The following is a 69,115-nucleotide window of genomic DNA, read 5'->3' as shown; positions in this document are numbered from 1 at the left end:
CACGTGCAGCCCGACGCTCTTACACCCCCTGCTTGTTACGCACACATGGACACACAGCAGTGCACAAACCAATAGCGCGGCCAGTTGGCAGCTATGTGCTAGGTGAGGAGCTCCACCACTTCAGCACGCCTTCCCAGACCACCATTAAAACAGCAATCTGCCAAAGTCAGACCGCACCTGGCTCTTAAAGGGAACGGCGAGTGACGCACTGATTGGTTTATTATTGCGTCACGCCCAAAACACACCCATGATTAATTAAGAGGCTTAGCACATGCCTTTTGTGTGCTTAACACCGACGCCCTAAATCAAGCTGCGTGTTGTGCAGTTCATGGCTCGCCAAATATTGCTAAAATACGGCCTTAATGTTAGATCTGATGTGCAATGATGTTACAGAAGACAGAGATCACCCGTCGTTTATTTCATTTCCAGTCAAACCGGCGATCCAGTAGATGTTCTTCATGTTCTAGTGCCAGAAACCTCAACATCTAAGGCTTTGTTCACATTACAAACCTTATTTGTCTTTTTTTTTTTTTTCTAGTCCAGATCGGATTTGGCTATCATTCACAAATGTGAGTAACCTGTATCGGTCTGTCATGTGAAAGAATCTGTCCCTGAAATGGCAGGTGAAATGTAAACGGGCAAAAAGACATGAAATCCGATCTGATCGTTCATGTTCATGTACGCATCCACGAACTGGATACATGTCCGATCTAGGACCACATAAGTTAGTCTGATTTGAAAAGATCTGGTCTGTGTCGCATTGAGACACAAAATCAGACTTAATACCTGGTGTTAAAAGTATTCAATCTAAATCTAAATACACTATATGGACAAAAGTATTGGGACACCTATGCATTGCTGATACAGGATCTTATTCCTTAGTTCTATTCTAAATCTATAAGCATTAATATGGATTTGGTCCCCCTTTGCAGCTAAGACGTTTACATTTACATTTACATTTATGGCATTTAGCAGACGCTCTTATCCAGAGCGACTTACAAAGTGCTTTGCTATTTACATAAGAAAAGCCTTAGCTAATTAGAATAGACACACATGACCACATCCGCTCTCCTGAGAAAGCTTTCTACAATAGGTTGGAGGGACGTTTTGAGTATTCATCCAGAAGACCATTTGTCAGACACTGATCTCAGACACTGAGGACAGACAATCTCTGGTCTAGTTTATCCCGAAGGTGTTCATGGTGACCCAGTAAAAGTTCTTCCCCAAAAAAAGCCCAACCAAGCCTTTATGGACCTTGCCTTGTGCAATGGGACACAGCCATGCAGGAACAGAAAAGTTGGAAGCATACAGGCGTCCAAAATGTCTTGGTCTGCTAAAGCATTAGGATTTTCCTTTAGTGGTGCTAAGGCCAAGGCCTGAAAAAAACACCCCATAGCATTGTCCCTCCTCCACCTCCTCCAAACGCTACAGTTGGTACAGTGCAGTCAGGCAGGTGACATTCCCCTGGCATTCGCCAAACCCATCCTCGTCCATCAGACTGCAATTCGACACTCCATAGTACACCACTCTATCCAATGCCTGCCATTTTCTCCATGCCGTGAAGCTCCCAGGGCACAGCATTTGTGCTGATGTTAATGCCAGAGCAGGTCTGGAGCTCTGCTGCAGTTATTGAGTCAGTTGGAGGCTTTTCTGCACTCTGCTCTGAGCTCAGCACTCGGCCCTGACCCCGCTCTGTAACTTTACGTGGTCTGACAGACACTCGGTGGACACTGAGCTGCTCTCTGTGAGCTGTTCCTCCTAAACTCTTCCACTGTTCAATAATAACACCACTCACAGCTGATGGAGGAAGATCTAGGAGGGAGGAAATTATAACATTTCACCAGCTGACTTGTTGTTGTTGGTGCAGCGGTGTCTCCTATTACATACAGAACCACACTGGAGTTCAGTGAGCTCTTCAGAACCTCCCGTTCTTTCACTGATGTGTGTAAGAGAGGCAGACTGCAGGACTAGGGGCTTGATTTTACACACCTGTGGTAATGGGACTGGATGAAACCCCTGAATTCAATGATTAAAATATATGTCCCAATACTTTTGTCCATATTGTGTGATATTTGAGTGTTTAGAGCTTCATCCTTTACTTGTATTACAGCTTTCAGTCTTTCCAGGAAACTCACTTGCAGCTGTGGAGTCATGGAAGAACTGTGTTCTCTGGAATGATGGTGGTGCTCCATCCAATACTTTTGGGAGGAGGTGGGTTGTGATCATCATCCAACATCCTGACCTCATTAATTTAGCCCCAACTCCTCACAGCAATGCTCCTTCAAACTCTAGTAGAAAGTCATCCTCCCTGGACAGTAGAAACAGTTACTTCAGCTCTTTTTCCGAAAAAATAACAATGAATGAGCAGGTGTCCCAATACTTATGTCCATACAGTGTCCATACAAGAAATGCTGGACCTCTCTTGCATATTATAAAACATTCATTTGCAGAATTGAAGAATAGAAGTGTTTTTTATGACAATGGTCAGCTAACAGAAGTCCAGCAGAGGGCAGGAATGTCCAGGACTGTTCCCTGTGGTTCACAGCCCACCTCACTGGAGTTTAAATCACGACTGTCACTCCCGTCACTTACAGGTTACTCTTATAAAAACACAAGAAGACAAACTGTTTAATGACTGACCTCCAGCTATGTGCCATTCTAAGGCTTTTTGTTTCTGAGTGTATGAAAGCAGTGCACTGAGTAATGGTGTGTGTACAAGAAAGACGAAGACAGAGAGAGACATGCTGTCTGACCCAGCACAAGCTCTGAATTCCAGCGGTTCCCCTTACCCTTGCATTCCCTTCAGCCGCTACATAAAGCTCCCTGTTATTGTTATTCCAGCTCTCCACCTCCCAGTATTAAAAACCTGTTACCGTTTTCATTTGAAAGCCCATTTCCCCGTAATAACGCTCTGCTGACTTTGGCCAGGCTTCAGTGCCCACCTGCAGAGAGCTGTTAGTCTAACCAGGGCTTTCACAGCCTGACGCTGGGTGGAATGGTCTGGGATAAACAGCAAACTGGGTCAGTTTTCTGATCTGTGTGTTCGGTAGGGTCATCTGATCTGTTTGATAGAGGAGGGTGTTCCACTTTACCGCATGCTGAGTTTAAAATAGGAGATAAAGAAGCGGTCCCTTGTGTTTAGATACTCATCCACACAAGCTCATCCTTCAAACCTCATGTTTCAGCAATAAATGAAGGCTAGAGAACTCCGACCAACATCTGCAACAACACCAGCACCCCAGAACCGACAAGCCAAACGTTCTTGAACGGTATGATTGGGGAGAAGATTTTAGAACTGGGACCCCGTTTACACCTGGTCACTTCATGCGTCTTGAGGATCAGGATGATATCTGGATGAGGCCGATACACATAGAAATACAAGTGTGAACACACTCCAGATGGTCTGAGAAGCATCTAAGCCACATGTGTGGACGGGGATGGACACTCTAGGACAGTATGAATAGGGAGAAGGTTCTGGAACAGTGTGGACAGGGATGGACACTCTAGGACAGTATGAATAGGGAGAAGGTTCTGGAACAGTGTGGACGGGGATGGACACTCTAGGACAGTATGAATAGGGAGAAGGTTCTGGAACAGTGTGGACGGGGATGGACACTCTAGGACAGTATGAATAGGGAGAAGGTTCTGGAACAGTGGGGACGGGGATGGACACTCTAGGACATTATGAATAGGGAGAAGATTCTGACACAGTGTGGACGGGGATGGACACTTTAGGATACTCTGAATAGGGAGAAGGTTCTGGAACAGTGGGGACGGGGATGGACACTCTAGGACAGTATGAATAGAGAGAAGGTTCTCAAACAGTGTGGACGGGGATGGACACTCTAGGACAGTATGAATAGGGAGAAGGTTCTGGAACAGTGTGGTTGGGGATGGACACTCTAGGACAGTATGAATATGGAGAAGGTTCTGACACAGTGTGGACAGGGATGGACACTCTAGGACACTATGAATAAGGAGAAGGTTCTGACAGTGTGGACAGGGATGGACACTCTAGGACAGTATGAATAGGGAGAAGGTTCTGGAACAGTGTGGATGGAGATGGACTCTCTAGGACAGTATGAATAGGGAGAAGGTTCTAAAACAGTGTGGACGGGGATGGACTCTCTAGGACACTGAATAGGGAGAAGATTCTGAAACAGTGTGGACGGGGATGGACACTTTAGGACAGAATGAATAGGGAGAAGGTTCTGACACAGTGTGGATGGGGATGGACACTCTAGGACACTATGAATAAGGAGAAGGTTCTGACAGTGTGGACAGGGATGGACACTCTAGGACAGTATGAATAGGGAGAAGGTTCTGACACAGTGTGGATGGGGATGGACACTCTAGGACAGTATGAATAGGGAGAAGGTTCTGGAACAGTGTGGATGGAGATGGACTCTCTAGGACACTGAATAGGGAGAAGATTCTGAAACAGTGTGGACGGGGATGGACACTCTAGGGCACTATGAATAAGGAGAAGGTTCTGACACAGTGTGGATGGGGATGGACACTCTAGGACAGTATGAATAGGGAGAAGGTTCTCGAACAGTGTGGACGGGGATGGACACTCTAGGACACTGAATAGGGAGAAGGTTCTCGAACAGTGTGGACGGGGATGGACACTCTAGGACACTATGAATAAGGAGAAGGTTCTGACACAGTGTGGATAGGGATGGACACTCTAGGACACTATGAATAAGGAGAAGGTTCTGACACAGTGTGGATGGGGATGGACACTCTAGGGCACTATGAATAAGGAGAAGGTTCTGACACAGTGTGGATGGGGATGGACACTCTAGGACACTATGAATAAGGAGAAGGTTCTGACACAGTGTGGATGGGGATGGACACTCTAGGACACTATGAATAAGGAGAAGGTTCTGACAGTGTGGACAGGGATGGAAACTCTAGGACAGTATGAATAGGGAGAAGGTTCTGGAACAGTGTGGATGGAGATGGACTCTCTAGGACAGTATGAATAGGGAGAAGGTTCTGACACAGTGTGGATGGGGATGGACACTCTAGGACAGTATGAATAGGGAGAAGGTTCTGGAACAGTGTGGATGGAGATGGACTCTCTAGGACACTGAATAGGGAGAAGATTCTGAAACAGTGTGGATGGGGATGGACACTCTAGGACACTATGAATAAGGAGAAGGTTCTGACACAGTGTGGATGGGGATGGACACTCTAGGACAGTATGAATAGGGAGAAGGTTCTCGAACAGTGTGGACGGGGATGGACACTCTAGGACACTGAATAGGGAGAAGGTTCTCGAACAGTGTGGACGGGGATGGACACTCTAGGACACTATGAATAAGGAGAAGGTTCTCACACAGTGTGGATAGGGATGGACACTCTAGGACACTATGAATAAGGAGAAGGTTCTGACACAGTGTGGATGGGGATGGACACTCTAGGACACTATGAATAAGGAGAAGGTTCTGACACAGTGTGGATGGGGATGGACACTCTAGGACAGTATGAATTATGAGTATTATTGATCAGTTTTAACGGAACCTCTGGTTTACAGTTCAGATGAAACTAGAGTTGAGTTTTAAGGCTATAGTGAAGCCATCATTCATCTCAATGAAGGATAATAATAAGTTCTCCTCAGACTTGACTGCCAATGCTGTGTGGTCTGAGGTGTGTCATTCATCCACGAACACTGAAATTAATGCAGTGAGCAAAAACAGACCTGGTGTTCCTCCGCCCTGAGAAATGTGCCAAATGTTTTTGCCTTCAAGGGCGAGACTTTCTGCTGCCTCAGTAAACTCTCAGTGTCCTGCTCAATAACAGAAAGGAAAGCAGCCGTTTAATACCCTGTAATCAAATCTTCATGTAGACCAACACTGAGTTGCACATTTCTTGTTTATTCTGCTCTTGTACAGCTGATTTAATTCATGAATTAAGAAGTACTCTCACACTCACCATACACTTTACTAGTAACACTATACTAACACTGGGTTGGGCCTCATTCTGCTCTCAAAACAGCCTCAGTTCCTCATGGCACGGATTCCACAAGATGTTGAGATTTTGATCCATGTTAACGTGACTGCATCGCACGATTCCTGTAGATTTCTCAGGAGCACCTTCATGCGGTGAATCTCCTGTTCTACCACATCCCAAATGGACGCTGAACTCATTGCCATGTTCACGAAACTGTCGAAGTAGCCGTTAGAAAATGGGTCAATTGTGGTCTTAAAGGGATGCACATGGTCAGCAACAACGTTCAGCTAGTCTGTGAAATTTGAGGGATTTTGAGGGATGACTGATCCCAGAATGTGCCAAAACAACATTCCCCACCCCAATAGACCACCTCCACCAGCCTGGACTGTTGACACAAGGCAGGTCGGGTCCATCAATTCAAGCTGTTGTGACCAAATTCTGACCCTCACATCGGTAGTGAGGTGCCTCAGCAGAAGTTAACATTCGTCAGATCAGATCACTGTGTCCACTGCAGTCTCAGCTTTCTGAACCTGACATGGTCTTCTGATGTGGAGCCCATCCTCCTCAAGGCTGGAAGTGCTGGAGGTGCATCCTGAGATGCTTTTCTGCTCACCACAATTGGACAGAGGGGTGATCTGAGTTAGTGTGGCCTTCCTGTCTGCTCCAACCGGTCTGGACATTCTCTGTTGACCTCTCGGCAGAACTGCTGCTCACTGAATGTGTTTATTGTATTCTACTAGTCTGAGCAACTCTAGAGACTGCAGTGCTAAAAATCCCAGGAGATCAGCAGCTGTAGATCTTTTTGAACACCAACGATTCTGCCATGTTTAAAATCATCACAACAAAGATCACATTTTTCCCCATCTGATGTTTGCTTGTTTTAATAAAACATTTAATTAATTAGATCGAATTAATTAATAACATCGAATCAGTGCATATAAATATTTTTATTTGAAATGAGCCCTCTGCTCTCTGAGTGCTGTGGGCTAGTAAAGCTGCTTCCCGTCAGTGTGGCCCCAGGGCAGCGGTGCTGTTTGAAGCGCTCGAAGGCGGGGCAGAAACGTTTGGGTGGAGCCCAGGGTCTGGTTCGGGGGAGCGCAGGGGCTATCCTGTCACCCTCAACACTGTCATCTCAGTTACTTCCTCCACTTCCTGTTTGGCACATTTCTAGTTTAAACACGGCCTTCCTGCCCATGTCCGGCCCACGCAGGGACCCGGTTACACGCAAAACACACTCTTCTGCCCACCAGCTCAGATTAATGAGGGGGTTTAACCACAGTATCACTTAAATGGGGTCAGGGGTGCACTCTGTAAGGCCACTGAATCCGAACCCATTTGATAAAACACTTTTTGTTTTTTTTAAAGCACAGACAACGGCAGGCAAGCGACTCCCAAATAAAACTCCGACTGCAGTACACACTGTCCTCTCTGGTGGAAATCATGAGCCTCTGTTGTGTGTTTTTATGGTTTTCTCTGTTGTCCTGCTGTTTCGGCGCTGTGAGAACTGTACTGAGTGAGTCATCGCCTCTTCCTCTCCGGCCGATCCCTTTGCCAGCTCTCTGAGAGGTCACGGCCCACACGGGCCAGTGCAGGCCCCAGGGGGGGGGCTCGTGGGGCAGGTGGGGACGGCCTCACATGAGAAAGTGGAGCGTGGCCCACTTCCCGCCGGCATTTGCTCAAATCAGGAGCGCTCTGTTCGTGGAGTTTGTTTTATCCCTCCCTCGGTTCCTGTTCTCTTAGCTTTTTAGCTTCACACAAAATTCCCCCTTCATCCCAAACATCCGCAGTGCTGATGGGCTGCACATGCTTCATGCTTGATGCTTAAAGAGACGACGTGGGCTGAAATGCAGTTTCTCCTGAATGGATGAAGATCTGAAGATGTTTCCTATGATTGATAAGAATTTAAATGGGCTGCGTCCCAATTGCATATGAACACTAACACTGTAAGGTATAGACTATATAATAATCTTAATAGTGTGGGTTTGGCAGGTTGGTATGCTAAAAATATGAAAGACGTGAATACATTCTCCCAGTCCAGTTTGCATTGCATTGTGGGATAGCAGTATACATTGTTACCACCCTCAAAAATCATCCGATTCTAAGTATGCATGGGGGGGGGGGGTTCCGAGAGTCGCCGGTTGAATCTCGGGTTGCGCTGCTTGCCGCAGCACTGGTAGCTTTGACTGATGGGGTTCTAGAGTTCTAGATAGTGGTGGGAAATTTTAAATAGGGGCGAAAAATAGCCACAGAAAAGGCATGTATTCTAGACAAAACAAAGAGAACTTCTGCAAGAACCACATGGCTGACTCTTTCATGTAGAACCTGTTTTGTTCACCTTTACTGTCAGTGGCAAGTCGCATACGCTCCAGTCTGTCCTCCCAAACCATCTAGTGAACCTTTAATATGGTTTAAGCAACGTATCTTCATTTCTGCTCTAGATTCTTTACAGTAAGCTGATTTTGAGCATCTGCAGTGCTTTCCAGGTCCTGCTCAGCGTGGAGCTTCTCCTCAGAACCAGCTGCAGGACTCATCCTGTCTGTGTGTGCACTCAGCAGCTTTCTTGGGAAGTGCTTGAAGTGCTCCATGCCTGGGCCAGAGTCAACAGCAGGGTTTTTACCTCCACTGCTTTTCCTCTATGTCCATCAGCCTCTCTCTCTGCTGCCCAAACACACCGAGCCCGCCTCAGGGCGTAGTTGGCTGGAGCAAGGCTGTGAAATTCTACATGCCCTGAGGAATATGCAGCCACTTGACACAGTCACCCAGGCCAGTTATTTTTGCATCGGTTTCAAGGCTGGACTCATCAGGCTTCCTGCGATAGTAGCTTCAGATAAGCGTGCAGTGCACACAAAGGGAGAGCTACAGAGAGTTCAACTGCGCCCGCAGAGCCGAGATAGTCTGTCTGCATATAGACGTTGGTTCATTGTAGACTGCAGCCATTAGACTCTTCAACTCCAATGTAAAGTTTTATGCTATAATACACACATATATGTCCAAATGTTTGTGGACATCCCTTCTAATGAATGCATTCAGCTACTTTGAGCTGCACCAGTTGCTGACACAGATGTGCAAACACACACACACCGTGCCTAATCCTTGTAGAGAAGTAGAATAGGACTCTCTGGAGCAGATAAACATGAACCTATTGGCTCCATGCTGCCTAATGCCAGGCGTGGGCTAGACGGGTATAAAGCCCCCCAGCATTGAGCTGTGGAGCAGCGGAAGAACTGTGTTCTCTGGAATGATGATGGTGGTGCTCCGTCCAGTATTTCTGGGATGAGTTGGGGGGCTGGGAATGATGAGGTGGGGGTGGTGATCATCCAGCATCCGCACAGACAATGCATTCAATTCCTTGCAGCAACGCGCCTCCAAAATTTAGTAGAAAGCCTTTCTCATTGGAAAGTAGAGACAGTTACTCCAACAAAAACAGAAACAATGACTGTCCCAATACTTTTGTCAAATGATGCAGTGTTCCTATATTTGTCATTCTTACAGTTTCGCAATATAGTAAAGTATAAACCTTGTATTGTGATACATCTCACCAAGTTCTGTCCAATACACAGCCCTAGTGACAATCACTATTACCGAACTTTCAGCTTACAGAGTAAGGCAGAGGCGTGTGTACGAAAACAGAAGCGTCTTTACTTCTTTTTACGCACAATAAAAATACAGTTCACAGTCAATCATAAGTTAAACGGAAGCTAATGCAGTCCTCTGACAGATCACGTCTAGTGTGCAGATACCCTTTAGTAGTAAGCAGTTCATATGCATGTCAGTTATCCCACATGACACAAACAGTAAGTCCAGCGATGGCATCTGTGTTCTAGATAGTTTCCCAGAACTTATTTTGGAGCTTGGCCAATTCTTAAGCCTACAAGAAAAAAGTGATGCCCTGACTCTACTTATCACCTATTTCAACCAATCAGCCATAACATTAAAACCTGCCTAATATTGTGTACAACCAAAAGACCTCTGACCCATTGAAGCGCAGACTCCACAAGACTCTCTCTGAAGGTGTCCTGCTGTGGTCTCTGGCACCAAGACAAGAAGTCCTGTAAGTCCTGTATGCTGTGAGGTGGGGCCTCCATTAGCATCACTGAGCCTTGAGTGCCCCAACCCTGTCGTCCTTCCTCGGATCACTTTTGGTAAGTCAGTACCCAGAAGAACTGCCTGGCGTTCTGGAGCTGTTCTGAGCCAGTTGTCTAGAACATCAGTTTGCCTCTTATATCTGCTCATTTTTTCTGCTTCAACACATCCAGACTTCCAGAACTGACTGTTCACTTGCAGCCTAAAATATAATGTAGATCCCAGCCCTCAAAAGGTGCCACTGGAACCAGATAATCAGTGTTATTCACTTGACGGTTTTAATGTTATGACTGATCTGTGTTTGCATACAGTTTGCATATGAAATATAATAAATATTGTCATCCAGTTTTGTTGTTCACGCTGGCTAGCTATTTTTGGCAATAACTGTTTGGATGCACTATGTTTTATTTAGGGGGGGATGATGGACACAGTTTCTATCTAATGCATCACTTTTTTCTAAATATACAGAAAAGGTTTTTCTTGGGTTTCTTATCCATCTGTGTAGGTAAAAGTAACCCCAAAACAAATATCAGGGAATCTGGAAAAGCAAAAGATGCAAATACATGAAATCATGACTGTATTCCTCTGAACTAGCTTCACTGGTCATCGAGGAGGATGCATTGTGCCCTGGACAAGTGCAAGTGTGCTCAACTCTCAAACAAAAAGCTGAATCCAGTAACGCTGGGAACAAAAAAGCCAAGGTATTTTAAGCTGGAAATGGAAAAATACAGCCGATAGCTACCTAATACTTACCATTCACTGAACATCTGAACATCAGCTTCCTAAATACAGTATGCCTTAAGCTTCCCCTCCTGCTTCATACGACGGAATACCTCTCCTGCTCACTAAATGACGACATCAATGTCGCGTCTTTGTGCCATTTCACTGCAGTGACTCATTTCACACACAGCAGACACACCTTGATCTCTGTCCCTAAGCTCTCGGCAGTCTACAGAATAGAATACAGCAACGGCGATGACGGCGCTGGCAGCAACAACCATGCACAACACCGTGATGTTGTGGTCCAGCCTGAAGCCTCCTTGCAAGAGTTCTGAAAGTCCTTCCTTCACTCGCTGTTTCACTTTCACGGTAATCGGCTTTCTAAGCGGGGAAGCAGATAGAGCAGCACTCCAGGCAGATCTCCAGGCAGTCAGAGGATTGGCAGCAGTCCTCCAGGATGGCGCAGTCCAGCAGGGCTGAGCAGGGGTCTTCTGAACAGCAGGCCAGGCCACTGCACGCCTCACCACAGCAACAAGCAGCGTCGCACTCCATCCCACAGGCCAAACACTGCGCCAGCGCCGAGCACAGGGATAACACCTCGCAGAACAGACATGCCAGGATACAGTGAACGCAGCAGTCTACAAAGAAACACACACATACACATATGTATATATATATATATACACTATATACAACACTGTTATAGGAAACAGAAATGGTCACTATTATAGGGAATGCAATTCCCCCATGATCCCTATTCCCTTAGAAAATCATGAAAAAATCAGGAGCACTATCCAGAACATTATGATGTAAATAGAAATTATCTCTAATCACTATTCCCTGCATTAGAAAATCATGAGCACTATCTAGAACACTATTATAGGTGAGGAAATCCCCCATGATCACTATTCCCTGCATTAGAAAATCATGAGCACTATCTAGTACACTGTTATAAGGAATGCAATTCCCCCATGATCCCTATTCCCTTAGAAAATCATTAAAAAATCAGGAGCACTATCCAGAACACTGCTATAGGAAATGAAATCCCCCTGATCACTATTCCCTGCATTACAAAAGCAGGAGCACTATCTAGAACACTATTATAGGGAATAAAATACCCCATGATCAATATTTTCTGCATTACAAAATCAGAAGTACTATCTAGAACACTATTATAGTGAATTTAATTCCCCCCTGATCACTATTCCCTGCATTACAAAAGCAGGAGCACTATCTAGAACACTATAATAGGGAATGAAATTCCCCCATGATCACTATTCCCTATATTACACAATCAGGAGCACTATCTAGAACACTATTATAGAGAATAATATTCCCCCATGATCACTATTCCCTATATTACACAATCAGGAGCACTATCTAGAACACTATTAGAGGGAATGAAATCTATCTATATGACATATTGTTTGTGTACTTCATATTACAGTGCATTGTGGGATTTTAAAAGTAAACTGGATAACCACCACCACAATAGCAGGGTCCCGAAAACATCGTATGTGATCTTTGCTCTAGGTTATATTTTGAGAAACGCAATAATTGCATTAACAGACCCAGACACTTCAGATCAGCAGATTAACACACACACACACACACACAAATGATTACTTTGGCACACAGCGGGTTCTTCTGAAGTACACAAGGGCGCAAATACTCTCTAATGGAAACGGCTCCCAGACACTAACTGGCAGGCTGCATGTGGTGCACTGATAAAGCCCCAGGCATAGCCCAGTGTCACTGAGCGATAAGAACAGAGCTTATTTACTGCTAGCTCTACGGGTGGGGGCCGCTTTCTTCATGTGCTGCAATGACCAGACTCTGGTCATTGTAAAAGCTGAGAGTCAACCACAGCTATCTGTTTCCCTCTAATCCCTTTGTGTAAAGCCTCTGAACCAGGGTTGTCCTGCTCCAGTTCTGGAGAGCCGCTGATCAAACACATCTGATCTAATGAAAGGTTTGATAATCACCGGATGATCTGAATAAGGTGTGCTGCTTTTGGTAGTGGGGAAAATCCCACACTCAGTCTTGGGGAATCTATGCACTGCTCTTTTCGTGTTTCCCGTGTTCTTACAAGCCTGGTTCAACTCATCAGGTAATTTTCAAGCCTTTCATTAGCTGAGTCGGGTATTTTGCAGCAGGCAAAACACTACAATAGAGCAGGCTGGGGCTGACAATCACTGTTTTAAACTAAAGTATGTAGCCCAGGGCTGCTTTTGGAATATGCTGCCCCATACTGTTGTAGACATGTGTATTTCTGTGCCAATGGGACTGAATAGCCTGAATGAAACCTGAATTCAATGATTAAGAGGTGTGTCCCAATACTTTCGTCCATGCAGTGTAAGGCTGCAACCGAGTAGTGTTACTGTAACGCTGTTCTTCTCACCGTCGCCAGCGACTTGCTGTATTTGAGTGGCACTGGCTTTCAAACTCTGCTGGCTTTTGGAGGTGGAGGGCAGGCGCTTTTTGTGGGGCTGGCTGTGGCCGTGGCACTTGGGTACCTGTGCTGGATCGGGTGCCCTTAGACCTCTGGAGGCAGTGGGAGGTGTGCAAATGGGCGGCGAGACATTGGTGACAGTGTCTAGAGGAGTGGGGGCGTTGAGAGGACTGGGAGACTCTGAAACAGAGACAGAAAGACATGCTTCTTCCATAAACCTTCTGCAGGACATCCCAAAAGATCTTCACAGTCAATGTTATGGCTGCTTTTACTAGCAGGTCTACGTCACGTTTTGTCATTTTCTAGCCTTTACAGCCTCACCTCAATATTTTTTAACCTCCCAAATAATCTGTTTAACCTTAAAAGGCTTTCGCTAGTGGGCTCGGTGTACATCAGTTTTGGAGGCTGTCTCGGTTCACAGTTTCCTATGCCAAGGAACATCCAGTTTTCCATGCTAGGGCACTTACCTTTTTCAATTTTGTGGGGTAGTACTGGTACGTGGTCAGGAAGCAGCAGAGCATCCTCACTGGTTACCACGATGTCCACCAACGACTCGTCACTACCCCTGTGAGCTACTCCATTGGAACACGTGATCTTTGCTGAGAAGAAAATGCAAAAGTACAAAATGCATGAGACTTTCTCTCATGTACATGAGGTTAAACCAGTGGTCTCCAACCCTGCTCCTGGAGAACTACCTTCTCGCAGACTTTGGATCCAACCTGAATCCACCAAAACTAATTACTGCCTTTAGAAGTCCTTGATTGGCTGAATGGGTTATGTTAGATTTGGGTTGGAGTTGAGACCAGCAGGACGGTAGCTCTCCAGGAGAAGAGTTGGAGACTATATGCAGACGTGCAAATGCACACGCACAGCTTGTCTAGCTCCTGTAGAGAAGTACTGCCAGTAGGACTCTCTCTAGCAGATAAACATGAACCTATGGCACCATGCTGCCTAATGCTAAGCAGGTATAAAGTGGTATAAGGGGTATAAAGCCCCCAGCATTGAGCTGTGGAGCAGTGGAAGAACTGTGTTCTCTGGAATGATGGATGGTGGAGCTCCATCCAGTACTTTAGGGATGCATTGGGGATTTAACATCACTATTGTTCTTGATGCTGAATGCAATCAAATCCTCACAGCAATGCCATATAATCTTCAATGTATGTCATCAACTGTTGGTCAGATTAATATTAATATTTGCACGCTGACCTGGATCTCCTGTGATGTCTGCTGTCTCAGCAGTGCTCTGTGGTTGGGTGATGTGGTTACTGTGGTTTTCACAGCTTTTGGTTCTGTCCTTTCCACTGCTCAGTGCCACGTCCTGTGGCTGGACGTCCATGGCTTCTGTCTCCTTGTGAGACGCCTGTCAATAACCCTGATTAGACAGAGAAATAGCTTTCAATTATTACCTAAACACAAAACCTATGAAGAGTCAATACCTCTAAGAGATTTCATCGTTACAGAAATAGCGCTGTTTAACTGTGGCCTCTTCATATAGTTGTTGGACTTGAATAGGTTAATGTACACTATATGGACCAAAGTATTGGGACACCTGCTCATTCACTCATACACAGTTTCTTCTAAAATCAAGAGTATTAAAAATAGTTCCCCTGCTTTTGTTGGAGTAACTGTCTTTCTCCTAGATTTTGGAGGGACACTGCTGTGAGGATTTGATTGTATTCAGCTACAAGAGCATTAGTGAGATCAGGATGTTGAATGATCATCACCCCACCTCATCATCCCCAACTCCCCAACTCATCTCAAAAGTACTGGATGGAGCTCCACCACCATCATTCCAGAGAACAACGTTCTTCCACTGCTCCACAGCTCAATGCTGGGGGGGGGCTTTACGACTTAACGTAGCTGAATGCATTCATTAGAAGGGGTGTCCACAAACATTTGGCCATATAGTGTATACAGTATATAAATATCAGAATCTGACATGAACATTTCAGACTCATATTTTATTCAGTCACGCTCACTCACTCACTCATCTGCAGAAATAACAGTGAGCAGAACAGACAACAATAAAGGATTGCAGAACTGTCCGTTCTGTCCAACCATCTCCAATGATCCCTAATGATCTTCTCAGGAAGGTATCCATCAGCATAGCTCGTTTTAAATAACAGAGCACTGATGCATCTGGAAATTTGTATCCTCAGCGTTAGAGAAGTTAAAAGAGTCTACATGTTGATGCGGTGAGTAACTCCAAAATAAACGATGTCCTCATTTACCGGAGCTGCTTTCAGACTCTTCCTCCAGACACTGTACTGAGAAGAGACCTGAGATTCTCACCATGTAGAGATTCTAATATTCTGAAGGCAGGTCAGTGTCTTGGTCAGCACACTCCGTCAAGGGCGGACACTCCAGAGGTGGGCAGTAACTCAGTTAGCTATATATATATATATACATATATATATATATATATATATATATATATATATATATATATATACATATATATATATATATATATATATGTATATATATATATACGCACATATATATATATATACACATATACATGCACATATATATATAAATATATATATATACATACACACACACACACACACACACACATATATATATATATATATATATATATATATATATACACATATAAACAGCAAAAAATGAAGATTCAAGTAGTTCTTGTGTGATATAAATATGTTCATATATCTACTGTATATATACAAACCAACCTTGTATCTCCATTTTTGCTGTTATAATGTGAACGTTGCTGTTCTTCTTTACATTGCGTCCAAATCTGATAATAATGAATGGGCCAATTACGTCAATTTACATTGACTTCCATTAAAAGTCAAAACTGGTTTGATTCTCCTGCATAGGTGCCAAGTTGGAGATACAAGATTTTTGCAAGACAGCAATTATTTACCATAATACCATTATTATTCACCATTATACCATTCATTTAGTTACTAGCATTAATTTTGAAGTTGTTATCGTTTAGTTACTAATGTTGAATTCCCTTATGTTACTTTTAGAGGTTTATCTGGTATTTTTTCTACAAACACTTAAACTCTTAAACTCCTACAAATCAGTACAATACCCTTTCTTGCTTAGTGTTATTTAATGTTTACCGTTTATTTAAATGTTTGATGTTTATTGCAGCACTATGGGACTGAGAGTAACGCAATTTCGCAGTAATCGCAGTTTTGACAATAAAGCTGGTTTTGACTTTATGTTCATGTATGTGTCTCTCAATGTTGCCACTAGCTCTACGGACCAGTAACAGTCCAATTACACTTACCTGCCAGTACCAGTACAATGCTCAGTTACACGTGTGACAGCTGTGTGACCGATCACACCTCAGACCTTTAAAGGTTTATCCTTAAAAATGAACACGAAGCAAGACCGGCGTCTATACAGTTCATATGTGGACAGCTGCAGGATGCACTGGGAACTTCCACTGCAGGTCTAGAAGTTACTAGAAGCAGCTGTTGAGCTGAACCTTCTGTTGTTCTACTCCAGCTGGTTTTGGACGTAAGTGATACACCATTTTACTGACGGGTTTACTCAAACGTCCTGCCTGCTGAGAGACACTACTACCAATAAAGAGAAAGTGTTTTTTCGGGTGATTTAATTGTGGGGTGAGGAGAGGTCAGAAGAGTAGCCTAAACTCATGACCAGTAAGAGTAGCCAGTGTTACTGCAGGGGTGCTTTAACCCTCCTGTTAGGTTCAGCTGTGAGGAACAGCATTAATGTTTTGGGTCAAACTGACCTGGTGCAGAGTGAACCATCTGAAAGGAGGATGTTTGAGTCCATATACACTGTCTTTAGCTCAATTAATAATTATTTCATCAATATTTATTGTAATTGAATTTTAATTCAGACCAGGGGTTACTTATAATAATGAATTACCTTTTTCTGTACAGTTACAAAAAAGTAATTACTATTGGACTTTTTATCTCTGATTTGATCTTGCAGACTTGGCACCTCCTGTATTTTTATACTCTGTAATGGGTCAATTTGACCCCCAACATAACACAAAGGTTAAGTAGCCATATCCAGCATCTATCAGCACAGGCACTAAAGTCTAAATTCTGCTCTTTTTGGAATACTTTGGCCTAAAATAAAACTTTAACCCCCAGAAATCAAAGAGGGTTCCCAAATTAAAGTACTAGAGATGTTGTCACCAACTTTTAACACAAATAATTGAATTAGTACTTATATATTCATGAATAAACACAATTAAGTAATGAGTATATTGCATTATTTTACTTTTAAACACACTTAAGAAGAAGTAAAACTGTTATTTTAAAAAATATTCAGTATTAAGTATTTAACTTACATGTAATTAGCTCAAGTTAATGTATTAACTAAGTTAGTTAGTTACTATCCGCCTACTACCAGCTTGTTGGCTTCCAAAATACCCCTTTTGAGGTTTAATGAATTTTATTTATTTACTTAATTAAAATAAAACAGAAACCTACCTCGACTTGAGGAGATCCAGTCTCTCAGTCTGCAGAAGTCTCTGCTGCGTTTAACGTCGAACCCCAGGGTTAAATGATCGCCAGCAGCTAACAGTCACATTAGGGAGGCATTATGTTGTTTCCCACCCGTTTTCGGGCAAGCTCCGTCTCCTGTGTAACGATTGGTTAGAATTCTATTCACAAGCGCGCTACTAGCCAATCCCGCGCAAGGATCTCGAGTTCGGTAACCAATCCTGGTCGCGGAAGGGCGGGGTTTGTCTAAATACGGGCGGGAAAGGAAAACAACGCCAGCAAAATAGTGCATTTGCACCTTTTTGGCAGTTTTTCCCACACTTTTACTCTCTATCTGTGACCATCCTTAAAATAACAGGCTATTAATAATGATATTAATGATTAATAAGAGACTATTTGCCCTATATTAGGAGCTGATGTCTTGTACTTTAGTGAAACTGAAGTGAAACTGTAATGCTGAGCTAATTTAGTGGGAGGTTTACAGCTTCAGCTCCCAGTTGTTTTGACTGACAATGCTGAAGCTCCAGGGAGCAAAATCTAAGGAAACATCTTGTTCTTTTAAAAATGGCAGAAATGAAACTGCCCTTTGAAACTCTGGCAGGGTGATGAAAAGTCTGATTCACGCTGTGGTTTAGGGGTTTTTATTAGGCTTTTGGAATAGACTAGACAAGAGGGATAAATCATAACAGGATCAAATTCATAGTGGATTTTTTGGGATAAGACACCACATGTTTTAAAACAAACTATAGCATTTAGCTGTTGTTTTCTTTTTATTATATTAACTCAATAACTAAATAATTCATAATAACTCATAATATGAAACACATTTTTGTGTTGTGCCTTTATTTATTGTTTAATGTCACTGCTTAAAAGAGAGTTAAACACACCAGTCTATTAGAAAACTATTAGATAACAGTGAAAAAATACAAGTATAATAGAATAAAAGCACATATTGAATAAATAGAATATAATATAGGATAAAAGCACAATACAACACAGCATTACATCCCAACAAATCAAACATATATATATATATTTAACTGAGGTTGTGGCAAAGCAATCTTACAGAAATCCAGCTATGAGACAGCGGCTCCCTCAGAGCTGGAGGAAGAAACCTCGGGAGGAACCAAGACTCACAAGCGGGGACCCGACCCGTCCTCCTCTGGTCAGAACCATTGATTTGACAAATTATCAATAAAAAAAATCACTGTACCAACTCAAACATCGGTGGTTATGTTCAGGTGTACTCACATAATCATAATAATAACACACCCATCTCATGCTGAACAAGATTAAAATAATTAAAATGCACTTTCTTTTACAAAGAAATGTGTTTTAGTCTAAAATAAAGTGATAAAGCTGAGAATGAGATGAATATAAGAGAAAAGCAGGGCGGGAGCTTATCCAACACAGCATAGTTGGGTTAAAATAATGACCTTAGGTAAAGGACTCCTACAGCACACCTCTAAAAACCCATGCCCAGTAAAGCTATTGTTCCTGCTGATTTTAATAGTTAATAATCTTCTCTTTTGGATCCATTTGGATCTATAATAAAAGTACACACTCCAGAAGTCACAGAGCTCAAGCAGAAATGTGGTTATGTGGTGCATGGTGCATCACCTCAATCGTATAATTGACATAAATGGATAAATATTAAATAACTAAATAAATAAGCAAGCAAGTGAGCTTAACGTGAGCTTGGATGCAGTTTTAGTCTAAAATAAAATGATAAAGCTGAGAATGAGATGAATATAAGAGAAAAGCAGGGCAGGAGCTTATCCAACACAGCATAGTTGGGTTAAAATAATGACCTTAGGTAAAGGACTCCTACAGCACACCTCTACTGCTAAAAAAACCCCATGCCCAGTAAAGCTATTGTTCCTGCTGATTTTAATAGTTAATAATCTTCTCTTTTGGATCCATTTGGATCTATAATAAAAGTGCACACTCCAGAAGTCACAGAGCTCATGGTGTTCGCGCTGGCCTCCAGTAGGGGGCAGTGCTGGGGTTGAGTGAGTGGTGCTGAAGAAGAAGAGCGCAGCAGGGATTTCAGGGTGTAAACACAATGGTGGACTCATAAACTCATCTGTTTTTATCTGATACTGGATTTATTATCCGCGGTTTGCTGTTTGATTCCCATCCTCTGCGTTTAGCGGTTTATCTCGGCCTTTAGCTGCGTCCTAAAACTCGACATGGTGAGTATTTGGTGAACCGCGGCTGCGCCCGAAAGGCTGGAGAGGCCACCGTGGAGAAAACGCCCCAATAGTCCCGATTAAAGACACATTTCGGGGATATAAGTGTGTCTGGCGCACTGTCTTGTCACATATCTGTTGGTAAACACCCGTACATTAGCCTTAAATGTCAGCTGTATTTGTCTAAAACACGCAGTGAACGCCCTCAACGCAGCGCCGTGTTTCAGGGCTGGGACGATACTCGATGTGTAGCGATAATCGATTTTCCATTCTGAGATCAAGTTTCGGTTTTGTAATTTAATATTGCAGAGATTGATTAATTTGGCTTTTTAAATGTCTGTCACGCCTCTAAGAAAATGCACAACTCAAAAATCACAACCCCTACAATTTATAATGGACATAAATGGATAAATATTAAATAACTAAATAAATAAGCAAGCAAGTGAGCTTAACATGTGAGCTTGGATGCAGTTTTAGTCTAAAATAAAATGATAAAGCTGAGAATGAGATGAATATAAGAGAAAAGCAGGGCGGGAGCTTATCCAACACAACATAGTTGGGTTAAAATAATGACCTTAGGTAAAGGACTCCTACAGCACACCTCTAAAAACCCATGCCCAGTAAAGCTATTGTTCCAGCTGATTTTAATAGTTAATAATCTTCTCCTTTGGATCCATTTGGATCTATAATAAAAGTGCACACTCCAGAAGTCACAGAGCTCAAGCAGAAATGTGGTTAATTGGTGCATGGTGCATCACCTCAATCGTATAATTGACATAAATGGATAAATATTTGTCAATTATATAAATAACTAAATAAATAAGCAAGCAAGTGAGCTTAACATGTGAGCTTGGATGCAGTTTTAGTCTAAAATAAAATGATAAAGCTGAGAATGAGATGAATATAAGAGAAAAGCAGGGCGGGAGCTTATCCAACACAACATAGTTGGGTTAAAATAATGACCTTCCTCACAAATATACTAAAGGTACACTTTGAAAGTACTCAGGTAAGTATTACGTGGCTACAGCACACCTCTAAAAACCCATGCCCAGTAAAGCTATTGTTCCTGCTGATTTTAATAGTTAATAATCTTCTCTTTTGGATCCATTTGGATCTATAATAAAAGTGCACACTCCAGAAGTCACAGAGCTCAAGCAGAAATGTGGTTAATTGGTGCATGGTGCATCACCTCAATCGTATAATTGACATAAATGGATAAATATTAAATAACTAAATAAATAAGCAAGCAAGTGAGCTTAACATGTGAGCTTGGATGCATTTATAAGTGCCCCATACCCGCCCACTTTACTCTAATAGGATGAGCCTGATGCTGGCCTGAACAGCCAGGGATGGACAAGCCCCTCTGTACTTGATGGCGATGGTCAAAAGCCGGTCAGTATCAAGAGCCCTTCGAGCTTCAAGTACGCCCCGTCTCGACCCGCCATCCTTTAAAATTCACGGAAGACGAGCGTAAAGCTTTTTCTGTCCTGCAATGAAGTGGTGGTAGGAACTTCCCCTGGGTGTCCGAACAGCAGAGTCCAACGCTCGCTGTCTTCAAACCCAGACTGAAGACCCTCCTCTTCCGAGAGTACTTAGGCTGAGTGTAGTGTATGCTAAATATGTGGGTCTCCATACTGACCTCTGTATTTAGTAGTCTCTAAGCTTAGGGGGATCTTTTGAAGTCTAGCACGTCTGCTAAACCCCTTAAATGTAAATGTAAAGGTAACCTGCATGTCAAATTCTGACCACTAACCTTTAAGGACTGGGAATCTGCGTGCAGTAGTCCGTGTTATGCTCATATAAGGAGTGTTGAGTCTAAGCGTTTTTTTTCTATGAAGAAAATAAACATTTTGAAAACGGATAACATTAAAGTTGTCACATGTTTCTGTCATGGCCGTAATACTGACCACAAAATGACACAATTCTGTAGTTGGTTTCCATTAGAAGAGGCCGGAGGTCAAAAAGGCCAAAGGACAAAAGCTGTTTCTGTGATTCATTCGAACATTAATTATTTTCTTAAAAATGAAACTCTTATGAAACTCGTCACTGTCATGAAGTAACCTTCTATCTCCATTTCTGCCATTTTTTTTATATAATGAGTTGGATAATTTCTTAAATATTTAACTGTCATGAGGAATTGACCAGTTTTTTCTTCGTCTGTAAATTTTACAGATTTTTTTTTAAGGTTTTTCTTGCATGACAGTGATGATAAACATTTTTATGTGACGTTTTATGACATACAAGTAACTCAAATATGTAACATTCGATGAACAAGCAAAACCTGGATTTATCCAAATGTCTGTATTTTCGTAATCCTTCCAGTTCACTCTTTCTCCTTTAGCAGCAGACCGGTTATAATTTTGCTCTTTCCTCACCAGGAGAGGCAGCATCCAGCCTTCGGTAGACCAAACATGGACGGCAGAATGAACCCGAACGCGCCGGTTTATTGCATTTGTCGCAAACCAGACATCAACTGCTTCATGATGTGAGACACTCTTCACATTTAACCCCAGCAAAATCTTCCAGCGTAACGAGACACTTCACTAACTTAATGTCCTCCTCCTTTTTACACAGCGGTTGTGACAGCTGCAACGAGTGGTTTCATGGAGACTGCATATTTATATCGGAGAAGATGGCGAAAACTATTAGGGTTTGGTACTGTGAGCGATGCCGCAGTGAGTATCTGATATTAGGGCTTAAGTTTAATTCTTGTGTAACCAATGTGGCGTTTCTTTTTAGATGGATCAGTTGCTTAGTTTTTATAATCTTGTGTTTCAGGTAAAGACGGTTCTTTAGAGATTAAGTATCGTCCCAGGAAAAGCCGAGAAAAAGATGCAGACACGGAGGGAATGGATTCACAACAGGACACTGACACCCCCGATTTTAAGACTGATCGCCGGCGTGGGTCACGAGCAAACAACCAAGACAAAGTGTGTACTCATATAGAATTGTTCACCTCAGATTTAATGGCCACACTTTGATTTCTCTGTCTTATTATGTTCGCTTCAGTTCTGGTGCTGAGAGGTAACTCTAATGGCTCATTAAAAACAATGAGCTGTTATATTGCCTCTTACTATAAGCTTCCTGGATCCCAAACCACTTACTACCACTAAATAGTTATTTAAATTTACTGTACCATTAGAAGTGCATTCACTGGTGTAGTATGAAAAGTGTAGAGGTGTGTGGTTTGTCATTTTGATGGAAACAAGCAGCTGGCAGCACGGATCACAAGCTGTTTTATGCATTTTCGTTTTATTGCTTATAATTTCTGCAGAAGGTTGATTGCAACATAGAGATTTACCATGAATAAAAAAAATATATATATATTTATATTTAATAAAATATAATAACATATATGTACGAAAAAAACAAATCATAGCTGATATATATATGAAGCAGCTATGGTATGTCTGTTTTTAGACATGGTCAGATATCAGAGTTTGTGTTTGTTGGATGTGCCCACAGGTGAAGCGCTCGGCGCGAATGTGTGGGGAGTGTGAGGCCTGCAGAAGGACGGAGGACTGCGCTCAGTGTGATTTCTGCAAGGACATGAAGAAGTTTGGTGGCCCCAACAAGATCCGCCAGAAATGCAGACTTCGGCAGTGTGAAGTCCGGGCTCGGGTGAGTCTAACCTGAGTCACTTTCCTGGTTATGTTGTGGTCGGTTTCGGTTTTACTGTAGTGATGTCAGGTTCAGTTTCACTGTGCATCATGTAATGCAGCAGGTTGATTGTACAACAGCCCTGAGCCCACATTCATTTTTTTTCTTTTTTACAGTCAGTATTGGTGGTGGTAATAATAATAATAATAATAATTTGCTCTTAATAGTAAAAGGTTTACTGCTGTGTTATCTGTACAGAAAACTATTATTATGTGAACTGGTGTTCAAAAATTAATCATAAGTCATGTGGAAATTTGTCATTCGAAATTCGGTCATGTGAAATGTAATTTCTGTTTACATTCTTCACTTTTTGGCGTAATGTTAGTCTTTTTGTCTTTTTTTTTTATTTTTTTTATTTTACATTGTATCATAATTTATTGATGAATGGGCCAAAGTCATGACTGGCTAGATCAATGACGAGTGAACACTCACAGGGACGGTGCGATGCAAGACTTTAATAAACCAAACAGGGGTAAACACAAGAATGCAGCAATAACACAAGGGATAATGAATAAACAAAACAAACATGACAAAGCAAACGGGGCGAAACATAAAAGCCACCTGAGGCTGGAGGATAGCCAGGGAGCTAGGCGCGAGGGATAACAAAACAGGGAGATAATGCTAGAACCAATAACGCTGGCATTGCCAGTAACAGAAACCAAAGAAAACCCGCACTCATCAGGCGCAACCAAACTTGCTTGACGTGAACAGGAGCTGAGGGATCAGTCGCCAAATCCTCAAGGCGACCACATAGCAACCAGAGAAGCGATATGCACATTGCAACTTGACGGACTCTCTCAGACGTCCTCGTGAAAACCAAAACTAGACCAAGGAAACCACGAACGAAGCGCAAACCCTCAGGTTGGCTTAGAAAGCGTAATTCTCTGGCGATGGGGAGATCGTGTTCCCTCCCTAAATACACCAGCTCTCAGGTGAACCAAATCAAAACATGCAATGAATGTAAATGAAACACACGTAAACATAACAGAAAACATGGCGTGGTACACGAGAGGGTTGTCAACATAAAAGTCCATGGTGCGTGACGTGAACGTGAATTGCTGAACTGAAAGTCCGTGAACAAGGAAATCAACTGAACATCAACATAAGAGTCGCTGACCTTGAAGCCTGTGGACCGCGGCTCAGGACCGTCCCGGGGTGGGCGCGGCGACGTGGACCTGACAGCCAATAGAAATGCTCCAAAATGACTTGGGATAAAATCTTTTTACATTGACCTCCATTGAAAGTTGAAGGATTTTTCTATCTAATATAAAGTTCCCATTTTAGGGATGCGCAGATCTTGAGTGACTGTGGTGGAGTTTTAGTTTTAGATGGTTTTTTTTTCTTTTTCAAGCAAAGAATATGAGAAGACACATTTACACAGTTATCCCCAATCATTATTGATTGGCCAAGACGAGTTTAGTGTCTGAGGTTTGTTTTAGGTGGCTGAGACGGACTGCTGTTATGTAATCCTCAGCACTCCACTATAGAAAGGAATCAGAACTCAGACACCAAACATGCATTGGCCAGTCAACTGTCTTTGGGATAAGGGAGAGGATTGTGACCAATTCCTTACAAAATAGAACTATTGACTATTAAGAGCTCATGAGTTTAATCCCAAGTCCAGGCTGCTGCCATGGTGCTCCTCCAGTTCACCTAAATGTCTCTGCTCTGCTTAAACTAGCTGAGGTTTTTCTTGAGTCACTCTGGATTAGAGCATCTGCTAAATGCCTTCAATGTAAAAGTAAGTGTTCTGTGTGTGTTGCTTTGTGCTGCAGAAAATGCTGCGGGTGAAGGATGAGGAATACTCCGCGTCGAAAAGCCCACACATGGCGCAGCAAGGCGGCCCTCTATCGGACGAGTACAGTGAGGACGAGCTGGAGCTGTATCATCAGTACCGTGCTGGCAGATTTGGAGACTGTGTATGAGCTGCTCACTTTAACCACACACTCACACCAGTAATCCTTATACAGCATTCCCAGGGATATTCACAGATATTTACATCATTTGGTTTGCTTGGAATTTTGTGATTTGCAAGTTAGATCTGTTTGTGTGTTACCACCACCATGCTTAACAGTTTATACAGTTTATACAATTTGTATTTAGCTAAAGTCAGGGTTACGCTACATGATTTTAGCCCAGATTCTCAGTCTCTGCTGGTTGGCTCTAGCCTGCAGGTTTTTAGTAGTGTATACTGGCCAGCAACTCAGTCTGAGCGGGTCCCGTCAACAGCCAGTAAAACCTATGTGCAGTTTTTAAGCAGTTTGTTATTTTAACTCTACATCTACAGCTGCTACATTCTGGCGCTAGTACATATCCAATACTACAACACAATTTAAAGTGTTCGAATAAGAAAACAAAATCTGTCTCATACTGCCTTGGGTAGCCTCAAATATGGGCTGTGCTACTCACCCAAAAGGCGACCTTTTATTTTGGGTCAGCTCAAATGGTGGCGTAAATCTATGTCTCCAAGGTAACGCAGGGGACGCATGTTTTGGGATGTGATCGTTTCGATTCAGCAGTAGCTTAAAGTCGTGTAGTGGATGGTTTTGTAAAAATCAGCAGATCTTAAAGGAGATATTTTATATATTTATGTGTGTTTGTGTATGTGCGCTCTATCAGGGCTGGAATAGTGATGAGGACGACAGCGTGTGCCTTGATCCTGCCATGCGAAAGAGAGCCGTGAAGGTCAAGCATGTGAAAAGGAGGGAGAAGAGATCAGAGAAAAAGGTTAATCACCTTCACAAAAATAAAAACCGAGACCAGCAGCCTGATTTCATGTCTTCTAAAGAGGTGAGTCTAGAAGCTGTGAGGGACATAAATACCACTTCAGCTACAAACACTAATCTGGTGGCTGTCAGCTTTAGTCACATTAATATTTTTGGGTGAACGTTTGCCTTCCCCTTCTTCTCAGTTTGGCTCCTTGCCGTAGTTTATCAGAGTGTCATTTTGTCCTGCTTTTTTTTTTTTCTTCAGAAAGAGGAGAATAAGCCTCGTAAACACAAACCCAAGCAGAAGCACCGGGACAAGGTCAGGCACAGTGAGAGGACTGAGACGCGAGACAGCGGGGGGAGCAGGCAGTGCCTTGGACCGGGCTGTGTGGAGGCATCGCGTCCCAACTCCAAGTACTGCTCTGATGACTGTGGCATGAAGCTTGCTGCCAAGTAAGCTCGAAGTGATCAGTACAGTTCATGCAGTTGATGACATGCGTACTGAAGGATTCCCCTTTTTATTATTTCTTTTATTTTGCACTTTTATTGTTTACACTATAAGGACAAAAAGTATTGGGACACCTGCGCTTTTACTGTTTCTTCTAAAAACAGGGGTATTAAAAAAGGAGTTTACCCTGCTTTTGTTAATGTTAATGTTTAATTCCAGAGCTCACAGTTCTTCCACTGCTCCTCCGCTCAATGCTGGGGGGCTTTATACCCCTCAAGCCCACGCCTGGCGTTAGGCAGCATGGTGCCAATAGGTTCATGTTTATCTGCTCCAGAGACTCCTATTCTATAAACAGTACTTCTCTACAGGGACTAGACAAGCTGTTTGTCAGCAATGGAAGAAGGGGTGTCCACAAACATTTGGACTTAGAGTGTATTGATCAGATTTCTCTACATATATGTGTATATAAGTAATAAGTGCATTATAATACTAATGTCACAGATTAAAGATTTTTATTTATTTTTTTCCTGTGTCCCATTAGCCGGATCTATGAAATCCTTCCTCAGCGTATCCAGCAGTGGCAGCAGAGCCCCTGTATTGCCGAGGAGCAGGGCAAGAAACTTCTGGAGCGCATCCGCCGTGAGCAACAGTCGGCCCGCTTGAGACTCACTGAGATGGAGAAGCGGTTTCACGAGTTGGAGGGCATCATTGCTAAGGCCAAACAGCAGATCGTGCAGCACGATGAGGAGGTCAGAAAGCCACGTCACATGATGAGGACTGATCTGTATTTGCTGTGAGCTACAGAATCTGGAAATGATGTTGCAGGTGTTCTGTAGACATTGCGAATGCATTGATATGCCGTTCTGACTCTTGGCCCCACACAGGTAAACGAGGGAGATGATGATACGGACCTTCAGATTTTCTGCGTCTCCTGCAGTCACCCGGTCAACCCCAAGGTGGCGCTGCGCCACATGGAGAGATGCTACGCAAAGGTGAGCTGAAATGTTTCTGCTTACTATTAACTTTTGTTTTCACTCATGTTGTTGCTGTCATGCAAAATCCTTGTATCTCCAAAATGGCAACTTTGCAGGAGAAGGAAAAAACCTTGGTAAATTTCAATGGAAGATTTTATTCAGTCATTTGGAGCATTTCTATTGGTCCATTCATCAGCGTCCTTAACAACTGCCAGATTCACATTTTAACTGTACTCCCCCTCTCTACATAAGCTGTGTACTGTTCGATCACCTAAACATTAGCTGCTATGCTTATTATTGCACTGTACACCTTGTTTACGTCTGTGATGGTGTGTACAAAACCAGATTGGTCTACCTCCACACACACACACATACACACACACACACACACACCTACCTGACCTCCCTGTTTTACTCTTCATTAACACACACAGCACATCACTGCTCTACATATTTATTCCATTAGTAATTCGTATAGTATAGTAACTTAGCTTTGACCTTAATCACCCAGCCTTCATGCACACATTTGCATGTGTACAGATTTATTGTCTCTGCACCCTGTCTCATGTCTTTTGTGTCTATTGTCCTTGCATTATTGTACCATATCCTACATATTCTGCACCAGAGTTTTAGCCTTACAGTGTTTGGTTGTACCGCACAGCCCTGTATTAGTATATTGATTTTAAAATTCAATTGAATCATGTCAAATAGTGAATAAACACAAAAATAGAAATACAAGGTTTTCTGAGACAGCAAGGATTAACTTGTGAAGATTTTGTGTGTCTGTTTTTAAGCTCAATCATCTGACTTTATTGCCTTTGTCTTTTTATCTCCGCTGCAACAGTATGAGAGTCAGACATCATTTGGCTCTATGTATCCCACACGCATTGAGGGGTAAGTGAAACTGACTAGTTTGGTGTGGTTCAGGTCAGTGTACACCAAATGTTTGTGGACACCCCTTCTAATGAATGTATTTAACTCTTTAAAGTTGCACCCATGCTGACACAGATGTATAAATGCTCATAAACACACATACAGCATGTCTAGTTCCTGTGGAGAAGTACTGCCAATAGAATAGGACTCTCTGCAACAGATCAACATGAATTTATTGGCACCATGCTGCCTAATGCCAGGCATTGAGCTGTGGAGCAGTGGAAGAACTGTGTTCTCTGGAATGATGGTTGGTGCTCCATCCAATACTTTTGGGATGAGTTGGGGATGAGGTAGGGTTGTGATCATCCAGCATCCTGACCTCTCTAATTCTCTTGTCGCTAAGTACAATCAAATCTTCACAGCAATGCTCTATTAGATCCAGTAGAAAGACATTTCCCTGGACAGTAGAGACAGTTACTCCAGCAAGACAACAACAAGACAACCATGTTTACCATTAGTGTTGGACACAGATGGAGCTTGGCCTCCGCCTTTAACCCATTCTTGCAGAAAACACACACACACACACACACACACACAGTGATCAGTGAGCAGCCATTGCCGTGGTGCAGAGCAGAGAGGGTGAAGGGCCTTGCTCAACAGTGGCAACTTGCCCAGCCCTGTTCTAAATCCAAAAGCAGGATAAACTCTTTAATATCCTTGATATGAGTAGAAACATTCATTGAACGGGTGTCCCAAAACTTTTGTCCATATAACATGCTGAGCTGCTTAGCATTGGTTTGAAGCTCTGGTAGACATGGACATTTGAAGTGTTTTTATATGAGAAGATATAAGAATAAGTCAGTAATATTGAATCACTATTTCTGTAGAGCGACAAGGCTGTTCTGTGACGTATACAATCCTCAAAGCAAGACATACTGCAAGAGGCTTCAGGTTCTCTGTCCTGAACACTCCCGAGATCCAAAGGTGAGTTCACTGGGTTGCTTATTTCTTCATTTATTCAACAAAACAAAGTATTAACATTTCACATACCTCACCTCACTAAAACCGCCTCCTTGTGGATCTGCTGCAGGTTCCAGCAGATGAGGTGTGTGGGTGTCCTCTAGTGCGGGATGTCTTTGAGCCCACTGGGGACTACTGCAGAGTGTCAAAGCGCAAGTGCAACAAACACTACTGCTGGGAGAAGCTCCGCAGGGCCGAGGTGGACCTAGAGAGAGTCCGAGTGGTCAGTGTTCTCTGGTGTCTTCTCAAAGTTTCATGCTCTGATGTTTTCAGTAATTATTATTAATGACTGTAATTTCAGGTCTGAATGTGTTCACTGCATAATCAGTCATTGTATCCGTTTATGTATCCCATGTTGTCCCTCCGTACTGTGCCCCCTAGTGGTACAAGCTGGACGAGTTGTTCGAACAAGAGCGTAATGTCCGAACTGCGATGACCAATCGCGCCGGCCTGCTGGCCCTGATGCTGCATCAGACCATTCAGCATGACCCCCATGCCACAGACCTGCGCTCTGGCAAGGACAGATAGCCACTGAGGTCTGCCAGGTTTCCATAATTGCTAATCCTTTATCAGTGAGTGATCCAGTGTTGGATGAGCGACACCAAAGTGTTAAATGCTTAATATTGATTTTGACGGGAGGCAACAAAATGGCTTGAAAAATTCTGCATTAAAAAAACAGTAATTTTTATTTATGTATTTTTTAATTAGATGTTGCAAGTATTAATTGTTGTTTATTTGGATATTAAGTAAAGTTACTACACACTATAAATATCACATTACTTCACAAAGTAGCAAGTTAACTCACCACCCACCTGACAACTATAAATAAATACATAATAAAAAGTGTAATCCTCTGCCTTTTTCACTGATGCTAGTGTTTTTATTAATAATTCATGAGTGACCACGCATTACAATGCCTATAAAAAGTATTCACCCCCTTGGATGTTTTCCCCTTTCATTGCTTTTATGCATGTGGAAGCATGGTCAATATCATTTGGCTTTTTTCACAAAAATGTACAAAAAATGTTTTCTTTTCTACAAAGTAATGTCAATTTATTAAAACAATATACAGTGTAAAACAAGTGGTATCTTGGTGGCCTCGCTCACTAGTCTCCTCCTTGCATGGTCACTCAGTTTGTGAGGACGGCCTGGTGGATGGATGGATATATATATATATATATATATATATATATATATATATATATATATATATATATATATATACACACACACAGTATAATTTTCCCCCCCCCTGTATCCACTCCTTGACTTAGACTCTTCACTAATCAGACCAGTGACTGGACCTTTCAGACATGTGTCTTTATACAGTCACTTGGGACACTTTCACTGCCCTCAGGGGATTTTGCTAACTGAGACTATTAGCACCAACTGCCTGCAAGACCTCTGTTAAATGATGTCAGTCACTTTAAAGGGGGGTAATATTTATGGCATCACATTTTTATGTTTTATATATATAATTACTTTGTAGAATGTTTTGCAAATGTAAAAGAAAAAGAAAAATAAAGGGGAAAACGTCCAATGAATGTTTAATGGCCACTCTGCATTAATAACAAGTGTTTTTTTTTATATAAAAGCAAAGTAAAATTGTTACATTCTTTATTTTTTTCTTTCAGGGGAATGATTGGATTTTCATGGACGTTTTGAAGATGCATAGACTAATGAGAAGTGGCCACCTAGTGTTGGACTGCTTCCTACTAGCACAATGGGGTTCGACATACATGCCTCAATTCACCTTCTGATATTTCTTACCATTTTTAAATATTAACATTTAAACGTTTAAAAAAAATACAGCTGGTCGGTTCAGAATCAGAGCAGACCAGCTTTAAGTATCTTAGCTATGTGATTATGAGCCTAATCATGCATGTGGTTTCTTAAAATAAAGGTTTATTGTGTGCCCTCCTGTGGTTGGCTTGGTAATGTTATCTGTGTCAGTCTTGTTTTTGTACAATTTTTTTAGTAACAAGCTCTGAATGAATTTTGTTGGCGTGTGGTTCTCATTTCTGCACGTCCTTCGTCAGATTACTCGAATCCGATCCTGCAGTGATTGCACATGCCTTTACCTCAGTAAGCACTCTGAAGGCTTGCAGGGTGTAGATGTCCACTACAGAAATGCCCTTCGACAGCTGAGCCACTGCTCTACAAGCCACTGCTCTTTTATATAAGCAGATATCACAGCCGACATGCCAGCAGTGAAATCTCGGCTAATGCTGCCACTACCAGTTATTACCAAGTCACTTAGCAGGAAGCTGCATTTTCTAGGTTTGAGTGACGGTTTTGATTCATGTTAAACCTGCCGTTCATTTACATTTACAAATGTACTGTGTTTCTCATCATAATTAAACACATCATTTAATTTCATGTGTATGTTTGATTTTGCTAGCTAGCCTGCTAAATGCTACACCACGTTTAGGCCTCTACTGGAGCCACAAAGGACACTGCTGTATAATACGGCACAACCTTCAGAGGCCTTTTTGTAGGCCTTAGTTTTAGGCTGTCAGGATGGTGTGTAGCGCTGTCATTTTTATTATTATAATTTATGATTGAGATTTTAATTTGATGTGATTTGTGAATGCAATGTCAACCTTGAGGGAAGGGCACCCCCACATTTTAAAATATTAACAAATGTATTAGATATATAACTTTATTTTTAGACATAACACAAAAGCCAGTTATAGTAGTGTAGTAATCCACACTTTATAACTAGATTAGATCTGAATTATGAGAATGGCGTTTCTATGAACCATTTGCTGCTACCGTTATGATTAGCTGGTCTACCATCGTGACCAACCTGACCAAGCTAGTCAAAAAGTATGACCAGGTTTGCTGGCCAGCCTGACAATGCTGGTGCATCAGTTTGGCCAACTTCACCAAAACTGGCTACCAGTTTTGTCAAATTAATCAACCAGTATAACCATCACGACAGACCGGCTAGTCCATCAAACCCAAATAAAAACATTTGTTATGCTTATTAAGCGCTAATCTGGTTAACCATGTTTTTGCCTGGATGATCAGATGACCATCAAAGACCAGACCTGAAAGCAGCTACCAGCAAAAGCTGGTCTTGAGCTGGAATTCAGCTTCATGCCTGATGAAAATTCCAGCTCCAAGACCAGCTCCTGCTGGTAGCTGGTTTCAGATGGTCTAGGCTGGCCTTTGATGGTCAAGTGGTTGAAAGGCTGCTCATGCAGGTGAGAAACATATTAGCTCTATGCTGGTAAGCCTGCTGGTTCACTAGCTCGTGAGCAGCATAGCTTATGTTGCATTTTGGTCATGCTTAGGACTTGATATCTACCCTCAACGTATGGCATTTACCAGGTGCAAACATGCCCACTCAAGACAAACCAGGTCACGCTTATATCAGGTACCAGTTCCTGAGTTGGAAGAAAGACCGGTTATGTCATTAGCTTCAAACTCAAGTGTTCAGTGTTGTGCACAATTATTTTTTTGCAACAAAAATATTATATATTTAAATATATAAATATTAGATAGATTATTATTATTATTAATGTAATTATAGAGAACTGTTTAACAAAATTATATGTAAATAAGTTAGCTAGCCAATGCTAAACACATAGGTAGCTAAACTAATCTAGCTACCCAGGTGCTTCCCACCTGAGCGGGTGCGACCTCATTAATATTAAACACACATTGACTCATAATTTAGTGGACCTGTATTTAGGTTATGCAAGTGTTCACATATTTAATTTTAGGTTATATTTACTAATGTTTACTTACTAGCTATTTGCATTGTGCACGCTTTAGCTTCGTTGCCCTACGCTGCACTAAGCATTGTCTTGCAACGTTAATTATAATGTCTGTGCAAGGTAATTTAGCAGTGCATTGTAGCTATTATCCACACTGATGATTTTTGATGATTTGTTTATGCATATAAAATAATAAGTTTATTAGTATTGCATTCTCCAGTGCACTCATTCGCTCAATGCAATAGTAGTTATGCAGTCGCTACACTGTCCTTCACTGTATTAGCATGCATTTGTAACTATTCAACTTCCTATATAGCTAGCTAAACTAATTAATTTAACTAGTCTGATGCTTCTCACCAAACATACCCAGGAGAATTGATTAGGCATGACTAGGGCCAGCATTTGCATGGTGCCTAGTGTACATCTGCACTGCACTGTGCACTCATTTGCTCAATGCAATAATAGTAATACAGTCACTACGCTGTTTTAGCGCGCACGTGTAGTAGCTAGCTAGCTATAACACGTTTACTACATGTCTCAGCGTTGCATACATGCTTTGGCTTGCACACTGCACGTTGCATTGCCATGCAGTATTCATTTCAGCACTCGTGTCTCTGTTTTGTACGTTGTAAATTAATTTACCAGTGTATTTGTAGCTATTATTAAGCTATTATTATCGACTGACAACGCTTGCATTCGTTTCTGCACATCATATTATACAGAAGTCAACAAACAACAGCAGCATTCAGCATTGCATGTTGCATTGCATTCCCCAGCGCAATGCAACAGTAGCTAGATATGCTGTCTCCACGCTGTTTTCGCGTGCATTTCTAACTATTCAACTTCCTCCGGCGCTCTGCACATGCTCAGTAGCGCACGGAAAGTATCGCTAATCGTAGGCGCGAGCGACGAGAGGGGCAGCAGAACGGCAGGAACGACGGCACGAGGCGCTGCGCGCGGATCGGAAGCGGTGAGCGTGCTTTCTCGCACATTTTTAAACGCCGTTTTCTCGATATGAGCAGATCCCCGTGCAGTTTGTGGGGTTTGTTTATGTTGTCAATCTGCAAACACGCGCGCGGTCTCGGGGTCAGCTCGTATGTAAATTAACAGGCGGAATGACCGTTACCGTAAATAACGAAAAAAGGCTCGAGCGGCTGCTCGGCTGTTTTTCCTCCAGCAGCAGCAGCAGCAGCAGCAGCGTGGAGCGACCCGATCGATGCTGATTCAAAGGGAGTGCGGGAGGGAGGAGGGGCAGCACGGACGGGGGCTATGGCGTCAGATATGGGCCAAAAGGATTTTCCAACAGTACCAGCCCTGTTCGCGCGCCAGTCTTAATAAATAAAGTCCGTAACGTCAAGAGTTACGCCGCTCGCGCTCGTAAATCCTAGCACCAGCTAGCACTTTAGGGCAGTTTCTAGCTCAACTTTGCTGAACCGCTTTTAAGAAAAACAAGCCATTATTAGAAGTTAGCTATCTAGCTACTTAAAAAATCTCTGCACAATGCAAACAGCATGGTGTTGTGACCATCACAGCACTCTTCTAGTAGTTAGAGCACTCTTCTAGATAGATAGGTAGCTAGCACGAGCGCTACTTCTAGCTGCGTTGTTGTTGTTGTTGTTGTTGTTGTTGTTTTTAGCTTGAGCCCCTTCAGGGGTCGTTTTTCTGTATTGCATTAATTTCTGTAGTTGTAAGAAATCATCAACAGCTACAGATCAGACTGCTCCTCCTGCTGCAGTGGTCAGATGTGAACTCTGTAAGTTGAGCCAGCTAGCCAGCCAGCTGGACTTTGGGTCAGAACAGGCTGACTTGAGTCTTACTTGAGCTCCAGGTGATGTTTTAGGGGACTTGCTAAGATGCCAGCTCCTTACAAGCAGGTGTTTCTGCATAGTTCACTACAGAAACATCAGTAAACTGTTGGTTATTTTGCTTGCGTGGCATAATTTTAATAATAATTCATTTCTGCTCTTGCTTCGTGGCGTGAGGAAGGTTTTTCTGTGCCTCGGTGTGCAACGACTGAGCCTACGTTGCACATTTAAAGGTTTTCAGTTAGTAATAATGTTAAGGAAAGGGGCAGGAGATCACCAAACCCAGTGGTCAACCCAAGTGTCAGCTAGCATATTGGACTGTGAAACGGTAAATCTGCATTACCTGGATAGAGATGGAGCTCCAGCCAATGCTTATAGGATGAGCTGGCATTTGTGATCCAGAACTAATCACCTAACATTAGTTTCTGACCTTACTAATGCGGTTGTGGCTGTATGCAATCAAGCGCTCACAGCAATGTTCACAGCAATTCTCTCAATCTAGTGTAAAACCTTCCCAAAGGAGAAGAATTAATTCTGTATTAGTACCCTGGGTTTCATAGGAGATTGGATGAGCTGAACGAGCAGGCGTCCACAAACTTTTCGATACACAGTACATTGTACATATAGGTGAAGCTCATGAGATTCGATATCCCGCCCTGAGGACTACTGGGAAAGGTGTGGTTCTATGGGGTACTTGCCACACATTGAGGATCTTTCAGAAGAACACAGTAAAATATTATATACAAATAAATACACATGCCTATAACTGTGAAAGTTGACTGCACAGGATGCCTGCTTGTATAATTTTTAATGTAATATTAATATTCGCCTCTACAGATGTTTCCATATATGTACTCTACTAGTACATCCTGTACTTTATCCATAGTGCTGTCATTTTCTCTCAGCCTTGGACCACCAAACAGGTCTTGGGTGACGGACCCTGTTTTGGTTAATGTGTACACTATTTAAAGCAACACTATGTCGAGTTTTACCCTAAAATAACAGCTTCAAAATCACTGTGATGCTCCACTGACTTCATATCATGGGGATTATATCGTCGCTATCGATGCTACTCCAGGCTCGGTACGCTGCTAACTGCGGTGTGGAACTTAAAGAGGTCAGGCTTAGGTTCACAAAACTGTGTAATAATGCTTAACCTGAGTCATATTTGTGTGAAATCCAGGATTGTTGCTGTACCACATCCGTCCACATGCTTCTTTCACTTTCTGTGACGGTTCTGTTTCTCTCAGCTTGTCCAAAAAAACGAGTCCTGTAGTGGTGGCTCAAAGCGCAAATTGCACATCCCGACTGTAGGGGGCGCCTAGGAGCAAGAAATCATTAACCAACCACTAACTACATTACATTACATTTACATTTATGGTATTTCACAGAGAAGGGCCAATGTAGTGTTAGGAGTATTTCCCAAGGACTCGTATCGGTGTAGCCCAGCATAGTCACCCAGACCAGGAATCAAACCCCGGTCTCCTACAGGGTGTAATAGCTCAGTGGAAGGCAGTGGTGTTATCTGTTGTGCCACACCAACAACTATAAAATTGAACTTGGAAATTTATTTCCGCATAAAATATATATTTTTTTATATGTATATATATATATATGTGCAAAAAATTTGGACTCCTAACAGAGTCAGTGTCACGGTTTGTCGCGAGACCAAGGCGGACGTACTCGCAGGATATTTTAATACAGGGAAAATGAAACAAAACAAACAGAAACCAAACAAGAACAAAGCTCACCAAATAAACACCACAAGCATCCCATAAACAGGCCAACTCTCAACCGTGAAACTGACATCAACATGCACAAGACCAGACAAGGGACGACTGAAACAAAGGGGTACTTAAACAGGCACTAACAAGAGACTCAGGGAGTTGTGGCTACAAAGGAGACACTGGTGGAAACACTAATGGACAGGCGTGGCTAGGGCAGACACGACACAAACAGAGCCATGTGCTTGGGAGCACATGGCAAATACCAAACAAAGGCAAAAGACATGACAACAGGGGCAGGCATGACCCCATTGCAGAAATGACAGGGACAGGGTCTGAGATATTCTGGGGTTGTCTTTTGTCCACAGCTTGTTTAAAGTCTGTCCATATATTTTCTATGATGTTTAGGTGAGGGTACTGCAGGGGCCATTCCAATAGCCATTCATGCCATAGAAGCCATCCTCTCTTCAGCTTTAACAGGGTTATTTTATGGAATGGAATCAGTTCCCCTTTCATTCTTGCAATATTGCCAATGCCCCAGACCCCAACACAACCCATAAGCATGACAGATCCACCCCCATGACTAACAGTTGGCAAGGTGTTGTTTTCATGAAATGCAGAAGTTGTTTGTTTTTTCTCCAGACATACCTTTGATGTTTTTTTGACTTTATCAGTCCTTGGCCTAGACTACTCATCTGACTAGTCTAGATCTTGCATAGCAAACTACTTACGTTATTTGTGATTGCAAGAAGGGTTGAGGTTGCAAGAAACTCTTTAGAGAAGATAGCTTGTGCAAGCAGTGCTGCACAGTAGACCAGTGCACCACCCTCTTGACTCAGCACAACCTTTCTGCTGGGTCTTGGAAGTCATATGGGGGATTTGATTTGCCTGTCTTACCAGCATATGAGCAGTTCTTGTCCGAGAGTTGCCATGGTTGTCCCCTTCTTGTCTTGATCTCCACAGTTCCCTGCACTGTAGAAGCTGCAAGCTGAAAACCCATGACTGTCTTTTTTACGGTCTTTCAGTTGTAGGCATCGATTACTTTCGTTTTCAGATATTCAGACAGTAGCTTCAAGGAGCCCATGGTCGATGTTTGTTAGTCAGAGAATTTGTAAAGTTTGGGAATTGTATTCGACTGTAAGGCCTGATAACAAATGGTGACAAGCCTCAGACCTGATTTACCCATGGATCCCCACTACGTTCACTAGTAGCCACCACTTGCTAATTAGGGTTGTAAGAAAAAATATCGATATATGGAAGTATCGCAATCCTATGTTCTGCAGTATTGTATTGATTCTCAGAAACACAGCATTGATGGTTTAGATGTAAAGATTGCTGGCAGACCGTGGTTCATTTAGTGTAGTGTTTACCCCCAACCACTAGATAGCAGTCTACAGATCCCACTCTTCTGATTGGATAAAAAGTCAACTTTTTGTTCAGACTTTAAGCAGATGATGGTGTTTTTTTATACCGTGACAGTTTTCCTAAAATGTCGATACATGGTCTTGCGTACAGTATCACAATATCAATAACTCGATATATCGAACTGTAGCCGCTGTATCGTGATTTGTATCGCTTCCCCATGTTCTTGACGATACACAGCACTGTTGCTAATACGAGCATTTTTTGTCGGCTCCAGTTCGTCCACCTGTCAATTGCTTAGTAACACATTCAGCTCGTGTAGTGAGCTACACTGTTTACTACAGATTACTAGTGCATAGTGGGAGATTGCAGTGCCCTAAAAAGCACGTTCAAATTGCACTTAATTTTTTACTTTTTTAACGTTATGAAGTAACTAGACAGGCTAACTATGCACTAGGATTTGCTAACAATGTTGTGTGTATTGTGTGTAATTTGGCCACGAGCTGAAACTTTGGACGAATTTTTGCTACCTTTAGGAGCAGCTAGTAAAGTTCGGTATCGTATCGGTATTTGTGATGTGGCTGATGTGCTGGTCTGTCCGTTTATGTCCCAAAATATATACTGTCAGTTAGAGCTGGGCAATATGACCATATTTTATCGTATCGTGATCAATTTTGTTATCGTGATACACAATATCCAGCTTAATAAACACTGATCAACTGTTTTTATTACAAACATTACAGTGTGATTTAAAAATAAATAAATGAAATAAAATCACTGTTTTCAGTACGGGAGAGTATCTGAATAGTAGTTTTTAAGAATCTGACGCTACTGATGTATTTAGTCATAATATCTTGTATCGTGCAAAATATCTTTCAATATCGTGATGTAGTATTTTTACCCTATCGCCCAGCCCTACTGTCAGTGGTACTGACAGTACTGTCACTACTGTTGGTGGTAATGTGTCTTGGTCATGCGGTATAGACTGACCTGGGACAATCGAATACATACAGTACTTAAAGATTAGGTTGATTGTGGCCAGAATGACCGCAGAACAGACTTGTTTTCTTTCCATAAATGGTTTTAGTGATGCTTGATTTCTGTCAGTAAAGAATGCATGAATATTTCACTCCTCACTATTAATCTCTGGAAGTTCAGGGGACTTGTGGCCTGTTAGCCTAATCAATTAGATTCTTCCACAATATCTGCTCTAGAATAGCTGGTCATTTCCAACTCTAGTCCTTTTGTACTGTGATTCATCTGCTTGATGCTTATATTCGATCACAAGATCTGTTCCAGTCAAGCCCTCAGATGCAGCTTATGTCATGATTGGATTCTGATTGGATGATTCAGAAGTTTCGCTGTCCTCTCATTAATTGAACTGATTAGGCTAGTTTATATTAGGCTAATTATAATTCTTATATGCAGGAGAGCTTGTTTCTATATGTCAGTCTGTAGTGTCATTTCCCCCCTCTCTGTTGTTTTTGTGTTTTTGTCATCATAATTCTGAGTATTTCTAGTAAATCTGTGAGCCTGGTGGGTTTTGCCACGGCTGGCTTCCTCACGTCTAATGCATTGCCATAGTAATGGCGCTGCATTGCAGATATCGAGATGGAGGCAGTTTTTATTGGCCTCCTTGTTCGCTCTGCTCGGCTCACTGGAATACCATCACCATGGCAACCGCTCGTGGATTTCTTTTTTTTTTTCCTCCTCCCTCTAAAAATTCTCCATCACGTTCCAGTCGAGTGTATTGTGCTAGCCTCAGGCCTCAGACTGTTGCAAGGGACTTCTTTGAATGAGGATTTTTTTTATTGCCCATTGCTTCCTAGCTTAGATTGAGTATTAGCTATTAATTGGGATAGATTTGATGGGTTTATACTGTTCAGAGATGCTTAATCAGACCAGTTTCAGCTTTTATTATTGAGTTAAGTGATTGTCTGATTTCATTTATTTATCTGGTCATTGGACTGATTCCTCTGAACAGACAATGTAAAGTCGATGTCTCTATAACCTCTATAACCAATAAACACACAGCTGACTAGACCAGTTAAAATGAACTAATCTTATCAGTTGAATTAAATAATAGCTAATTGAATAATTCATTTGATGCCATAGCATAAAATATCAACTTTTTCCTTAAGAGTTTGTTAGCAAGTATTTATATATGATTTACAGGAGCAGGTTGAGAACCAACCACCAGATTCTGATCTCCTCAACCCGCTTTTTGACTTTCCTTAGCAGGCTGAAATGAGAGCAGCGTCTACGCTTCCCATGGACTGAGCTCTGCAGCGGATGAAAGGATGTGAATCTCTCCCTTGTTCACTCTTCCTGGGATGAGTCCAGCCCCACTGGCTTTTGAGGGTGACGCTGATGGATGAAATGACGGAGGAGCCAAGGGGACAGTCAGGGAGTGGACAGGAGGAGGAGACTGAGCCTGGTTTGTTGGATGACATAGTCCAGGTCAGCGTGGGTGCTGAATCAGGCGGAGATGAGGACATACCACCTCCTGATTGGCTGGAGCCGCTGGACGAGGACTGTGGCGAGGATGGCAAAGAAGGTTCGGAGAATGGCAGGAGCCGGCAACAAGGGGGTAGGAGGACCAGAGGAGGATGGTATGTAGTTTCACCTTTGTATTGTGAAAAAATATACATATTTACATCATGTTTATGCTTAATTGTTTATAATTAATTATGTTTCATTTCATCGGAAACCTGGAAAATCCTGGAAAATTAACAAATTCCTAAAAATATCAGTGAGATCCTGGAATCGTTGAGCTGTTGAGCCGCTAGGTCTGCAGATTTTAGCCACTGATGCTCTATTCGTTTACCAAATAATTTACATTGGGAGTTGCATCTAACAAGACAGACTTGCACTCAGGACTAGGCATTAAATAGTGCATTAACCAATTAAGTGTGTAAAACTGGTTACACTGAGAAGCTTTTAATTACAGCTGGGCAATATGACAATATTTTATCGTGTTGTGATAAATGTTGTTATGGTGATACACAATATGCTTTTGTGAGTGTATTGTGAATATCATCAGTGCTTAAAGAGCACTGATTAACTGCACATTTTATCATTCAAGAAGAGTGTGATGTGTGTGTAAAAATCACAGTACTCAGTATGGGAGAGTATTTGGATAGCAGTTTTTTTATTTTACGCTGTTGGTGCAGTTTGTCTACATGATGAAATATTACAATAAATATCGTACATCGTACAAAAAGTCAAGTCAACAGGCTTTATTGTCGTTTCAACTATATACAGAGTACACAGTGAAACGAAACCTCGTCCCTCCAGGACCATAGTGCAACACAACACTGTGCAGACAGAACACAAGTGCAGACAGACAGTACAACACAATGCAATGGGTTCACATTGGGTAAATATGTGTGTGTGTGTGTGTGTGTGTGTGTGTGTGTGTGTGTGTGTGTATTTAAATATCGTGATTTTTTTGGTTCCATATCGCCCAGCTCTACTTTTAATACACTTTATATGTATGTTGTCATGTATGGAACCAATGAAAAATGTCCTGGGTGATTTCCTAAAAAGAGTGAGGACCCTGTACAGCTTTCTCATTTCAGAATCTGATTTTCAGAATCAGAATCTTCTCATTTCAGATTCAAGTGACGTCCACGTGGCTGTGGACGTCATTATATACACTCTCTGCAATTTCCACATTTGTATTTGCAGCTTTGTAGATAATTTAGATTTAGACATTTAATTTAGACATTTAGTTTTAATTAACTAATGATCTGAAACCTGTGACATGTTAACATCTTTAACATCTAACAACTTTAACCAGAAATGATTTAAACAATTGGAAAAAGGCATTCAGAACTTTTGAATGGTGGGTTTTCACTATTATGCAGTTTTTTTCATCCTAATCAATCAATCAAAATCAATCAACCTGTGCTTAATCCCGGGAGAACATTGAGGTAGACACTAATTTATAGTGTAGCTGAGCCATAATTACAAGTCAAGAGACTGAATCAATCTGTGAATAAAATGTAAGTAACAATATTAGCAAAGAGGAAAAAGGTCAAATAAAGATAAATAAAGAAATAAAACTGTAATCAGCACCATCATATTGTTTTATATCAAGACCAAAAGATAACTAAAATAAGTCAATTAATAAAAAATTATCACATAGAACAGTTAAATAAGTGAAATGGAAGCTTTTTGTGGGCAGTGGTGGCTCAGCGGTTAGAGCTCCGGGCTATAGATGACAGGGTTGTGGGTTCTATACCCAGGCTTAACAAGCTGCCACTGTTGGGCCCTTGAGCAAGCCCCTTCACCCTCTCTGCTCTCCGGGCACCGCAGCAATGGCTGCCCATCACTGCACGGATGGATTAAAGGTAGAAGCCAAATTCTACCTGTGCCAAACACATATGATGAACATGGTTGTCCTGTCTTTAATAGTGTTGCACCAATACTGGCACTGATCGTATCGACAATAGAGAGCACCGATACCACACAGCTTACTGTATCCCTATTTGTTTCTATTTTTTTTTTCTGAAACCAAACGTTTAAACAACCAGTAAAAGCCAGTCAAACAGTTATTACCATTAAACACTTTACATTACGGCACTTTCTGTTTCCATGTGGTGTTTTTTTGGTTCTGAAACCAAAGGTTGAGTTTCAGCAGCTTGTTTAAAGGAAACACACTGAAGTTTAGCAGCTTTTTACACAGAGACGAGTACCTGAATGTGAAATCGCTGCATCAGCACTTTTTGTTTTTTAACTGCTCTGAAATGGGAATTTAGACAGCAGTTAAAAGCTGTTTGGTGAAGCTGAGCCAGATTATGCTTCCCAACCTGCACGTGTTTCTGCATTGTGGCCCTTTCTATGTTCTATGTCCCTTTCAGACGTGCAGTTCCTCAGCCAGTAAACGCTGCTCTTTCAAGCTTATTTGGGATCAGATATAAAAAAGTACAACCTATAAAAAGTGGTATAAAAAGTCTATCCAGTATTTAAGTCAGAGCTGGTATCGATATTTGGTATCGGCAGATACTTGAAAATCTGGTATCAGTTTTGGAAAGGAAAAGATGGAATTGGCGCATCCCTACTTTTTAATATATTTGGATTCAAACAAAAAATACAATTAAAAATGTTCACTAATAATAGTAATAATAATATCAGTCATAAACAATAAAACTAGCAAATGATCAAATTAAAAACTAACTAGAACTGGCTAAAAGAGCTGCTGGCTGAATGGAGGTTGCAGGCTGTATGTGTGAGTCTGCTGTGGTAGGATGTCAGTCACATTAAATTTGCTCACCGATCATGACTGATCAGCATGCTGTTTCTTATCCCTGTCATTGAGCACACACTGCACTCGGTTCTCCACAGTGACCACAGTGGAGAGTGCCTAGACAGACCAGTCGTATCCACACGGAGACAGGTGTGGCTGCAGGTTTTTATCCCAACCAACCGGGAGCTCACCTCATATACCTCATCAGTTGTTTGAAGATGGAGACCCTAGGACACCCTATTAAAGCCTTTGTCCTTTTTTTTACCTATTTAATCGTCTGGACATTTGGTCTTCATTTGAGCAGTATTGAGAGATGGAGGTAATATCACTAAACACAACAACTGAAGAAATTAAATTGTTAAAAAAATAATTTGTAAATATAGCATTAATAGAAATTCCTTTCCCAGACTCCTCTGCATCTGTGTAGAACCGTCATATTGCCCTTTACACTCACTTCTTCAAACTGTCACTTTTATAGAACCAAAAGCAAAAGCGGTTCTTCTGTATTGCTCCCTTTAAAGAACCCTTTAAAGCACTTTCCTTGTTTTTAAGTGTAGCGCTGGTCTGTTCAATAACAATATCCCTGATAAATGAGGGCTGCAGTATCCAAATGAGCATCTAACCACACTAGAGTTATGCACTCTGGACGCTGGAATTAAATAGTCCTAGACTAACCTGTCAGCATGGGTACTGAAACCAGCCTAAGATCTAACAGCTTTGCTTGATATTTACCAGGCGGAAAGGAAGAGGAGGAAGGCGGAAGGCGGCGTTGGGCGATGAGTGGTTGGACTGTCCTGAACTGGGCAAAGGCTGGAAAAAAAAAGTGATCTATCTCCGTACAGGCTCCGTCGTACCCAGAAAAATCATGAACTACATGAGGTAGAGGAAAGCCCAAGTGAATAGATTGAGAAGTTCCACTAAAACCTCCACCATCACCGTTCTGTACACTTCTCACCTTGTTTCTCTCTCATGCTTCTGCAGTCCAAAGGGCTTCCGTGTCAGGAGTAAGAAAGAACTCAACAGACGTGTCAAAGTCGACTTGACTCACTTTGACTTCAATCAAGGGATGTTTGTGGACGGCATTGTCACAACAAAGGTAACCGCTGCATATTCCACAGCCGTTTATACTAACACTTTGTTTTACGGAGCACAAATTAGGGGGACTTTGTTCAATAAAGCCTAAATTAGACTTTTCTAAATGATTTATTCACTATGCATTTTATTAATTATGCAGATAAATGCATTATGACCTTTATTAGTACATAACTGGTCTGTAAAAATGACATTATAATTAGTTAATAATACACAATTAAGATAGATGAAAGATAGATATTTGTGGACATCCCTACTACTACTACTGTGCTGGCACAGATGTGCAAATGCACACTCACAGCTTGTCTAGTCCCTGTACATAAGTATTACCATAAGATTAGGACTCTCTGGATAACAGGAATCTGTTGGCACCATGCTGCCTAATGGCAGGCATGGGCTAGAGGGGTATAAAGCCCCCCAGCATTGAGCTGTGGAGCAGTGGAAGAACTGTGTTCTCTGGAATGATGGTTGGTGCTCCATCCAATACTTTTGGGATGAGTTGGGGATGATGAGGTGGGGCAGTGATCATCCAACAGCCTGATCTCACTAACCCTCCTGTTGCTGAATGCAGTCAAATCCTCACAGCAGTGTTATTCCAGAATCTAGTAGAAAGCCTTCCTCCCTGGACAGTAGAGACAGTTACTCCAATTTATTTATTTAATATCCTTGATTTGGGAAAGAATTACGAATGAGCAGGTGTCCCAATACTTTTGTCCCCGTAGTGTGTTAACTGCTTTCTTGTTACCTCTTGCTGTATTTATGTTCTGATGTGATCTGGTGTTTCTACAAGGTGTTTCCTCTCCTTCAGTAAGGGTATAATGATGCTCCCTTCTGTTTTTCGTGGTGTCCCCAGAAACGGAGGTCCAGGTCCACACGTTCCCAGATTTCTCCCTCCAGTGCTGATGCTCCAGACCGTGATGTGCTCTGCAACCCAGACACCCCTTTTGTTGAGACCCCCCAGAGACCACACCTCACCCCCAAATGTGCGACCACTCCTTTACCATCAAATGAACCCTACAGCAGTCCACTGCAGCTCACCCAAGTCTCCCCTACCACACAACAAGCACCGCAACCCAGTCTTTCACCCTCTCTAGGACTGGGTGACTTTTCACCCCAAATACTGAGCGACTTTACCACTCCGGAAAAAGACAAGACTGCATTTCTGTCCCATTCCTGGCTCCAGTCCCCCCTGGCCCCCGTCAGCCCGACTGAAACCCCTGAGAAAGACCCGCCCATGTTCCTGAGTGCACTTAAAAGCTCCCCAGACTTCCGCCTGCCAGTGGACGGCAATGCAGCACTCAATGGAGGACAGCAGGAGAATGGTCTTTCTTACAAGTGCGTAAAACCACAGTGACCACAGTGGAGAGTGCCTAGACAGACCAGTCGTATCCACGCGGAGACAGGTGTGGCTGCAGGTTTTTATCCCAACTAACTGGGAGCTCACCTCATATACCTCATCAGTTGTTTGAAGACGGAGACCCTAAGACACCCTATTAAAGCCTTTGTCCTTTTTTTACCTATTTAATCATCTGGACATTTGGTCTTCATTTGGGCAGTATGGAGAGATGGAGGTAATATCACTAAACACAAAAACTGAAGAAATTAAATGGTTAAATAATAATTTAATAATAATTTGTAAATATATCATTAATAGAAATCCCTTCCCAGACTCCTCTGCATCTGCTGCCTTCTTTCCGAAGGCCTTGTAGAGCTCTATGGAGCTGCCTATGGTGATCTTACTCGGGTTTAAGTAAGACAGGCACCTCCAGAATCCTCTCCAACTGTGTTTTGATCATCTACAGCTGATGTTCTGCACCTGATTCTAATTCCAGGGATTTTAAGCAGTTATAATTCAGGTGTCTAAACTTTTACCTCACTAATAGCTAATTATTAAAATATTTTTTACATGATTTTTTCGCTATGCATTAAGATCATTATGACCTTTATTAGTACATAACTGGAGGTCTGTAATGTGAAAATCACTCATGATTACATCAATAATACACAGCAAACAAATCTGAAACCAAGCTTTGTTCTTTAAACTAACTCACAAGATACACTATTTGTCCAAATGTTTGTGGATGCCCCTTCTTATATTTGTTTAATTATATGACCTCCATCTCTAAATTATTGTTCCAATGAATGTCAAATGATGTCCATATATTTAAAAAATGTAATGTGACGTCCACAGATTACACATATTTACATGACTGTATTTCTGCTGTGTCAGAACAAAGACCTGCTGCCACACTTGCCTTTTGCAGTTATGATCGGACACCCCTAGACTAGACTATAATTGAGCTGTTATTTCTTGACTATACTATAATGTTGCGTGCATGGCCGGCTGCATTTTGGAGCTTTCCCTGAGATCTGGCTGAACTAGTACGGAATGATTTAATGGTTTGTGATGTTTTCCTGCAGGACCTGTGCAAACTGTGGATGTAAATACCCTAGTACAGATACTGGAGACAAGCTGTTGTGTCCCCAGTGCACAAGTATGTGAACTTTAGACTGCCTCAGTGTTTATGAATGCCACTGTCTCAGAGTGTTCAGATGTGGAGAAAAAAATAATGGCTTTTGTTCTGTCTTTTTTTCCCCAGTAAAGGTGAGGCGGCGTCCTCCTCACATCATCTTTAAGAAGGTATGTGTTTTCATTTGATCAGTTATTAATTATCAAATTTATCCCATCCGTGCCGTGAACACATGCACAAACACACCACTAAAACACACACAGTGGACAGTGAGCACACATGCCCGGAGCAGTGGGCAGCCATTGCTGCAGCGCCCAGGGAGCAGAGAGGGTAAAGGGCCTTGCTCAAGGGCCTAACAGTGGCTAGTATATAGTGACTGTAATATAGTGACACCTGGTGATATGACACATGTCCAGATACAGGGGTTACGATTCAGCATACTGCAATACATTGCGGTACGGTGAGCCAGACGATATTTGGCAATTTTTTTTAAATCAAATTTGAGGAAAACTGTCCACCATCATATGCATAAATTCTGAGTAAAAGACAAGTTGACTTTTTTATCCAATCAGAACAGTAGGATCTAAAGACAGGGTTCAACACTGCCATCTAGTGGTTGGTGGTTGAAACACAACACAAAATGAACCACTGTCTGACACCAAACTTTACATTGTAACTATTACTAACTATTATTCATTATTAATAATCGAAATTGGTGTTTCTGAGAATCAATACAGCCTTGCAAAATATAAAATTGTGATACTTTAGTATATCAACATTATCTTACCACTCTAATAGTAACTAAAAATGAGACTCAGTTTAATGTTGAGGATTTAAACATTACTACAATATAGATGGCATGCTAATATAGTACACAAATGACCCCTTTTACAGTCATAACCTGGGACATGACCAGTAAATGTATGCCAGTAAAGTTCAGACTTTGCATCATTTACACACAGTATGTAACTATTAAATGCTTTATTAAAAGGATGCATACATTTAAAGACGGACACTCTAGGACACCCTATGTAATTTTTTAAACCTATTTTTAACCTCCGTATTTAAAGAGTATTGCGAGATAGAGGTAAGTTAACTAAACACAAACAACTGAAGAAAATTAAGTGTTAAAAATAACGTGTAATGTATAATTAATACAAATCCCTTCCCAGACTCCTCTGCATCTGCAACCTTCTTTCTGAAGGCCTCATAGAGCTCTTTAGATCTGGCCATGGTGATCCTACTCGGGTTTAAATTAGACAGCCTCTTCCAGAATTCTTTATTAACCATGTTTAGTTAATCTAAACTATTATTAATGATTAATGAATAATGAATAATAATCAATACTGTGAATCACTGATAATGGATACAGTATTGAAAAATATAAAATTGCGATACTTCAGTATATCGATATTATCTTACACCTCTAAAATGAGACTAAACAATTTAATGTTGAGAATTTAAACACTCCTACAATGTAGATGACACACTGCACACAAATATAGTACACAAATGACCCCTTTCCTAGTCATAACCTGGGACATGACCAGTACATCTATCCCAGTGAAGTTCAGGCTTGGCATCATTTACATATGTATCTCTTAAATAATTTATTAATGGGGTGCATGCATTCCTATTAGGGTTGGGTACTGCAGTCGGTACTTTTAAGGGTCCCGGCCATATTACATTGGTAGTACTTCTGAGTACCGATTCATGTAAGTTTCGGTTCTAGAATAACACGCTGTCGGGGCAGTGGCGAGCTGGTGAAAAGCCAAGCTGGCCATGGAAACACATTGCTCTAAGCTGTGCAAACACCTGGTCAAACACAAGCTAGATCTAAAATCTTAGCAGCATGTCTGGATCTAGCGCAGATGGACCTTGCATGTGAACCGGGGATGCTGGTTACTGCCAAAGTTTAATCATAACAGTGTGGAATTCAGATTTCCTGCTGCTGTAGATTGTACACTGTTTATTCAAACCGTACATGAATATTTGTAGCTTGTATCTCAATATGATTTTGTTTCTTAATTCAGTTTTGTTTTATTGTTGTTTTTATTCCTGTTTTGCTTATTGGTATTGTTATTATCTGGTGTCAGCCAGAGGAGGATGGGTTCCCCTTTTGAGTCTTGGTTCTTCTTAAGGTTTCTTGCCACTGTCGCCACAAGCTTGCTCAAAAGAGGCTTGGGCACGAATCTTTGTAAAAGCTGCTTTGTGACAACATTCGTTGTGAAAAACCTGTATAAATAAATCTGAATTAAATTGAATACAATCCAAATAGAAACCGCTTTCACCTCACAATGCATGCGTTTTACTTCCATTGTGAAACAACAAGAGCCCGAATACTGGTAGCGGTGTCTGTTCCAATGTGAACAGTACCCAGCCCTAGTTCATACTTACAATGAAATTCCACAGCATGAACAGCCAGCAGCTCCTTCATTTCTGAATCAGGTGTAAAATGCTCTCTTGCATTATTTATCTTGCAAAAAATGTAAAATTTACAGTAAATGTAAAGCTTCGCCGGACATGCTTATTTTTATTTTTGTCCCGCAGTGTCCAGGCATGCATGCTAGGTAGTAGTTTTTGCTTATGGAATACTTCCAGGGCATTTCCTGTCAGAACACTAACACAAAATAAACTCATTTGTGAAAACAAGCTAAAATATTATGCTTTGCCAACTGGAATCTAGACATCCCTGCTTTTCCAGGGCTCCTTCTGTTCACACATGATCCCTCCCTGTAATCTACTGGCAGTTGTACTCGGCCTCATGCCGATAAATCAGGATTTTGACTCTGGCTTACATTCATACCGAACCCCGTCTCTTTTAATTACTAGTAAATCCCCAGGTAAAAGTATACATGTGATAGGGGCTTATTTCTGTAATAGGAAGTGATCTCAGACACATGCTGGGTCTTTTACTGTTGTGTTTACATCCAGCCCTTTAACCTGAGGCTGAGAGGAGACGACAGGACGTAGCCCAGTACTGTTAATAAATGTATTATAAGTAGTAAAAATGAAGGTATTGAAAGTTATACATACACAGATATGGTTACCCTCCATGATGAGTCATATAATTAACCTCATGCCGTGTGGAGTGTATTAATATATATATATATATATAACATACACATTTTATATATATATATATATATATATATATATATATATATATATATATACAGTGGGGAAAAAAGTATTTAGTCAGTCACCAATTGTGCAAGTTCTCCCACTTAAAAAGATGAGAGAGGCTGTAATTAACATCATAGGTAGACTCAACTATGAGAGACAAAATGAGAAAAAAATAATCAGAAAATCACATTTGATTTTTAAAGAATTTATTTGCAAATAATGGTGGAAAATAAGTATTTGGTCACCTACAAACAAGCAAGATTTCTGGCTGTCACAGACCTGTAACTTCTTCTTTAAGAGGCTTCTCTGTCCTCCACTCATTACCTGTATTAATGGCACCTGTTTGAACTGGTTAACAGTATAAAAGACACCTGCCCACAACTTCAAACAGTCACACTCCAAACTCCACTATGGTGAAGACCAAAGAGCTGTCGAAGGACACCAGAAACAAAATTGTAGCTTAGTGTGAAGAAATCTACTGTGGGAGCAATAATCAGAAAATGGGAGACCTACAAGACCACTGCTAATCTCCCTCAATCAGGGGCTCCACGCAAGATCTCAGCCCTTGGGGTCAAAATGATCACAAGAACGGTAAACAAAAATCCCAGAACCACACGGGGGGACCTAGTGAATGACCTGCAGAAAGCTGGAACCAACGTTAGAAAGGCTACCGTCAGTAACACACTACGCCGCCAGGGACTCAGATCTTGCAGTGCCAGACGTGTTCCCCTGCTTAAGCCAGTACATATCCGGGCGCATCTGAAGTTTGCTAGAGAGCATGTGGATGTTCCGGAAGAGTATTGGGAGAATGTTTTATGGTCAGATGAAACCAAAGTAGAACTGTTTGGTACAAACACAACTCGTTGTGTTTGGAGGAGAGTGAATGCTGAGTTGCATCCAAAGAACACCATACCAACTGTGAAGCATGGGGGTGGCAACATCATGCTTTGGGGCTGTTTCTCTGCGTCTAGGACGACTGGTCCGTGTACATGAAAGAATGAATGGGGCCATGTATTGTGAGATTTTGAGTGCAAACCTCCTTCCATCAGCAGGGCATTGAAGATGAAACGTGGCTGGGTCTGTCAGCATGACAATGATCCCAAGCACACTGCCAGGGCAACAAAGGAGTGGCTTCGTAAGAAGCATTTCAAGGTCCTGGAGTGGCCTAGCCAGTCTCCAGATCTCAACCTAGAAAACCGTTGGAGGGAGTTGAAAGTCGAAAGTTGAAAGTTGAAAGTTGAAAGCCCCAAAACATCACTGCTCTCGAGGAGATCTGCATGGAGGAATGGGCCAACATACCAGCAACGGTGTGTGCCAACCTTGTGAAGACTTACAGAAAATGTTTGACCTCTGTCATTGCCAACAAAGAATATATGACAAAGTATTGAGATGAACTTTGTTATTGACCAAATACTTATTTTCCACCATTATTTGCAAATAAATTCTTAAAAATCAGACAAGGTGATTTTCTGATTTTTTTTTCTCATTTTGTCTCTCATAGTTGAGGTCTACCTATGATGTCAATTACAGGCATCTCTCATCTTTTTAAGTGGGAGAACTTGCACAATTGGTGACTGACTAAATACTTTTTTCCCCCACTGTATATATATATACATATAATCGCCGCTGTCCAGTGTGAAACGTACCATAAATGGTGACTTTACAGGAGAAGGCAAAAAAAATAAACTTTGAATGGAAGTCAATGTAAAATACAAGTTTATTCTAAATAATTTGGAGCATTTCTATTGGTCCATTCACCCAGAATAACATACACTGTGTGCAGAAGCAGCTACAGGGTTCAAATGAAGGAGAACTAAAATGGGCAAAAATGGGAGATACGTGTATATATGTATATTAGTATGTATATTAATCTAATATGTATATGTGTGTATATATATATAATCTGTATGTTATTCGTAATCCACTTCTGCATCTTAACTCTGTCCATGTGAGTCTGGCTGCTTGGGACTGATTTTATACCCGATCAGATTCTGTCTTCTGCACCGGTTTCAGTGCTAACACCGATGAACCCCCTGATCTGCAAGTTGTCATACAGTGTTTTTATGAATGTTGAAATATGCATTTGAGTTTGAATCCTAACCAGGTTAATATGATATGGCTTCTCTCGAGGTGGGGCAAGATAAGTGGATAGTTGGAAAAAGAAAATCGGAAGGCTTCCTGGTAAGTATCTTCCAGAGGGTCTTGTGTCATTTTGCTGATATAAAAGTCATGGAATATAAAGATTCTGGTATCAAGGCAGGTTCTGGTTTTCCATGAAATGTGTTTGTTTTTCAGAAAAAGAAGATTCCTCCCCTGGGGAAGAAACTCGCCTCAGTGAGTACAATAACGAAAAGGCTTTTATCAAGTAATTAAAGCTAATGACTGTAAAAGAGCTGTACAAAAGAGCTCCAATTCCAAGTCACTGGATCGGATCGGGACATCCCTGCTATTTACAGTTCATAACGTCTAGCTGCTTCTCTTCTTCAGAGCCGTCTTTGTACAGGTAGGAGAATGTAGTGTTGGGAGTCTTGCCCAAGGCTTTGGTTCAGTCTGTCAAGTAGGAATCAGTGTTGTTACATATTACACCAGTGCCAGTCATTTAGATCAGTACTGACAGAAGCATGTGTAGTACTCCTCTTCACCAGAGCTTTATTAGGTGTAACGAGGTGCAGATGGAGGCTATTATTAACGTTGTGTGTGTCTTGCAGAAATCAGTCCGATTGTTGGCCAGAAAGGAAAAGGAGAAAATTACGGAAATGAAAGAGGTGAGACTTTAATGTCAGACGTTGCTTCAGGCCTACATAAGCACTGAGAAATATTTGTATTAATTTATTCATTTATACTTTGTGAACGTGATAGCACACACAGTTTTCTATACTTGTCCCTGTTTCTTTTCAACTTTGGTGCAGAATCTGTGCTTAACCCCTTAACCAGCCTGTGGACCGCTGGCAGGCCGAAAGTGATCTTACAAACTTATATTACCAAAGAATTTGTGCAGAACCACCAGTTTGTACAGAAGTCCAAGTTCCTGTAGTTACTGAGTAATACACCTTAATGTGTAATAAGCCTTTCTGTGTTAGGGGGTTTATTATAAAGCAATTTTTTTTTTTTTATCTTTTTATGTTGGCATTTTTGGCTAAGAAATGTATTTAGCTTTTATGGTGAACCCCTCAGGTTCCTTCTCTTGGTGTCTGGATGGCCCAAGTTACAGCAGTGCTCCTGCTACAGCAATTCACATAAAATTTCCATCAGCAAATCTAGCAAATATGGCAGTTGGAGATGAACCGATTGCAGTTTTCTTGGCTGATTCAGATTTTCCTTCATTTTAAATCACAGCATACCGATTCATTTTTGGTTCTATTAAATATATATTAAATATGTGTCTCAGTGTGACTGAACATTGTCTTTGCTATTCTAGATGAAGCACAGATATCTGAAGCTTGAAAAAGACGTCCTACATATTTTATCTAAAGCAAGTAACAAACATTAATGTGAAAGTGTGCATGGTAGTGTAAAGCGTTATCTGGTCGTGTTGTAATCAATGGCTGGGTCTACTGCCCTTTTCTAAATACACCCATAATTCACCCAAATACACTGACCAGAGTTTCCACTCCAACCTTTTTAAACGTGCTCAAATGCAGCTGAAAAACTGCCCATGATGCATCATTTTTTAACAAGGCAGCCAATAAAACGAGAGTTCATGTGACCCAGTGCGCAAGTCTAAAAGTGACCAGCAAAGAATTGGTTATATGAGACTGATCTGAGAATTGTTTATGGCCGATCACATTGAAAACTGGCCGATTTCGGTCAGCGGCCAATCGCTTGGTGGAACTCCGCACCAAGAGCCCTTCGAGCTTCAAGTACGGCTCGGCTCGACCCGCCACTCCTAAGATCCACGAAAGACAAGCGTCCAGACTTTTTTCTGTCCTGCACCGAAGTGGTGGAACGAACTTCCCCTGGGTGTCCGAACAGTCCAACGCTCACTGTCTTCAAACCCAGACTGAAGACCCTCCTCTTCTGAGAGTACTCAGGCGAAGAGAAGAGTATTATGGTCTCCATATTGGTTTGTGTTTAGTAGAGTCTAAGATTAGAGAATCTTTGAATTATTAGTCTATTTAAACTAGCTGAGGTTTTTCTTGAGTAAACAGTGAAGCACTTTTGTAAGTCGCTCTGGGGAAGAGCGCTAAATATAAATGTAATGGCAGCAGCTTATCTTGAACTGCTGTTTTATTTATTTATTCTTTTGTTTGTTTGCTCTTTGAGTGTGTGTGTTTATTGACATAAATATATCTAAATAAATAATAATAATAATTATTATATATATATATATATATATATATATATATATATATATATATATATACTCTCAAGCATCCATTGATGGCATGTGTGCTTATAACTGTGCCATTCAGAGTAAAGGCTGAGAGGAATACGTTTATGCCACACAGAATTTTCATTCAAATTGTGTTATGTTTTTATCTTCTTGTTTTGGAGCAGCCGGACAGTGAGGAGGATGACTATGTGGCTGATGGTGGCGATGATGATGATGATGATGATGCAGAGGTGACTAGGCTTTTTTGCAGCTTAATAGTAAAAACATTTAATTGGACGTAATATGAAATATTTTCATGAAACTTTAGCCACTGCTTTTCTGATAAGTCTAATAAGTCAGATTTAAAAATTAAGAGTAAAATGAAAGGCTTCAATAACAGCGAGTTTCTGAGAGGTAGAGAAGGTATTGAGAGACTGAATGTTTCCTCACTCTGTTCCTCTTTATGAACAGTTCGGGCCGAGGAAGCGTAATCGGCGTATGTGTGGCCAGTGTAAGGCCTGCCTGCGGAACCAGGACTGCGGCAAATGTGATTTTTGCATGGACAAGCCCAAATTTGGCGGCCATAACAAGAAAAGACAGAAATGCCGTCTTCGTCAGTGCAAATTCCACTCCCGTCTAAAGGTAACCGTTGCTTTATGCCAGGTTAGGGTTCATGTTGGAGCATGTTTAAAAATGTAAGTTATTCATTTTCGTCTAGGGCATCTTATAATTGCAGCGACATGAACAGTCATAATTTACTTCCTTTACCTCCAGCATTTCATTTCATTTTAATGTAAATATTTTAAACCTCCTAATTCTAATGCAAATGTGCAATAACACTTTCTTATCATGTAATATTTAATAAAATCCTGTTTACCGTTCCCTATTAAATTATTACTAAATCTAAGTTTAAAAAGTAATTCCCATTATAGTCATCTCAGGAAATTCATGCATTGAAATGCTTGTGGAGAGGTTTAGGTAATGACTGTACAGCAAGATAGCAGTACAGAACTAAAGAATATGTATGTGAACCCTTTGGAATTTTATGGCTTTCTTAATTAATTTATCATAAAATGTGATCTTATCCTCATCCAAGCCAAGCATTTTGATAAATATAATGTATATATAAAATATATATAAAATAATAACACAAAAAAATATGATCTTTCAGGTCTTTATTGAACACACCGTAAAAATGTGTAGTGTTGGGAACATCACGATTTGGACCTTCTTTGCTGCATCAGTGCCTGGCCAGCTTACAGTCATTGAGGGGAAGATAAATTCTCAAGTGTATCAAAAAATTCTACAGGATAATGTGAGAGTGTCTGTACGTCAGCTGAAACTCGTAGAAGTTGGGTGATGCAACAGGACGATGACCCAAAACACCAGAGCAAGTCCACAACAGAATGGCTTATGAAAAACAAAATCTGCCCTTTGGAGTGACCAAGTTCAGACTGACTTTAAGACAGCCGTACACATGAGGCGTCCAAGGAACATGACTGAGCCAAAGCACTTCTGCCAGGAAGAATAGGGTAAAGTTCTGGCTGAACGATGTGCTGGTCTGATCCACAGCTACAGGAAGCGCCTGGTTGAGGTTATTGCTGCCAGGGGGTGGGGGTCAACCATCTATTAATTCCAAGGGTTCACTTACTTTTTTCACTACCACTTAGAATATTGAATGAGTGTGTTTAATAAAGACCTGCGAAATCATATTTTTTGTGTTATTATTTTAGGCACATTATATTTGTCAATATACTGGACTTTAATGAGGATCAGATCACATTTTATGATAAATTAATGCTGAAAACCATAAAATTCCAAAGGGTTCATATACTTTTTCTTGCCACTGTATATACAAATGTTTGTGGACACCCCTTCTAATGAATGCTTTTGTTGGAGTAACTGTCTCTTCTGTTCTGAGAAAAGACTTTCTACTAGATTTTGGAGGAGCATTGCTGTATTTGATTACATTAAGAGTGTTAGTGAGGTCAGGGTGTTGGATGACCACCACCCCACCTCATCATCCTCAGCTCATCCAAAAAGCACTGGATGGAGCGCCAACCATCATTCCAGAGAACACAGTTCTTCCACTGCTCCACAGCTCAATGCTGGGGGGCTTTATACCCCTCTAGCCCACGCCTGGCATTAGGCACGGTGCCAATGGGTTCATGATTATCTGCTCCATAGAGTCCTAATCTATTGGCATTGCATAACAATCTGTGTGTGTGTGTGCATTTGCACATCTGTGCATCAGCAATGGGTGCAACTTAAAGTAGCTGAACGCATTCATTAGAAGGGGTGTCCACAAACATTTGGTCATGCGGTATAGTTCTAACTCAGCTGGTTCTTTCTGCTGCAGACATGGAGAATTAAATACAAGCAGCGCATTGGCTTAGTGGACGAGGCGGAAGATGATAAGGGCGATGAGCTGGAAATCCAAAAGCGTAGCAGACCTCGGAAGAAGCGGAACCTCAGGCGCCCATGGGACAACGACTTTATGGACAATGAAGATGGTAAAAATGAGGGTGAAGAGCAGCATCCTGGCAACAAAGGGCAACAGAGCAGAAGAAGGAAATGGAGGCACAGCCTCAAAGAAGAGGACGAAGATGAGGGTGATGAGATGGGGGGCCCAGGTGTCGAGGAGGACGGTCTGGAGGAGGTAATGAATTATATTTGCAAGACATCCAAAAAATGTAATCCAGAATTTATAGTGCCATAATAGTGCACGGTTAATATTTCTGTATTAAGCAGGGATTTAAATTAGAGCTGGACGATATGGAAAGATTTTATATCACGATATTTAAATATTTTTTTTACGATATACGATATTTATCGTAATATTTTGTGATTTAGTAAAATAAAAAAAATGCTATCCCATACTGCGTACCGTAATTTTTTTTTACTTAAATAATTTATTAAATTAAATTAAATAAGTCTGATTACACTCTTTGTAATGAAAAGTGCAGTTAATCATTGCTCTTTAAGCGCTGATGATATTCACAATGTACTCACAAAAGCATATTGTGTATCACCATAACAAAATCAATCACGATACGATAAAATATTGCCGTATTGCCCAGCTCTAATTTGTTTGATTGTTTTTCTAATGATTTATTTTGAGATTTTTTAAAAACCTTTACACCACAAAGCTCATGGCAGAGGGATTGTTTTTTTCAGCACTCTCTCAATCTTACTGTAAGATAATTGATGTATCCGTTAGGGCTGCGTGATATTGGAAAAAAACTAATTGGTATAGTTTAATTTTCTGCAATATGTATTGCCATATTAAAAAATACAGGATTTTTTACCAGATATCAGTAGACGTCAATGGCTATGGTTACAAGCAAAGATTTTCTCCAATCTGATGAAATATATATTCTGATTATAGATTCAGACTGAGGTGTTTATATGTACCCTTTACTCAACAACCTGATGAAATTCTGTAATCCGATCCGAAATGATGCGCGTGTGTAGAGTACCACTTAGTGTACAAGTTACCATGACAACAAGCATCACGTGAGTCCAATCAGAGTAAGATAAGCAGCGTTACCTGAGTTACCTGAGTTTCAATTGCATTAAAATGATGGTGGACTCAGGAGAACGTACTTCACATTGCATTGTTAGAGAAGCAGCTAGAGGAAAAGGTCATGTCCGATGTCCAGGAAGAGGTCATGTGAGACACGTGAGCTATCCAGTCCCTACATTTCTGTATGTTATGGCAGTCATTCATAATTTTCTGCAACTTGATAAGAGATCTTCTTCCCCCACAGAACATAACGGCTGTAGGAATACCCGTATAATTAAAAGAAGTAGGACTGGAAAGCTATTAGCCCTGAATAAATATCCCAGATGTTCTAACAGCAAACCAACCTGGTTGTCTTCTTATTGAGCTCATTTACAGTCAGCTCTCTGGATGCTGCACCATTTAAATGGGGATTGTGCCATTGTTCTCCAAAAACCTCTCAACAGTAGCTATAATAGGTCAAGGGGTCAACAGAGGTTGCCTGATCATGCTCACTTTCTCTTCAGATCCAGTTTGTGGTTGGCGATGATGGCGATAGTGTTTTTTACGAGGAGGTCTACCCCAGCAGCTACAGGCCCAGTGCTCAGGTTAGACAAAACACATGTCCCATGTCCAGTACACTCTTACCAATGAAGGCAACAATGAAGGTGTTAAAGAACCTTCACATCGACATCCTATGACTCCTTTGTACTCCATTTATGCACAACATCTGTTTCAGCAATGCATCCACTAGAGGGCAGTTCAGAGTCAAAAGTTTCTCACAGCAGCAAACATAGTGATGGTGGAGGCGGTCGTGTCTCACTTGAACTATTTCTTGCCCTATTCCATTTTGTTGTATCTGTGCTCTTGCTGTTCCTCTGGTTCAGAATGGCACGATGGAGATCGTGGAGAGCAGCAGCGGTCAGCCAGGTGTGGGGGTGTCCAGCCAGCCTTCACAGGTGAGCGCTTTTTTATGCGTGTATACACTGATACTACACACAACCCATCATTTATTCTTCTCCATTTTGGTATTTTGACCTCCTTTCTGTCTGTCTGTGTGTGTGTGGGTATATGGGTGTATTTTAGGACTGGGTCTGTACTGTGGCAGGCTTGCCTGAGGGTTCTCAGGTGCTGGGCTCGGGGCTTAACCTGAACAGCAGTGGCCCCCTACAGTTCAGTGACATCAGCCTGTGTACCCCTGTACCTGTCTCGAACATCCTTACCAGTAACGCGCACCTGGGTGAGGTTATGAATACAAACTGGCTGGATCTGATTCGGGTAGAAACAGCCATGCCACAGGTCATCGAAGCACCACAGCCCCCACCTGAGCCTCCAGAAAACATGCCTGTGGTGAGTTCAGTGACTGTATTCAAATAACGTGGACATACTGAACATACTTACTAATGGGGATCGCCTGGTCAATTCTCAGGGGTCACTGTGTAAACCAGTCAAGTCACATTTTAATGCATCAGTACCCCAGTTAACCCAGTCCAGTTTTGACCAGTTGTTAAAGCAGTATCATGCAGCAGATGCTTTACTGACTGCAACAGGGAGAACGGCGTCTCAGTCTTTCCCACTCCCGGCTGAAACGCTGCTACTGCACTATGGAGCTTTGGTGGTGGAACTGCACCAGAGATACCGCTCTCCAGAACTGCTGCGTATCCCGAGACAGATTAGTGTAACATCCTGTAGTATTACTCCACCGCCTCAGTCCACATGCTTCTATACTTTCAGACGCCTCTTCTAGATCTCTCAGCTTGTCCAGAAATGCACGTGTACAGCTGTCCATGAGGGGGCGTTCAAAGCATTATTTGTGGCAGTGGTGCAAAAGTGAATTACACTCCCCAACTGTATAATCGTAATGATAGTGGAACCGTTAATGGTAATTGTAATTGTAAGTAAGATAAGTATTCTGGTCAGTAGTGCCTCACTTCTGTAGGGGATAAAATATCCTGACCTCCTGAATTTTTACCATAAATCCTCCTAGTTCTCCAGAATGGCAGGACTGTCCTGCTTCTCCCCTGCTGTTTGCCTTAACTCTGAGTCCTGCATCTATCTCTCCTGCAGGTCACACAGACCTACAGCTTGTTAGACAGCGACCCGGATGAGGACCATGGCCTGCTGGAGCTGCTGACCTCCCTGCGCCGCACTGTGCTGCCAGCTCACTGGGTGGGAGTGATGGCCAAAGGACCGCTCCTGCAACTGTTCCAGTGCTCCAAACTCTCGCCAATGGCCGACACGGTCCTGCAGATTGAGAAGGACTACTACTACCAGATCAACGTCCAGAACCAGCCGCTGCTCCTCACACACCCCGTCTACGAGCGCCACCCGCCACGCCTCACCTCAGCCAGCCTGGTGGTGGCGTTGCTGCTGGACCTGGAGGAGCTGAGCGTGTGTCAGGGATATCAGAGCTTCGAAGAGGGGTCGCATCAGACCCCGCTGCTGTGCGCCCGCGCCGCACTGTGCCAGCTGCTCATCCCACAGGACGAGGAGTGCTGTGAGAAGTGCCAGTCGCCCGCCAAGGCCTAAAGGGTGAGCAGGAAAAGACGGCTTAAACACGGGCGCGTCCCAGAGGTGCTTTAGCAAGGACGGTCCAGATGGCCAGAACCTGCTCCCAGCGGACTGCTGGCATGCTGTACCAGTCCTTCGCCAACATCACAGCCTCGTTATAAACTCCACTGGGGTTTACACCGTTGTCCTAAAGTATGAGCTATGCCAAAACTCCAGGTAGCAAAGCTTCTTCAAGTTTTGTGGTGATTTGAAAGTTCTCCCCAGCAGTGGTGGCTCCAGAGGGTTAGATGATATTCATCTCGTTGTAGTTGAGCTTGCTGGCCTGGTTCCCTGGTGCGATTGACGATTTCTCCAGGACCTTTCTGGGCATTTGAGATTTTTATTTTTTTATTTATAATTAAAACACAAAAAAAGGTGCAACATGTCTTTCATACCTGTCACTTTGTGAAGTGCTGCTTCTTTAGTTGGCCTGGAGCTGCTCCTGTTGATATAATGGTGCTTTCTGCTTGCCTGGTTGGCAGAACACTCTCTGTAGCAATGCACGTCTTTACGGGCCCTGAGAAATCTCCATCGAGGCCAGTCCTGTGGCCTTCGAGAGGGCAAACAGTAGTAAATTCCTGCTGCCGTCCAACCAGCTGCCTGTTCTTTTGTTCTCTCTCGTTTGTTCTGAGAAATTTGGAGAGAGTAAAGGGAAGTGGTTGACGTTAACTACCTCTCAGTGGTCCCCTGGACCAACGTTCAGTTTTAGGCTTCACTGGTGCATAAAGTAGGTTGGTGTTGCTTTAATTGATAGCTGCATACCAGATCATGTTTAATGTGGATTTCAAAATAGCAGATCTTCAAGATTTGATTTGTGAACAGATATCTATTAAATTTGAGAATGTTTTGAGTTCTCCTAATATCTGCAGCTACTGTACTGATTAATCTCAGAAACGGAAGATAAATGGAAAAGGCAGAATTTCATCTTTATGCAATCATGTAAAAAAAAAAAAAGGACACCCCATGATAATGTTATTTTTACCATATTTACACACATGGACATTTGATCTTCATTTGAACAATTTTGAGAGATGGAGGTTATACATATATACATATATATGGAAACATATATATATGTAAAATATAGCAAGAAATAGCAAGCAGACTGAAGACCCACCTCTTCAGAGAATACTTGGGCGAATAGCAGAGTGTTCACCCTATTGACTTGTGTTTAGTAGTGTCTTAACTTAGAGGCATCTTTTAATTTTAGCCTATTTAAACTAGCTGAGGTTTTTAATAAGTAAATAGCAAAGCACTTTTGTAAGTCGCTCTGGATAAGAGCGTCTGCTAAATGCCTTAAATGTAAATGTAAAATATAGCAAGAGCTACTTCTAGGTTGCTCTGGAGACTTCTTGACGCATGTGGTCTTTGCTCTTGGGCTGAACTTGCTAGGATGATCAGATTTGGCCATGTTGCCAGTTGTTTCACTTGTAAATTATTATGCAGACAGTGGAAAGGCTGATTTCTAAGACCCTGTTAGTCCGGGTCACTTCATGCGTATTGAGGATCAGGAGTATATCTGGATCAGGCCAAGGTACATTAAAATGCAAGTGTAAACTAACGCACCCAAGACGCTTTTTATCCCACCACTTCAGAAGGTGGTCTGAGACAGATCTGACACATCTGTCTCTCCAAGACACCCTCCACAACCAAAGCTCCTCCCAGAACAACTGAAACACCAGTACAAATTGCTGCATATCGAGTGAATTTGCATATTTCGTCCCACACAGCAATCAGATTTCAGTCTGACTACCGGGAGACGCATTTGACCACCAGGTGTAAACGCATGTAGCCAACATCTGATCAGGATACAATCCAGATACTAGTCAAATGAGGTGAGCAGGTGTACGCAGGGTCTAATTGTGAGATCTTTTTAAACCCCTTTCTGAGACTCATCTGCATCCGCAACCTTTTTTCTGAAGGCCTTCAGAAAGATCTTCATCACTCACGTCACCAATTAAGAACAAACCAAAGGCAATGTGAGGTGTAAATAAGACAGGCCCCTCCAGAGTCCTCTCTAACCATGTCCCAATCATCTGCAGCTGATGTTCTGCACACAAACCTAATTTTGCACATTTTAAGTAGTAATAAATGTAATAAATCTCTCAATATTGTTCAAATGAAGATCAAATGATCATATATTTTAAAATGGAGTGTCCTCATTTTTTACATGACTGTATATAGGTAATATGTCAGTAGCAGGGTAATCCTTCACCCTAGGTAAGGTAAGGTGTCACCTTAAGTCAGGTGCCATACATCACAAAGCTGTGAAATAAGCTTTGTTTGGTCTCCCCACATAACCTTAAGTAATTCTAATCGCCTTCAGTGATTTTACAGACAGAGTAGCATTAAATATTGTGTTGCACCGAATTCTGCTTGAATCAGCTGTAGACTGTAGTGCTCAGTGCATCAATACTTAGACATAAAACATTGAACCAGTTAAGTTCTCATTATTAGAATGACACTGTTAACTAGTACAGAAGAAGCAGATCTGACCCTTTCCTTTACACAGAGATCAGATCTGACCTCTTCTCTTTGCTGTACGAAATGGTTTCACGTGAAGAGATTCGTGAACTGAAGCCTCCCAGTGTTCTCTTAGTTAATCTACTATAAGCTATCCTGCTCATCTGTGTCTTAGTGCTCAGTCCAACTCTGTTTCCCTCCAGCAAACAGGGGTGCGGTCATCCGAGCCTATGACTTTCCTACGTTTTCCAAATGTCCTGCTGAAGATGGGTCAGTAAGCTGTTTTTAGGCAGTAAATATATATATACTATATATGTACTACATATATACTATATGGACAAAGGTATTGGGACGCCTGCGCGTTCATTCATTGTTTCTTCCAAAATCAAGGGTTTTAAATAGAGTTGATCCTGCCGTTGTTGGAGTAACTGTCTCTACTGTCCAGGGAGGAAGGCTTTCTACTAGATTTTTGAGGAGCATTGCTGTGAGGATTTGATTGCATTCAGCGACAAGAGTGTGTTAGTGAGGTCAGGATTTTGGATGGTGATCACCACCCCACCTCATCATCCCTAACTCCCCAACTCATCCCAAAAGTTTTGGATGGAGCACCAGCCATCATTCCTGAGAACACAGTTCCTCCACTGCTCTACAGCTCCGTGCTGGGGGGCTTTAATAACCCCCCCCCGTCCACGCCTGGCATTAGGCAGCATGGTGCCATTAGGTTCATGTTCATCTGCTCCAGATATTCCTATTCTATTCTTGCATATCTTGCTTAGCGACACCTTAGGGCACACTTGAAATTCCATAGAACTGTCATGGCAATCATCTAAAACACATTATCAGTCACCTGGGATACCATAGCAACCATCTAGCTGAACCCTAATACTAAGCAACTCCATAACACCCATTTAGAAACACTATAGCAACCACCTGGGATACCATAGCAACCACCTAGCTGAACCCTAACACTAAGCAACTCCATAACACCCATTTACAAACACTATAGCAACCACCTGGGATACCATAGCAACCATCTAGCTGAACCCTAATACTAAGCAACTCCATAACACCCATTTAGAAACACTATAGCAACCACCTGGGATACCATAGCAACCACCTAGCTGAACCCTAACACTAAGCAACTCCATAACACCCATTTACAAACACTATAGCAACCACCTGGGATACCATAGCAACCATCTAGCTGAACCCTAATACTAAGCAACTCCATAACACCAATTTAGAAACACTATAGCAACCACCTGGGATACCATAGCAACCATCTAGCTGAACCCTAATACTAAGCAACTCCATAACACCCATTTACAAACACTATAGCAACCACCTGGGATACCATAGCAACCACCTAGCTGAACCCTAACACTAAGCAACTCCATAACACCCATTTAGAAACACTATAGCAACCACCTGGGATACTACAGCAACCACCTAGACCACGTAAGCTGTCACCTTAGCCGCCACATGAAATGCAGTAGCAGCGCCATAGCACCCAATTAGCGTCACCTTAGGACCCACTGGAAATTCCATAGCAACTGTTGTAGCAATCATCTAAAACACATTATCAATCACCTGGGATACCATAGCAACTATCTAGCTGAGTCTTAACACTAAGCAACTCTATAACACCCATTTAGAAACACCTTACCAACCATCTGGGATACCACAGCAACCACCTAGCCAAAATAAACCTCGTGATGTAGCAAAAGCCAAGCACCTGTCTGGAAGGGAAGCTGCGTTTTCTACACACTTTTCTAGTCTGTTCCTCATTGGACCACTCGAAATGAGCAGTCAGTGATATGGGTGGGTGGGTGGGAGGCTGGGAGGATGGGCCTGCGCCCGCTGGGCCCAGTCATACCGCCACCACTACTGCACCTGCTCGCTGATTTCTACTGTAAGTGTGCTGCAAGTCAATGGTTGGTTTTGTTGCTTTACCAAATACAGTGAAGTGTAGTGTCCATGGTAATCAACAGCTCAGCGCAGCTACAGAAGCAGCAGGTGGAGATTAGGTGGAGGAGAAAAGCTGAAGTATCGCTTGAACTCTCTTCAGACGTAGCAGATTGTGTTTAGGCAGGGAGAGTCTGGGCTGTGCGGTGTGTGTGTGTGTGTGTGTGCCCTGTGAGAGCTGAGTGTTGCTGATTTCTGCCCGCTGCTGTGAGGTAGTACAGTTGGGCTAAGCACTTGAGAAAAAGACAGATTTCTGACTCCACACAACCGAACCACGTCTCGGCCACGTCAGGACATCACTACAGGCTTCCATTCGCTCACGGCCGAACTGCAGACGGAGGCATTTCACTGCTGCTGCTGACTTATATGGAAGCTACGGTCATTTTATGTATACCCAGCCTAAACTGCTTCACTTTGGGACGGTTGGTCCTTCTGTATTCATTTACTGTCCTTTACTGTTCTCATGGGTCTTCTTTATGTGTCCAATGAAGTTGAAATTGAAATATACATTTCATCACTGTCAAACAAAAACCTTGTATCTCCATCTTCAAGTTTTGACATAATCTGATTGTTCATAATCAGTCGTTCTTTACATTGTGTCACAATTCCGTGATGAACGGACCAATAGAAATGCTCCCAGATCACCTGGAATACAGTTGGGATTTTTTTTAACATCGACTTCCATTGAAAGTAAAGAAGGTTTTTTCCCCTATATATGAGATATAAGGTTTTTGCATGACAGCGACAGTGTAGTCTGCAAGAAAAGCTCTTAACTCTTATCACACTTTTGTCACTCTCACATTTTATCCAAAGGTTTTATTTATTTATACTGTATTAAAGACAACGTCTGATCAAGCCAGTCACCTTTCTCTTATTTTAGAGACTCTTTATTTGATTTAAAGTTGCTGTTAGTGGAAATATAACACAAACAAAAAAAGACTGTAAGATATTTTGTTCAGAGGTTCATTTAAAACAGTTTTAAGGCCTAAATGTTGTGATTGAAAACATCTCTCATTTCTGAATGTACTGTAGCCTGCTGTATGGATGTCTGTGTTTGCGGTCCTGCTCTACTACCACTGCCAAAGTCAGTTTTTAGAACATGGTGTGAAGCGATTTCTACAGAAATGTATTAAATACTTTTGTTTTTTACAAAGAAGTTTGCATTTGCCTTTTTTTTTTTTTTGAAAGAGGACGAGTGGGGCGCAACCTACACTCATATAAATAAAGGGGTACCAGGTGTTTGTAATGGAGATGTGTGAAGAAGGTTTGAAAGGTACATTTATATTTATGGCATTTAGCTGATGCTCTTATCCAGAGTGACTTACAAGGTCACTTGTATTACAGATGTGGGTCAATGTAGTGTTAGATAGTGTAGCGCAGCACAGTCACCCAGACTGGGAATTGAACCCTCCCACAATCTCCCACAGGGTGTAATAGCTCACTGGCAGATAGTGGTGTTATCTGTTGCGCCACACCTACCACTCCAGGTAAACTCCAGGGGTTTCAGTTCAACAAGGTCCAGTTAGAGGTCCGGAACATCATAATTAGGGATGCACCAATACCACTTTTCCCCTTCAGATACCGATACTAGATTTTCAAGTGCTGATACCGAGTACTGATACTGATACCAACTCTGACTTAAATACTGGATAGATGGATATAAATTCTGATATTTATAGTGTTCCACTTTTAATTGGCTGTACTTTTTTATATAAGATCCCAAATAAGATCTAATGTGCTTGAAATAGCAGCGTTTACTGGTTGAGGAACTGCACATCATAAAAAAGGCCACAATGCAGAAACAAGTGAAGCTGGCTCAGCTTCACAAAACAGCTTTTAACTGGTGTTTAAATTCATATTTCAGAGCAGTTAAGAAACAAAAAGTGCTTCTGCATGTCTTCATAACTCAAAGTAAACTTCCCAAATGTTCCCGCAGGGCGCTCGTTAGTCGTCTACAAGCGAGCGCTGAACACTGTGGTCTCACTGTTTTTTAATGTAAAGCTGCGTTAAGCCTGTGCGCACAAAAACGCTGAAAACACGCCTTCAAGTTCTCCAAACTCTTCAGCCTGGAGACCCTTTCAGTCACATCCAGCTCTGTGTTAGTGTGGACCGGGGGGGCAAAACACAGAGTAACAGAGTAAAGGCTACGGTTTGAAAAATATCTGAACACATGTGGACAAGGCCTGAGGACAGCCAAAAACTACAGGAGAACTCCAGATCACCACCGAAGCATTTCCAAATAATTCATTGTTCAGATTTATTTTTATTTACATGACATTTGTAGTATGTTTTAATTTTTATTATTGTGGAGTTATTAATTAAAGCATACTACAAATGTCATATAAATAAAATATTTATAAAATAATTTGCTCCAAAATTAAGGTGTCAGCATTTTTTTACTAATCATATTTAGACATTTTTAGCAATTTAGGTTGGAAAGTTTGAAACAGCACAGACCTAAAACTGCACTTTCCCACCTGGGACCAATAAGGTATTTACTTTTTTGCACTAATTTACCATCAAAACAACTGTTCCAGCAACGCATACTTTGCTCTTAGTTTAAGATTATTTATCCCTTTGTAGCACATATATGTATAATAATATTTATTGTTGATGAATTTGAGCAACAATAAATATTATTATTATACATATATGTGCTACAAAGGGATATGCTACACACAAACACACACACACATATATATATATACATATATAAATACTGCCCCACTTTTTTCCTGTATTGTTTTACAAAAGCAATGCAAATGTTTTCCAGCTTTCCAGCAGTTTTCTAACTGTCCACAAGAGGGTGCTACATCCTGTTCAAGAAGCTGAGCTGAGAAACTTTAGGTAAGAATGATGAGCAGGAGTGCCAGCCAAGGCACACACACACACACACACACACACACTGCTCTGGTAGGCTTTAGCAGTCTATTCTTCATTCCAAATGAGCACAGCACGGACTATTCTAATCTCTGATTTGAGAGATTTACTGTAATACCCGGTGTGCTCACTGTGCATTAAAAGCGGTTTGGGGGCGAGAAGGCCTGAAAATAACAAAATCAAATCTCTAAAATGATAAAAACATCATAATTATAATCTAAAATGTGTTTTTTATTACCGCAAGCCTTTATAAAATAACAGCAATTTAAAAACTGTTGTAAACAGGGTTTCTACTCTGTTAGAGACAGAAGCTGTGAAGCCATCAGAGCTTTAGGCTGAAATAATAATAATATTAATAATGATAATAATAACCCTGGATTTTAAAAGCTTTATTAGTGTGAAGATGATTTATCACTGATGTATCACTCCTCGGTCCTCAGGCTCAAAACAAGGCCACTGGGATGACTGGAGCTCCATGAGAAGCCTCCCCAGTGAGCGCTGGGCTATTTTTGAATGGGCGCGCTGCAATTCATCCTGCAGGCCTTTAATCTGTGGGGATTACGGCTGCTGGTTTAACCCGCTGTAGGCGGTTGTAGCGAGGGGCTACTCCATCTCTACAGCCATGACATGAGAGATAGTTCGACCTGATGTGGCTCAGGACAACCCCCAGCTTTTCAGAACAGAACAATAGTCCTTTAGGGCCGGATTTCTCGGACACGGATTAAGCCTAGTCTTAGTCTAAATCGTGGTGCCAGTGGTGAGTGTCCATTGAAAAGTGTAGACTTCATTTCCTGCATGAAAACATGTGGATTAACAGCTAACATGGCTTTCCACAGTTCCCGCCCTGTGTGTGTTTGTAAAGGTGGGGGCAGGGAGGTAAAGGTTAAAATTGAGGGCATAGAGGCCCGCAGAAATACATGTGACGCACTAAATCCCCATCTATGCTGCCCTGGCATGTGAATAGGACTCTCTGGTTCAGATAAACATGAACCCACTTTTTTTTTATATCCTTGATCACAGAAAAAAACAAGTGTCCCAATACTTTTGTCCATGGTGTACTTATGATGCAACCCCAGTTCTCCTTGCTGCATGCTTTTGATGGGGGTTGTTGGAGGGCTGTTTTGTGGCAGCGGTGGCGGTGGTGGTGGTGGGGGGGTGGGGTCAGGCAGGGTGCTTTATTCAATGTGTATAAAGACATCATCGCTGTCCTGCAAAGACCTTGTATCTCTGTTTCTCACTTTTTTTTTTAACACAGTGTAAATCTTGCAGTTGTTCTTTACATGATATACTAATGTCATGATGAACGGACCAATAGAAATGCTCCAAAATCCCT

The 69,115-nt window shown here is 41.8% G+C and overlaps 3 protein-coding genes across 6 annotated transcripts; 2 read left to right on the top strand and 1 right to left on the bottom strand.

Annotated features, from left to right (window-relative positions):
• Positions 1 to 9,577: 9,577 nt before the first annotated feature.
• Positions 9,578 to 17,782, bottom strand: LOC140556739 (uncharacterized). Of its 2 annotated transcripts, none has more exons than XM_072680799.1 (5): positions 17,668 to 17,782; positions 14,420 to 14,585; positions 13,681 to 13,812; positions 13,163 to 13,393; positions 9,578 to 11,399 (listed from the first exon to the last, which is right to left on the bottom strand). In XM_072680799.1, exons 2-5 carry the CDS (start codon positions 14,547 to 14,549, stop codon positions 11,143 to 11,145), a joined length of 750 nt encoding a protein of 249 aa, XP_072536900.1. In that variant the 5' UTR covers positions 14,550 to 14,585; positions 17,668 to 17,782; the 3' UTR covers positions 9,578 to 11,142. The 2 variants fall into 2 exon arrangements, with proteins under 2 accessions (XP_072536900.1, XP_072536901.1); XM_072680800.1 differs by having other exon boundaries at positions 14,420 to 14,573.
• Positions 17,783 to 19,688: 1,906 nt separating this feature from the next.
• On the top strand, positions 19,689 to 31,933 carry cxxc1a (CXXC finger protein 1a). The gene is made up of 15 exons (XM_072681397.1): positions 19,689 to 19,874; positions 22,250 to 22,356; positions 22,446 to 22,546; positions 22,650 to 22,801; positions 23,337 to 23,492; positions 25,307 to 25,450; positions 26,151 to 26,321; positions 26,505 to 26,692; positions 27,229 to 27,436; positions 27,572 to 27,679; positions 28,506 to 28,555; positions 29,422 to 29,518; positions 29,625 to 29,777; positions 29,936 to 30,090; positions 31,189 to 31,933. The coding sequence occupies exons 1-14, from the start codon at positions 19,872 to 19,874 to the stop codon at positions 30,080 to 30,082; spliced, it is 1,785 nt and encodes a 594-aa protein (XP_072537498.1). The 5' UTR covers positions 19,689 to 19,871; the 3' UTR covers positions 30,083 to 30,090; positions 31,189 to 31,933.
• Positions 31,934 to 34,165: 2,232 nt separating this feature from the next.
• On the top strand, positions 34,166 to 66,009 carry mbd1a (methyl-CpG binding domain protein 1a). 3 transcript variants are annotated; one of them, XM_072681395.1, is made up of 17 exons: positions 34,166 to 34,249; positions 40,412 to 40,782; positions 44,157 to 44,300; positions 44,403 to 44,517; positions 45,367 to 45,848; positions 46,935 to 47,008; positions 47,114 to 47,154; positions 52,241 to 52,291; positions 52,406 to 52,444; positions 52,819 to 52,875; positions 54,608 to 54,673; positions 54,894 to 55,064; positions 56,782 to 57,081; positions 58,452 to 58,532; positions 58,812 to 58,883; positions 59,011 to 59,274; positions 59,992 to 66,009. In XM_072681395.1, exons 2-17 carry the CDS (start codon positions 40,541 to 40,543, stop codon positions 60,451 to 60,453), a joined length of 2,661 nt encoding a protein of 886 aa, XP_072537496.1. In that variant the 5' UTR covers positions 34,166 to 34,249; positions 40,412 to 40,540; the 3' UTR covers positions 60,454 to 66,009. The 3 variants fall into 3 exon arrangements, with proteins under 3 accessions (XP_072537496.1, XP_072537495.1, XP_072537497.1); XM_072681394.1 differs by having other exon boundaries at positions 40,409 to 40,782; XM_072681396.1 differs by lacking the exon at positions 34,166 to 34,249 and adding an exon at positions 43,520 to 43,740 and having other exon boundaries at positions 40,697 to 40,782.
• The last annotated feature ends 3,106 nt before the right edge of the window (positions 66,010 to 69,115 follow it).

The sequence above is a fragment of the Salminus brasiliensis genome, chromosome 6 (assembly GCF_030463535.1).
Source record: "Salminus brasiliensis chromosome 6, fSalBra1.hap2, whole genome shotgun sequence".
Classification (NCBI taxonomy): Eukaryota; Metazoa; Chordata; class Actinopteri; order Characiformes; family Bryconidae; genus Salminus; species Salminus brasiliensis.
This window is presented reverse-complemented; position numbering and strand designations above follow the sequence as displayed.

What these genes read in the sequence shown, in the direction of transcription:
- LOC140556739 (XM_072680799.1), bottom strand. Translation starts at nt 14,549, where the DNA reads ATGGACGTCCAGCCACAGGACGTGGCACTGAGCAGTGGAAAGGACAGA. An exon ending in AGACATCACAGGAGATCCAG is followed by an intron (nt 13,813 to 14,419) that starts GTCAGCGTGCAA and finishes TTTTCTTCTCAG; the next exon opens with CAAAGATCACGTGTTCCAAT. An exon ending in ACAGCAAGTCGCTGGCGACG is followed by an intron (nt 11,400 to 13,162) that starts GTGAGAAGAACA and finishes GTTTCTTTGTAG; the next exon opens with ACTGCTGCGTTCACTGTATC.
- cxxc1a (XM_072681397.1), top strand. An exon ending in CTGGCAGATTTGGAGACTGT is followed by an intron (nt 25,451 to 26,150) that starts GTATGAGCTGCT and finishes GCGCTCTATCAG; the next exon opens with GGCTGGAATAGTGATGAGGA. An exon ending in TGGAGAGATGCTACGCAAAG is followed by an intron (nt 27,680 to 28,505) that starts GTGAGCTGAAAT and finishes CCGCTGCAACAG; the next exon opens with TATGAGAGTCAGACATCATT.
- mbd1a (XM_072681395.1), top strand. Translation starts at nt 40,541, where the DNA reads ATGGATGAAATGACGGAGGAGCCAAGGGGACAGTCAGGGAGTGGACAG. An exon ending in GTTGTGTCCCCAGTGCACAA is followed by an intron (nt 47,009 to 47,113) that starts GTATGTGAACTT and finishes TTTTTTCCCCAG; the next exon opens with TAAAGGTGAGGCGGCGTCCT. An exon ending in ATGATGATGATGATGCAGAG is followed by an intron (nt 54,674 to 54,893) that starts GTGACTAGGCTT and finishes CTTTATGAACAG; the next exon opens with TTCGGGCCGAGGAAGCGTAA.